The sequence below is a fragment of the Etheostoma spectabile genome, chromosome 16, assembly GCF_008692095.1.
Source record: "Etheostoma spectabile isolate EspeVRDwgs_2016 chromosome 16, UIUC_Espe_1.0, whole genome shotgun sequence".
Classification (NCBI taxonomy): domain Eukaryota; kingdom Metazoa; phylum Chordata; class Actinopteri; order Perciformes; family Percidae; genus Etheostoma; species Etheostoma spectabile.
The window spans coordinates 8,272,596-8,338,016 of record NC_045748.1 but is presented as its reverse complement, the minus strand read 5'-3'; the positions used below and the strand labels follow the sequence as shown (position 1 = coordinate 8,338,016).

At 41.0% G+C, this 65,421-nt stretch overlaps 1 protein-coding gene across 4 annotated transcripts; it reads left to right on the top strand.

Moving 5' to 3' along the window:
* The first annotated feature begins 15,031 nt into the window (after positions 1 to 15,031).
* Positions 15,032 to 65,115, top strand: sh2d3ca (SH2 domain containing 3Ca). Of its 4 annotated transcripts, XM_032539022.1 has the most exons (16): positions 15,253 to 15,271; positions 16,088 to 16,354; positions 16,446 to 16,929; positions 20,494 to 20,533; positions 51,941 to 52,069; positions 54,797 to 54,946; positions 55,705 to 55,982; positions 56,119 to 56,202; positions 56,757 to 56,884; positions 56,998 to 57,370; positions 58,571 to 58,700; positions 58,894 to 59,009; positions 59,266 to 59,437; positions 59,545 to 59,656; positions 59,748 to 59,954; positions 63,264 to 65,115. In XM_032539022.1, exons 1-16 carry the CDS (start codon positions 15,253 to 15,255, stop codon positions 63,437 to 63,439), a joined length of 2,865 nt encoding a protein of 954 aa, XP_032394913.1. In that variant the 3' UTR covers positions 63,440 to 65,115. The 4 variants fall into 4 exon arrangements, with proteins under 4 accessions (XP_032394914.1, XP_032394913.1, XP_032394916.1 ...); XM_032539023.1 differs by lacking the exon at positions 56,119 to 56,202 and having other exon boundaries at positions 15,032 to 15,271; positions 63,264 to 63,439; XM_032539025.1 differs by lacking the exons at positions 15,253 to 15,271; positions 16,088 to 16,354; positions 16,446 to 16,929 and adding an exon at positions 17,774 to 17,867 and having other exon boundaries at positions 63,264 to 63,439.
* The last annotated feature ends 306 nt before the right edge of the window (positions 65,116 to 65,421 follow it).

Below are 65,421 nucleotides of genomic sequence, written 5' to 3'. Positions count from 1 at the left end.
ATATGTCTGTGTCCTAATAGGACACTTCCACGCTTCGTGTTTGCCATAAGGCCCTGACACACTAACTAGATAATCAGCCGTCGGACAGTCTGGCGAGGTCGGTGACTCAAGTCTGTTTGGTGTGCCATCGTCCGTCGGAGGGGCCGGATGCCTTCATTTTGGCCGACCTGACGTGCTCGGTCAGAAGGCGGGCACTGCCGGCAGTCGGACTCAAAGGACCAATCTGATTGGTGGAGTGCTAACCCGGAAATGACGAGTGGGACGAGCGTGACTAAAGTCTCTCAAAATCTGACAAAAATCTTTTAAATTGACTTTTGGGGATCTGAAATCAAGACAGCTTCAGCAACTGCATGGCCTATTTCTTGCTTAAAATGTTTTCAGAAATACGTTTAGGTGAACTATTTTAGTCAAATATGAGATTGACCATGACAGTCTGGCTTTGAATTTCCGTGGAAACCAGACCCATGTGACGCGTTTGTCCAAGATGGCAGTCTGCAGGGCTTCAATGTGTTCCAAATCCCGAGGCACTTTTTTTGGTCAACTTGGGGAGGCAGAGCACTACACTGCTGGTACTGGACACAGCATCAAGCTAGCATTCATTGTGGAACATTATATTAATTATATGTATTCCTGTGTTGGCTTTTCATGGAAGTTTTTAAACAGAATTCAATAAATGTAAACCTAATCAAATTTAAATACTTGTACATGAGCACTCTTTTCCATATTTATTTGAGTAAAGGTGTTAGCTCAAAAATACTGAGCACTAAACAGGCAACACACCTCTGTGGTCCATGGTGTGTGCGACAGGGTGAGTGTGTTGGAGTGTGTCTTTGCATAATCTAACGTGTCATGTATGCATTTTGCTGATCCTCCATATTACAGGGGGATCAAACACTGTCACGTATAGCCACCATCAGCAAATCCTGTTCACACACACACACACACACCCACACACACTTACACAGTGCGTCTCACTATCTTTGTGGGGACCCGTCATTGACAAAATGCATTCCCTAGCCCCTTACCCTAACCTTAACCATCACAACTAAATGCCTAACCTTAACCCTTACCCTAACCCTAAACGCAACCTAATTCTAACCCTAATCCTAAAACCAAGTCTTAACCCTCAAACAGCCCTTTACATTTGTGGGGTCCAGTATTTTGGCCCCACAAAGCTGTCCAGACTCCACAAGTAAACTGTATTCCTGTTTTTTTGACTCCACAAACGTAGTTAAATGAGAACACACACACACACACACACACACACACACACACACACACACACACACACACACACACACACACAAGACAGGGGATGATCCCCACACACACATCTTTGATCTTGCATCTTATTTTACCACATATTTATGTATTTTCACCCATTACACTTATTGACACCACCTTTCAAAATAACTGTTTCTGATTTGTACCAGCTTCACAGATAGCTTTATTCATAGCATTCACCCTGGCAGTATAGTTCTTTTAAACATTTGTTGGAGCATTACATTGTGAAGAGATAAAAAGAAAGGGCATGCCACTGAGGAGACGCTGTTGTTGTTGCTGGTTGTGTTTTCACAGCGGAAATGAGCTTCCATGGAGAGATTCATCAGCTCGAGGACTAAAAATCCAAATCACTAAATGGACTAAATCCATTCAGATGAGAAAAACAAACCCTTTACATTATATACGTAAGTAGAAAAATGGCCATTTCAGTTGAGGGCTTTTGTAAGTACATCTTGCTTATGATGTGAGAACATTCATGTACACTAAAAGAGCCTGGAATTCCCAAACTCTCTCAGTTAAGATTGTCTGACTCAGACAGGCCCTGGGCCTCTGGGCCTCTGTGAGGAACAGAGCAGCCAAACAGCCCTGTCAGCTTCTTTCTCTCCCATGTCCTGCTGCCATTTCCATAACTCTAAAGGTCATTGAAGATTTCCTAACAACGGCAATACTTCTGTCCTTGCTAAGTGATTTAGAGTGAATTTATAATCCACCAAAATTCCATGCATAATAGAAAGCGTAAATGATTCTCATTACTGGAGCCACTGCAACTTACATTGGCAAAAGATTCAACCAGAATCTGAGTGGTGGAATCAGAGCCAAAGACGCAAAAAAAATATCCACTTGCACACTGTGGGGAAATTATGTTTTTGTATGTATTTCTTTCAAGAGGTGGTTAGTACTTGTCTTTTCTGTAAATAATGGATAACATGGATACAGTGTAAAAATATAGCTGGATAAACCTGCCTTGGTGGTAACTTTTCACGAGATGTGTGGTTTATTGAATGCCCACAAATTGATCGTGGTTTGACCAAAAAATCTCCACCTCTATTTGTTGGTGCTTCAGAGAAAATTAATTTAGTTAGCTTTGTACGAACACTACTTGAGCTGACACCACATTCACTTGCAATAGCTGGAAATGCTGTGTTGCTGTGCATTGGCGATTTGTTGCACAAATGTCCATGTTTAAGCATCTGTCCCTGTTTAAAAAACATGTGATGAGGAACTAAGGCTGCTCTATTCAACCCACATCCAAAATGGACAGTAGAATACTTAGAAATGATCTGTGTGTTTGTTCCTATGTGTTGTGGGATTCAGTGCACAGGTGTGTGTGTGTTTGTGAATTTGTGTGTACACATTAAATATATCAAATAACACAACATCAACAAGCTGTACATCTCTATAGCAGGACGATACAAAAGCGTCAACTGGAGTAAATATAATTTCACTCCAAATCAGTAGATTTTGTAATTGCAAATATGAGAGGACATACAGGAATAAGGAAGGAGACTGAATGAAAGATCAGTGCTTATTAAACACTAGTTCAACGCTCAATGCAATGCTTCTTCAAATGCATGCACCCTCAATCTCTTGATTGTTGTCTCACAACCTCAGTCAGCTGGGGAGAAGGACACCCAAGGTTAAACAATGTGATTTGGTATGTGCAGTTGAATGTGTGTGTGTGTGTGTGTGTGTGTGTGTGTGTATGTGTGTGTGTGTGTGTGTGTGTGTGTGTGTGTGTGTGCGTGTGTGTGTGTGTGTGTGTGTGTGTGTGTGTGTGTGTGTGTGTGTGTGTGTGTGTGTGTGTGTGTGTGTGTGTGAACCATGAAACAGAGAGCAGAGATCAAAGGACAGGGAGATGCCTGATTTGATTCCAGGAGACTGATGGATAGATGAAGAGAAAAGCAGAAATCTAAGTATGAATGCAATAAAGTGAATCGCATCAACAAAACAACAATACAATGGCTCCAGATTAGAATAGATGAAACATTTATGATATGCTCGCAGAAATTGGGTCACAGACAATATTGCCCAAATAGAATTTGTTAGAGACAAAAAAATAGATTTTCTAAAAAGCTTTAAAAAGGTGGGAAAGAATTGGCATAAATGCATTTGCTTTATGTCAGCTTTTACAGTGACAGGTTTGCAGGTTACTAGATGTTCAAGGATTTATTTCTTCGTAGTTAGTGAGAGTCTTCATTTGTTTGACAATTATCTGCTCACATCATCCAATATGCAGAAAGCAGAAGAGTATTACAGATTTATGCAAATGTGAGTGAGCTCTATTGATGTAGTTAATACATTAATTTAAAAACGGGCGAACACTTAAAGGGCTCATATTATGCTCACTTTCAGGTTCATAATTGTCTTTGGAGGTTTTATCAGAATAGGTTTACATGGTTTCATTTTCTAAAAACACCAGATTTTTCTTGTACTGCCCATTGCTGCAGCTCCTCTTTTCACCCTGTGTGTTGAGCTCTCTGTTTTAGCTACAGAGAGAGGCGTCACACTTCTGTTCCATCTTTGTTGGGAGTCGCACATGCTCAGTACCTATAGGTCAGCATTGCTAGCCAGTCAGAAGCAGAGTATGAGGGTGGGCCACGCTAACAGCTAGTTGAGCGTCACAATGTGTGTTACAAAGTGACGCGCGTTTGTCACTGAAGTAAAGGCTGGACTATTTGACTATTTGGAACAGTTGGTGAACAGTGTTTTCTGTTGGAGATAGTAAGTCCCTTTGGGGGAGACTTTCTGCTTGTTAACTTTGTAAACCTATTACATGTTCAAAAAAGATATACAACACAATGAAGGAAAGGGGAAAACGCAAAAAAAAACATAAAATGAACACTTTAATTTATCCTTTCCAGTGATGCCGCTGACAAGTTGAACTGTTGGCGGGATCACAGTGTAGGTTATGTGACAAAATGAAAACATATAGTTTTTAGTTACTGTAATTACAGTAATAGATACACATGTTGACGTTCTCATTTACAACTGTATGAGCTGCTTGTTACTGTAAACTATTGCAACAACTGATTTTAGAAGCAGCTAGCTGAGGGGCAGTGGCAAAAAGAGAAATTAATGGGCCTCAGTTGCATATGGTGGGGAACCAAAGAGCAGCAGATAGATAGATAGATAGATAGATAGATAGATAGGTAGATAGATAGGTAGATAGATAGGTAGATAGATAGATAGATAGATAGATAGATAGGTAGATAGATAGATAGATAGATAGATAGATAGATAGATAGATAGATAGATAGATAGATAGATAGATAGATAGATGCCACATTCCACAAATCCCATTCTCTGTATTGTGATGTATGTAGACAATAACCCAGTGGAGTGAGATAAATTGAGGAATATCATCAAGCTGTGTTTTAATTTGGCAGGCATTAAACTCACAGTTATCCCTGACCATCTGCTGTCTTCCCCCCTCCTCGTATTTCTATTTCCCTCTGTAGTCCTTTCTTTCTTTGTGTTCTTCAGTCTCTATTTCACACACACAAACACTCTGCCCTACCACACCTTTTTTTGTTTCCTCACAGTAATTCCTTCATTCAGTTCAGTCTGACAGTCACATGTTGACTGCGTCAAATTACGTGCCTGCTGAGTGGATGCTGAGAGAATAAGAAAAAATTATGATTAAGCTGACGGTGGTGTGTGTGTGTGTGTGTGTGTGTGTTGCTTTAATTTTACCTTGATGAAAAACACATGAAAACACTCAACAATCTGCTGCTGGTTCACTGCAATTAATTTTCTGTGTCATCCCCTTTGTGGTTTGGGAGGGAACAAGAGGCCAGTCTACTAGGTGTGTGTGTGTGTGTGTGTGTGTGTGTGTGTGTGTGTGCTTGGTTGGTTTTTTGGTTTTGGTCCACTCAGTCAGTCCCAGCAGGTTAACCAGCAACCAGCTTGTCGGTCAGATCTCCGGGGGGCCCACTAGTTTTGTATTAGCTTTACCCATCACCTCATTCTTTGTCTATTTGTCTGATCACTGCTAAGCTAGCTGTAGGAGATATGGCCTTGCTCGTCTGCTTGCGTGTGTGTGTGTGTGTGTGTGTGTGTGTGTGTGTGTGTGTGTGTGTGTTGGAAAAAGAGGGATCTGTGGTGTTGCTTCGAGTGCAATATGTTGTGAATGTTTCCTTATAGGGCAATAAGTGAGCTATCAGAAACTGTGGATGAGGAGTAATGAAATATTCAAACAGGGATTACTTCTCTGGAATGTTATGAAATATATATCTATCAGCTTCTTTTAGCCTCACCAAGTGCTCCTGGTGATCTTAAATAGCAAAGAGTGGCTGTACACTGCTGGGGTGAAAGTATCAAGTCTTTGTAGTCAAGTCTGGTTACAATTCACGTTTCGAATTTCTGTCCCTAAAACCTAAATTCAGTAAATCAAAAATAAAGTATTAATACTAGAGGTGATTTGATGTCTGTGTTTAAACCATATGTGATGTGATGACAAACATGGCAACAAAGAATCTTCTGACTTAGAAGTGGCACTGCACTCGGTCATATTTTATTTGTAGTTTATCCCTGCCCCTGTGGATAGATTTGACTGAAACTACGGTTATGGTTTAGTGAAGACAAGTGTAGACAAAACACAAATTACCATCAGGTCTATACTGTCTGAAAAACACGCCCGACAACATTTAAATGTACAGTAAGTGATGTTAATCTAACACACTTTTTGTCAAATTCAGTGAATATCTCCTCACGGTCATCTAGCTCTCTATGTTCTGAGTCCACTGAAAAATAGATGTTAAAGCAACACCAAAGATTCTGTTGTACCTTAAAATAATGTTTCCAAAATCGTTTCAGTGGTTTATCAACTTGTAACAGAATGAACGGCTCTTCTGCATTTACTTTGCAGCTCTCTATCTGCTATGACCGAACTGTGCAATTTTGCCAGATCGGGTAGCGGATCTGAAATTCAAATGAGACAGCGGTCATGGACAATTCCTCTTCCAACCTGTAGGGGGTCAGAACAGGAAAAGTGTTTTGGTGTTGCTTTAAAGGGGTGGTTCAGACTTTTGGACATAATACCTCATTTCCAAGTTAGCCAGTGTGTTTTTATGAGTGGAGACAGTTTTCAACACTTTAATCCAGTCCTTCCAGTTGCAGACTTCGCTGGTGCTAGGCTATCGCAAGTCAACAGTGTCTGCTAGCCTGCCATTAAACAGAGTCTCACACACTCCACAGTACACCAAAGTTAAATAAATTATAATGCCGGACTGTTGATGTAAATGTCTGTTGATTGATTGTTACAAATAAAACTACTCTTGCATTGCTTTGCAATAATTAAACTTTGTTCTGAAATACACAGACAAAGAACTAATAGAGATGGATGCTAAAAGGGCAGAAAGAGAAAGAGACAGCACCCATGCATGTGACCTCCAACTCATTCCACTCTGTCAGGCTTTAACACACATAACGTTACCAGTACATGAACGCAAATGGGCTAGCAATTTGCTTGATAAATGTCTGCGTTTACATGACTTTTCTGTCAACAATTACATAAAGTTAGTGGTTAGCCCAGCCAGGTATCTACCAAGGGTGTAGCTATACGGTTAGCTGTCCATGGTGCTGATTGCCCCTCTCCTTTGTCTATGCTGAGTAAGAAAACAGCACATATACATTTGTCTCCTTTGCCTCAGCTGATGAAATGGGGATTTAAGCTACACTGAAGCACACAACATGTCAGTATGACTTGATGCCCAGAATTTGATCCAGATTATTCTTTTCTCCTTGAATGTTTTTGTACTGATTCGATAATCTTTTCTCACTCAATATGTGAGAGCGTCATCGGACAAGGGCAAGGACAGGACCTGCCTCTGGTTCTGCTCAGCCAGCAAACCATCTGTTTCTAAAACTTTTCCTCTGGAAGACCAATCTCAGTAATCTCTTAGATCCTTTTGAAGCTCAATACGGTCTGTCTGAGAATTATCGTGTTACTCAACCAGCCCTCCTGAGGTTTACTCCTCACAGAACACCAATCTGCACTATACAATTGCTAAAACCTATGGTGACCCTTGCCATTCTTGTTGCTTCTTATATGCAATGATTTACAATACTCCAATATATTTCCAAAATGTTCAAGTACTGACAATTTAATGTACTACCATGGTGCCAACAGCATTGATATTATGAATACCCTGCAGTGCTCATAATTTATCTCATGAATCTTATTCCATTTGGTATAACTTCTTCATTTCATACCAAAACACTACTGCACAATGCAATGCAGTTCCTTCTTTGCATGCAGTCAGACATGCATACTGCCTCAAACACATGCAATTACAACATGATTTACTGTAAGTGGCTTACATTCAAATCAGGCACACCCATTTGCATCATATTGCAATCTCAGTTATTTGCAGTCCTCTATGTGGTTAAAAAACGACACTACATGTGTAGAATGTTCAGTAGCCAAAGCAATCGCTTAAGTCGTGGGGAAGAAAGCGGTAATGTTTCCATTGTGTAAACCTCACAGAAATATGTTTTATAATTATGAGCTCGCGTTAAGTAAGTTTGATAACCACTTGGCTTCTCATGGCACCCCAAATTTCAAAGCAGAGCAATGGCAGTTGCCTAAACATTTGGAAAATGCAAGGGAACTTTATCCTTGGAATGCCAAGAACCTCAGACAGGGAAGTTAAAATAAGAACTCATTCCATCCTTCAACAACTCCCACTGAAGTGCCATTAAGTATTTAATCCCCAACTGCTCCGGTGAACTTCCTCAGGGGACAAAAGTAAAGGCAAAATGACCTGGGTTGGTGCAAGGATGTAACCGTGTTTGGACTGCGGCTACGCCCACTGTTTTTATTATAATTTTACTGAGTTTGTCTTTTCCAAGATAATATGAGAATTAAGTGTTTAATATTAAAATGAGTCAATCATGACAACCAGGCAGATTAAAGAATGTTGATTGCTTTGTTAACATTAAGATATTGACCCATGCTTTAATTAAGCATTTCTTCATCACGATAGGACATGTGGACGCATTCTATATACTGTATAACAGAGTAAACAAATACATAGAATTCATGGTATCCTGTTATCCAAACCAATACCAAAACACCTTTATCACTGACAATGCACCAGTATACAGGCAATAATAGTAATATAAAAATAGATCAACATTTTTTTGGAGCTATTGACACACGGTAAAGGATTAGAGCTGCATGGTGTCACACACACACACACACACACACACACACACACACACACACACACACACACACACACACACACACACACACACATTACTAAGCTGGCCTCTTGCTCCCTCCCAAACCGCAAAGGGGATGACACAGAAATGAATAGCAGTGGACCAGCAGCAGATTGTTGGGTAATTGAGTGTTTTCATGTGTGTCACTGCAGTTGTGCTCTTTACCGACTTGTCATTTACTGATAACAAAGATTCTCTATAATGGTTCTTACCCGTCTCTGTTGTTAATGTACATTACAGTAAATGACACTGGCTATGTTTTCCATTAAATAATTTTACTTGCTTTCAGTTAATCTTATTTTGTGGCAAGAGACTGACAATGCAATGTACAATGCATATTTAAATGTAATCAGCTATGTTTTGTGACATTACATTGGCAGGACACAGAAGACTGATGCAGCACCTCAGACTCACTGATAGTGTTCACGGCCTTTTCTTGTCAAAGTTAATACAATATAGAACATAGTGGCCATCCACAATTATGAGAGAGTGGAGCTCCACTCGATAAGTTGAGAAGTTCATGCCAAAACAAATAAGAGTCCAAACAAGTTGGTCATTCAGCAGTATAGTGATCTACGGTAGAAAATTATGATTAAAACGGACATGTTTGCAGAATAATTCTCACGACTATGGGACATTCAAAAAAGGGTACACATCACTTTTGGTCTGACACACACAAAACAGAAATGTACAGTGTGTCTGTAAATGGCTTATCTTTGGCCTCATTAAGCCAGTCTGTTTTTAATTTCTTTCATCCTTCATCAAGATATTTTAAATCTGTCAGATTCAAGGTCATATGGGTCAACAAATGCCAATTGATTAATTATGTCTTAATCAAGAACCTCCCAAATTTGTCTTCATTGATGGTTGTGAAAAAAAAAAATTCCAGCGCCCATGATATGAGGAATACTAATTCAGAGTCCTGGCTGTCCTCTTCCTGCTCTACAAGGTACACAAGCTGCCAGAAATCAAAGCTGGCACAGCTCCCGTTGATTGGAGTCTTCTCAGGTCTTCTTGTAATTTTCCAAAATAATTCAGTGCAAACTCACTCAGCGAACATCTGAGCCTGACAGCGAGAGCTCCAGTGTCCCTGTCTCTAAAGCAGCATGCCAATCACTCAATGATCCTCACCCACCTTCTGTTAAGCTGACTCTGGATGACACCCAAACCACAAACCCACAGCCACACAGTTCATTTTACCCCATGTGTACTTCACAGCTGATTACTACAAGCACATCCGATCCACAGCAATTCTTTTAAATTGACTTAAGTTATAAGTTGTCATTACAACCCCTGACATAATTTCTCATGAACAGTCCCTATTAATGGCTTGATGACACGTTTAATCCCATCGATCATAAAGCACAGTCAGTTTGTATTATTTATATAAGTTGTGGTCTTTCTTCTGAGGATTGGGATAAAAGATGATGTTATCTATAATTCTAAATGATGTTAAATGTTTGGCTGTGTGTTAGGCATTACAATTCTTTGCTGTGATTGGTCTGTTGTTCCAATGGAAGCAGGCGGTTGCTCTGTAATGCCAATTCAATTGTCTTTGGCGCCCCCCACAGTCTAAAACACATGATGACACATTTTAAATGCTTCACTGTATTTACTGTGAATCCACTATCCAATTACAAGTATACTAGATTATACTATTTACATGGGTAGTATAGATTATTTGGAATTTGTTAGTTATAACAAGTTTTGGTATCTACAAACTGTAACAGTTGCGTGATAGCAAATCATATCAAACAATAACATCATATCATGCAGTTTAGAGCTCTTATTTTACAGCCATTCACAATATGTGCAAGTGATTGATTGATCAAAGTCAGAGTGCATATATGTAAATAGAGAGGACAACAAATATGAATAGAAACATCTTTCAATATAATGTTGTCCATTACAACACCACCTTTAACTATGACCTCAATCACCACAAACACATCATGAGCTTCATGAAGATGGATGTTATGGCAGAGCTGTTATATTTAATTGCAACAGATTGGACAGGTGTACCAAAGAAAGTGCTTGTGTTTGCAATAATGATTAAAAAAACATTATCACTTCTTTATTTGTTCCAATTTACAAATATTTCACTAGAGAAATGGTGAAAATGAAAAAACCTAGCACGGGAGCCACGTAGGCTATACATTTCTTTGTCTATTTGTCTTTAAATCCATGTTATTCTTAGACATATCTAAATCCAGGTAAAATGGCCCAATCATTTTGTACCAACATGTCATTGGTCGTTTTTTAGGGAACAGCAGAACAACGTATACTGAGAGTGCGGTCCTCACAAGTACAGCAAAGAATGTATCCGTGTGTGCTGGGTTGAATGTGTACTCCTTTAATTTCACCTTGATGACAAACCAGGCTTCAATAATTCAGCCTCCGGTGTATGAGACAAATAGAGGCCACATCAATACAAAGTGCCAAAACCTGATGACTACACAATCAGAAACACTGTTGTCTTGACCTTTTACTCTCACACGGTCATTGAATTTTTACGATTATCATTTTTTTTCTGCAGCATTTCTCCATTTTGCTGGACAGTATACAATAAGAAGTGACAGGTAGACTGCTTGAAAAGGACAGTAGAGCTGAGGTCGCACAAGTATAAACAGAGAGTGTAAAAAAACTAAGATAAAATCTTGTAGAGAGGAAAAACAACATGAAAGTTAGCTCTTTCTGCATCCTATCCATGGCCCATCAGTCTCTGGAGACAACACAAGGAGATAAAAAAAAACAAGTTCAGTTAGCTAGCAGCTGTGACTTTGCATTCTTTGACTTCTTCTTCTGTTTTTGTTTCAGTTCTTCATTTATCAGCTACAAATCATATGATTACTGTAGTTTATTAAACATAAGATATTTTTATAGATTAGACGCCCCAAGAGTTTTTAGTACAGTTAACTTACATTGAAGTGCTTCTTACACATTTATGCATCAGTAACAATTTTACTTGTAAATTTCTGCACTTTTAAGTAAGATTTTGACTGCGGGACTTTTGCTGTAGTGAAGTTTTTTTTTTTTTTTTACATTGTTGTATTCCACCACTGCAACTAACCACATTTTTATGAGTGTCCTCAGCAAATCAAAAAGAAAGCAGTTGGCACTGATCATCCACATGGAAGCTGGCAACAAGACTAAAGACAGAAGAAATTAATTTAGTTGTTCTGGTAACAACAGAGAGATGAGTTTGTCAATGTATTGCAGCAGGACACAAGACCTGAGTTGCCCAGTAAGGTACAGCAGATACAGAATATATTTTAGACCTCATCCAGAAATAAATTTGTAATTTACATGCAATGATAACAGCTCAGAGTACTTCATCCAAGTGCTGTTTAGGTGCTACACTTGAGTGGGTTTTTGCAAATGTATTTTGAATTGTAGCAGGTTTGATTGGAGAAAGCAGTAAAAAAAGAAAATCTCTACTGGAAAGTACATTATCCCGGCAAATACAACATTGGCGCCGCTTCACCAACAGTTAATGCTGACATTATTATAAACGTTACAGAAAACAAGAAGTATTTCTGACAATGTTATCATAAAAGAAACATAAACAAGGGACAATAGTTACCTTTCATCCATCAGATATGTATCGGTTCCCTTGTGTTATAACAAAAAGATTTCTGAAGACAAGTGTGCATACTCTTCCTTAATAGGAGAAACAATTACGGAATATGTGTGGAACGGTGTTGTTAATATGTGTGATTAAATGAAGGATCACAATAATTTTGATAATATTACTTGTGGTATATCATTTTGGAAATAAAATAAATAAAAGGGAAGCTAGGCTGACAGCATTTCTTTTTTTGTGTATGTAAGGTTTCAGTTTTGGGCGTGTGTGTGTGGCCTCAGGTCAAAGTGACCAGTGATGTTTGTCATCGTATGAGGGGGCAGAGAGCTGAATTATTGAAGGCTTGTTTTTCATCAAGGTGAAATTAAAGCAACACACACCCTCACACAAACACACACACACACACACACACACACACACACACACACACACACACACACAGTCATTCACTCCAGCAAATTACTTCTGTAGAAAACCTGGTTGGGACACAAAGTCCAAAATGAAAGTCCAATCTATTACCTAAGGGTGTGCGTGTGCTCACATGTGTGTGTTTGTATTAATCACACTATGTTATGTTTCTCACTTTATTCCATCTACCTCCCTGCCGGTGGATCACAGAGCAGTGACCAGCAGTTGTTCAGTTACAGCTATAGGCTGCATAAAAAGGACAAGGTGTTCTCAAGGACCTTATTTCCCAATGAGCATGTGGCATTTCTCTGAGGGTCAGAAAGATTTAGTATCATGAAAATACACTCAGGCTGGTAACTGGGCAACGATTCACCGTCTTAGTCGGGAGTCATGATGAGTCCTAATGACACCTAATTAGAAATGTGCACAATATATTAGCAATGATCTGGATCAAACATCCCTGTATTTACAGTAATCTATAGTATGACGTACATATGGGGTAGAGGGAAGGGAGTGTGGTTGCATAATTATATTTTTTTCAGTGATCTTTGGTGCCACCCACATGATGATTATTAACAGAAGAAACTAACCACTGACTCTTTCTGGGACGTTGAGATGTTCACTGAGCCAGAAGGGCTTTTTGGTTGCGGATGCACGTGTGCATTGGAAGAGCCTTCTGTTCTTGGGTTAATCAGTTAAAAGTGAGTTTTAGTTTTGTTGATGCAATTAAAAAACGTGATGATGAAACAACTGAGCAGTAAAGTCTTTAGATGAAAAATGTAAGAAAGTGAACAACAAACCCTGGTTGCTCTTTGAGGTTGCAGAAAAGCATAAACACGTTATAATCACAACAGCACCCCCAGTTTTGGCAGCTGATATTTCCTTTGCAGTAATGAAGTGGCTGTTGGAATGTTTCCGGTTGTCTTTTATATGGTCGTCATATGGCTTCACACTTCACAGTTTCATACCAACATGCACACTTGTGTGGTACAGTGTTGACAGGAAGACGCGAGGCGTCTTTGCAGAACACTCACACCCAAAAAGGAACAGGAAGTGAAAGCCTAAGCATATGGCTCACACTAAACACTACATAGACTAGTATACACTATACAACAGTAGTCAGCATCTTAACTGATCTCGCTGATTTGACATTTGAACAACAAACCACATTAACGTTTTCTGTATCACGCTTTTTTTTTTTTAAGAAATACATGTGCACATATATAAAATATCAAACTAAAATATTTTAAAATAATTGATATACTGTCTTTTGCATTTGTGGAGTTTGTTCCGTCATGCTTACAGTAAATGAAGGCAAATGATAACAACATAACAAGTTACTTTCCTTTTAGAAAGCTTTTTGTTAAATAAATGATAGGTTTTATATTTTCAGTGTCTTTGAAGGAAGGGGAAGACAGACGAACATTGTAAATCAACATATAAATAAACCAAAAAACTAACCTGACTTTAGAGGATTTCTCTATGCAAAGTCTTTTTGTGGAATTTAAGATGGGTGCAAAATAAGAGAAGAGTCAAGTTATGATTGTGGTCACGGTTAAAGGAAACCAACACTGACTGCTGGTAAGAAACAGGATGCTAACCCTGATTGTTTAAAAGTCATAACATTCTGCCTTTACTCGTGAACCAGACATTTGTTCAAACAACAAGGTTACTTATCACTAGAACATAAACAAACTACACATGGACCCTATACTGAACATAAGTAGGTCTATAAAAAAACACTTATGAAGCTCTTTCTTGTCAAATGTTACAGTTTTTAAGACACATAGAGCCAAAATGCAGTCTGACATATTTGGTATCTTTAAAACCTTTGGCATCCCCGGCTAAATTCCAACCAACGTTTTGTCTGATGTAAAAGGACAAGAAAAAAATAACATAACACTAATGCATTAGTATCCGGTGTGTCTTTCACCCAAACTCACAGAGAACTCTGAGATGTGCTGACAAACGACAATATGTCCTTATTACTACATAAATACTTTTTCACATTTGATTGAATCATTAATTTCTTGTTAAAGGTAAGGTGTCTTGATAATGCATGAGTGTGAAGCAACATTGACTGTGTAAATAAACTGTCGGGAAGATGAAATGACTGGTAGCTTGAAGTAGATAATCAGTGATATCAAAGGTGATAGTTGTTAAACTCTGGATGAGTTTATGGCCAGCTTTTGATTTTCAATGGGACAAAAGTCAACACCTCAGTGTAAAACGCTTTACACCCCTCTCTCGCTCTCTCTCTCTCTCTCTCTCTCTCTCTCTCTCTCTCTCTCTCTCTCTCTCTCTCTCTCTATACATATATATGTATATATATATACATATATATAAATGTATATATAAGTCATCAACACTTTTTTCATTCTGGCCTGAGAGAGCACCCTCACGTGTTTCATATATTTATATTCTTATCTTATTCTTTCGAGCCTTGTCATCTCATCTTTTCATATCCTCTTACCATTGGTCCTCTCAGCTTTATACAGGAAGTGTCACGCTCTGCACTGCCCCAGTTGTTGCCTCTCATCTCTCAGTTTTGTCTCTGTCACACATAAAAACTGTGCAGTATCTCAGCCACAGAGAGGAACTGTGGTTCACACCAAGGTTGGTCCGCCTCAACAAGTTATCCTCCCATATCTGTTTTTCCTTTTTCCTATTGTAGACTCCTGCCTCTCCTTTCAGATGATCCATCTGACACCTTCCTGCAGCTGATCTCACATCCACACTGCAGCCACAACATGAGCATAAGGAAACTGAGTGAGTATTGTTTGTGTGTGTGTGTGTGTGTGTGTGTGTGTGTGTGTGTGTGTGTGTGTGTGTGTGTGTGTGTGTGTGTGTGTGTGTGTGTAGAGCAGCTGCAATTTGTTCATGTGTTAACAAATATTGTAAACCGCAGTTTCAGTTAACTATTGTTGACTATTGATCGGACACTGCCATGTCAGTTTTACAACATTTTGGGGATTAGGACTACATGCAAAATACCATTTGCAGTTGAAATTAATTCGGTTGAGAATGTAAAACGTGTACTATAATATATAGAGGCTATTTTGGAGACCTGTTTTGACCTGCAGTGTTTATTATGTTTTATTCATAAATAAACTAGCAAAATACTTGGATGCCTACTGGCATTCCCACACAAACCAAGCGCCAACCAAGCGCAAAATACACACACACACACACACACACACACACACGCGCACACACGCACACACACACACGTGCATTATCTACTTTACATACTGTATACTTTACTTTTAGATTCCTGTTAGTCTTTGCAAATTGTCAAAAAACAATTTACAAGATATGTCAATGTGTTTTTAGATTTTTAAATTATAGAATTTGTGAGTCAGACAACAAAAACATTAAGCTAAAAGACACAAAAATGCTTGATGAGGGGAACTGCAGAAGTGATACTTCTTTAGCTTCTCTTTCCCCCCTGACTGAAAATAAATCTAATTGAGAGGTTGCATGGGAATGAATTGGGTTGCCAGGTGGGCAAACACATTGAGCAATGTCATATACTTGTTACAGTATAAGGAGCTTTTCTTCTTTTCTAACTCTTGCTCTGTCAAGGTTTCAAGTGGTTTGGTAGCCTCACCAACCTCTCCTTTCGCCGCTCAACTGAAAAATCTGACTCCAAGACCTCTCAGTCCAAGTCTGGAGCAGGAAGTGTACCTGGAGATGGCAAGGCAATCCTGGCTCCGGTTGTTGAGACAACGATGGACGACATGGATGCCATGCGTCCTCGCTCTGCTAGCTACATTCGCTCCAGTGAGAGCTACACACACATGGGTACGCTGCCAAGGCTACTGATGAGGAGGAGAGACAAGAGCAATAAAGGTAAAGCAGCATAACTTAAGATAACAAAAAAGGACAACAGTTTTCACCATGACAAACTTTATGTTCATTTCTGACATCCCTTCTACTCTAGAAGGCCCCGGCAGCAATAAGAAGAGTAAAGACAAGAGCAGCATCAGCAGAAGTCAAAGCCAGAGACCTTTACGGGACCAAGACTGTGGCCCCCCGAGGCTCACAGCCGCCAGATCTAAAGTTGCTGGGGATGAAGCTAGAGCTAAAGCTGACATTGGGCTCGGCAAAGACTCTCTCACTGATCCCAAGACCCACCCTGAACCTATGGGTGAAACTAATGTCGTAAACACCCAAGACACCATCTCTGCCATGTCACCATCTGGTGGCCCAAGTGCAGCACTCCATCCAGAGAGCATCACCCAGGCAGGTGCAGACTTGAAACCTGAGGAGACTTCATCACCTCCACCCAGCCGGGGGAATGATCAGATTAATGAGAATGAAGGGCTGGAGAACAGGCCGGTATCTGAACCTAAGGAGGAGGCAGAGTGCAGACAGCTGACCGGAGGAGAGGACAAACAAAACCAAAACTCAGACAGAATTTACTGGTGATTTGTTTCATTCCTTTTTTTCTTAAATGTGAACAGTTCAATTTTTCTGGCTTTTTTCTTTTCCAACAGTAAAGTAATTGAAGTAGGAAAGGTTACTGATTGGTCAACTGGTTTGTGGGGGTTCACTATAAAATGAGAGTATGCACTACTAAAGCACAGTGTTCACTGGCATGTTAAAGGCCTTAGAGTGGCTCCTGCTTGATCTTGGGCCCCTGTCCTGAGCCGGGTCCTTGTGTCAGAATCAGTGCTGGAAAGTAACTGAGTACATTTATTCAAGTTCTTTACTTAAATATAGTTTATTGTACTTGAATGTTTCATTTTATCTTGTGTGTCCAGTTTATAACATACAACAAATTGTTAAAGATTAAACTGGTGGTTCTAAGCCATTTGGTTTGTGACTACTTACAAAAAAGCGGTGTAGTCAGGGCCCGTTGCCTGACTACACAGCAATTTACATGGTTTCATAACTATAATTTTAATTCATTAATATTTATTTAACAATAATTTATGATTATTAATTTTTATTTTTATTTTAGGTATTTTTGTTCTGCAGAAAATGACTACTTTTTAATTCCACCGAGTAGCTTTTCCTAATAATAATGTACTTTTAGAATTATGAACTGGATATATGAATATTATGAATGAAGGTCTTTTTCTATTGGAGTATTTGTGCATTGTTATTTTGGTACTTTTACTTAAGTGACTTCCAGCACTGAAAAACTGCTCACATTGCTGAGAGATTGAAGGAACTGGGTGTATATAGGGTAGCTTTTTATTTGAACCCAGGTCCCTTAAAAAATGGCACATGCTTTATGTATACCACAGGGGGCGCAAATCAGTTTAAACTGCGCGTGGACCCACAGGGGAAGTTGGGTAGTTCACACTTTGTGCTGACTTTTCTGTGGACAGGACTTACCTAAGGCGATGGGTTTGAGGTGAGATGATAACAAGATTAATGACTTCCTTTTTTAAAGAAAGCGGGTTATATCGACTCCTTTTATTGGTCAGATGCTGCTGGAAAGCTGCAGGCTGTTGGTCTGATGTTTTCTTATTTTGCATTGACACACAGGAGGCGACATGGATAAGCTTTTGTGCGCTTATTGTGTGCGTTTCATAATGTTGTAGTGGATTTATCAACAAAGTCCGAACTTTATTGAACAGTTTGAGGGGAAATGTTCTGTAACTCCTCGCAGTTTATGACATGCCAATGTCTCTCTGCTGCCTCCAGTATCCCATGCATGAGAGTGCGTGTATCATGTTACAGTGGGATTTTGCACTGCGTGCGTGTCTGTGACTGTGAGTGTGCGTGCATGCATGCGTGGCTGCAGTTTTGCTGGCATGCATGTGCGAGCGTGCAGCATCAGCCCATTAGTTCAGCCCAGAGACCGTGGGAAATATGGCTGTATGGTGGCGTAGTGCTTGTTCAGTGTGGGCACATCAAAGAGCTGTCTGTCTGTTCCTGCCTAAATCACAAGTCTCTCAGCTTGGCTGTCAATTTCCCTCTATATTATTATTCTTTCAAAAGTGCAGCTCTTTACTTTGCCTGACTTTGGCTGCTTTGGAAAACCACTTTTACTGTCATAGCTGCTCAGCTGGCAAAATTATGAGTTTCGTTCTTCTGCCTTGCCTGTGCATGATAACTCCTTTGGCACTAATTCGAAAAGGGGACAAACAGTGGTAGCCTGACCCCAATGTGAACATATGTTTAACCAAAGTTGAATTAATTAGTTGTTTAATGATCAACATTAAATATTAAGCAGCAGCAGAATAATTGTTCAGTCAGTTTTTAAAGGTCCCACGGCGTGAAAATTTCACTTTATGAGGTTTTTTTTAACATTAATATGCGTTCCCCCAGGCTGCCTATGGTCCCCCAGCGACTAGCAATGGCGATAGGTGTAAACCGAGCCCTATCCTGCTCTGCCTTTGAGAAAATGAAAGCTCAGATGGTCCGATCTGGAATCTTGCCCCTTGTGAGGTCATAAGGAGCAAGGTTACCTCCCCTTTCTCTGCTTTGCCTGCCAAGAGAATTTGGCCCGCCCATGAGAAAGAGAGAGACATTATGGCTTTCAAACGAGCAAAGTGGCAGTTTGTCAAAGAAAGCTCATTGTGGGACTGGCTATAGTGGCTGTAATTCTGCACCAAGGCTTAATTTCGGGATAGAGACTTCAGAAACAGTCTTAGGGGACCACTAAGGTCTATATAAAAGCATCTAAAGAGTACCATGTCATGGAACCTTTAAGCAAAAAATGGCAAATAATATGCTGGTTTCTGCTTCTTGAGGATTTGACGCTTTCCTCTGTCATATGTGACATTACTCAACTATATAGTTTGGTGGTGGACAGATAAAAGAAGCAACCTTCGACTCGTGTTACATTGTGTTGGTCATTTTTCACTCTTCTGGGATATTTCATAAACAAAACAACTCATTGTTTGTCAAAATACTCTATAGCAGCCTTAGTTGAAGTCAATTGGAATTTGATAGCCCAAAATCAAAGGTTTCTCTCAGACGGTTTTACAATCTGTACAACATATCACCACTTCTGTTCTTACATCCTTGAGTCAGATGTTGTTGCTCCTTGAAAAGAGAAGAGTAGACAGAAGTATTAGTAGTAAATTAAGGTCAAGTATGATATCACAGAGTATTATACTAGGACATAAAATGTGTAATAAGTACTTCCACAGTGCTCCTCCTCAGGGTTGTGGAGGTAGGCCTGACAATGCGAGACTAGTTGACATTGACCTCAGCTCTACTGTAGAGCTCAATGATATTCTCGCTATGCTGTAGATAGGATGGGCTTTTTGTTTTCAAAGCCTTATGTATAAATGGTATGTTTTAGTATTTACAGCTCAGTCACATTTGTCACTTGATAACTGTCAATGTGTTCAAATGAAGGGGGGCAAATATTTTTCTTTGGTCTAAGCACAGGAGCAGCCTAGGAAGGGAATGTAGAGCTCCTCTGCCGTGGGACCTATTAAAATTCCCTAGCCGCTGCCACTATGGGACCCTTTGATCTGGCCTCTCTGTGGTCATGTGTAACACGGCTTTGCTCTGGGCCCTAGGAGACCCATCGTGCAACTGTGCTGATTGATCTAAAACTTGTCTGGGAGTGTAATTGCCCCTTTAGCTCAGTACCCACAGTATGGCTCCCAAGACTACAGCTTAGCAGGGGGGGGGTTTCGACACATGATCCGGATTCATCGTGAGTGTAAAAGTGAGAGTTATGGCGCCCTGAGGATTTGAGAGGCCAGCTTCATATTCAGCAACCTTAGAAGCTCAGTGGGGATTGTTATCTATCCATTTTCTATGAAGCTGGTCTGGAACAAAATTTTGCTCACTGGAGAGGCCACTGTGGAGGAGGGTCATGGGAATACAGGCATGTTTTTTGTCCGTGGTAACATGCACTGCACCTGTTAGAAGACCAGATCAAACACAGAGGTGTGTGTACATGTGTGTTGATACACATGCGTGCACAATTCCTCAGGCGTTTACAGCCATTTTCTGTTATAAAATTCCAGAATTTTCTCTCTTTCATCTCTTTTTTTCTCCTTCTGTTTCTTCAGCCACATGGAGCCAACAAAGAGCCAGTCGGAATATGTGCAGGTAAGTCTGTGTGTGTGTGTGTGTGTGTGTGTGTGTGCATGTACTTGAATATTATCCCACAGAAATATTTCAAGGTTTCTGTCAGTTACAGTACACCCATGCACACAAACGTAATGCCTGAGATGCCAGTAGATATGATTTCTAGGTTTAGCTTGAACGTGCAATGCAGTTTTCTCCTGTCTTCCATTATAATAAATTAGATTTTTTTTAATGTGAGCTTTCAGATGTAATTGTGGCTAATTATTATCCCTTATAGTCTTCAACAGTTTTGCTCATTTCAGCAGGCTCACTCTGCATTTAGCCTAATTCAGTCTGCCATTTAGCTAATTGAATTTGGAGGGAAGCTGTGCTAATGTCAGCACTGTGCCGCTAGCGAGCAGTGTGTGCTGCAGCCAGTAGGTGGGGCCGTACACTGCAGTTTTAATCTCCATATAGACCAGAGAGCATGTGAAGCTGGATGTAAGGAATTCATGCATCCTGAATAACACAAATACATATTAAAGCAGATATTGGACTTTAAACTGAGTGTGACAAGTGGCAAGTGATAGAAAGTGAAGCTTAAGAAGAAGAAGAAAGAAAAAGAGAGAAGAGATGGATAGTAAACTGTTGAGTTCTTGAGATCAGATTTCTTATTGATTATCCATCCCAGACGGGTGGTAAAAGCCTTCTCCTATGACCCTGACCCGTATTCCTTTTGTAAAACAAATATATCCAACTTCCTCTGACCACAACACATTGACTATATTTAAATCCCACCACACTGCCAGCCTTGTTAGAAGTTTAATGTTGGAGGCAGAACAGCATGTAAATAAATCACTCTGCCTGACTCAAACATACATTCAAGGTCCAGTTGGTTATTTCTTTACCTTTAAAGAGTCTGGACTAGAGATGGAAAATCAGCCTTTTTTTCTAAATTAGGAAAAAGAAGGCTTGCTTTGTTGCTGTGTTTACAACCATAACTGATTTAAACAAAAAAATTATAAAATACATTGAGGTGTTTAGTATTAGAGTAGCCAAAGCAGTAAGCCACTCAGAGCTGACAAATCTCGTGTCATCGTCAATTTCTTTAGAAGGTCTAAACGTCTCTGTCTAAAATAGTTCCTCCATTATTTTTTTCTGCTGGAGGTCAATGTTTATTTTATAAAAATGAATACATTTTTCATGATGTTAGTGACTTGGTCTGTATTACAGACAAGGTGACCCAGCTTGACAATGTAGGCCACCAGGACGCCCATGTACTTAATACCATTAGCGGTACTCTCATGCTGACAAGAAAAAAATGAGGATTCTTTTTGGTTCTGAAGTTTTTCAATTTAAAAAAAAAACTTTAAATAAGAATGACTTTTCATATTCCATCCATGCCGTATCAGATGAAAACGCAAGAAGTGAAGGAGAATCATTGGTTTCTGCTTTAAACCCACGTTTTGTCACCCAAATTAGTTTCCTGTCTTTCTCTCTAACACCACAAAAGCCCGCCCCGCCACCCCTGCCGCCCCACCCACTCTCTGAAAGCTGCCAGCAAACATCTTCTATTTCCCTGAAACATTTATGACAGCTGATGTTTAAATCAGGAGTTGGCCTCAGTGTTCCCTGTTATAATGGGTAAGACCAGGCCAGAGTCCTCTCCTGGTTTTCACATGTGCACGCTCACACACACACGTGTACACTTATTTATTCACATATGCACACGCAGTTATCACACTGAGAGACAGTGAGACAGAGAGAAAGACAGACAAACCAATCAGATCTGAGGATGCTCAAAGAAAATAAGCAATCAGTAAGAAAAAAGCCCCAAAGCATTCAGGATGAGTTTTTCATCTTTTAGGCTTTATCATAAAATATCCATCATCATTCATTTTTTATGTGGACTCATCGCTGGTCAAGCAATATCTGCGCGGTTTTGTTTTTTGTGACTTTCAGTGAAAGACGTAAAAGCAGTTTTAAAATGGCTGAGGTTGGTAGTTAAAGAGGCCGGATGATTTTGTGTTATTATGGAACTAATCACAATGTTCACTTTCTGTCTAAATTTGAGCTTGTTTTTAAATAGTGTGTGTGTGTGTGTGTGTGTGTGGCTCTATAACTGTCTGCGTTTGTTTTTGCCTGCAGCCCAGCCCTGCTTTGTATACTGATTTTGGGGTTTGGTGCTACTTTGACGGGAGGGGCAGGAGGTGAAACGTGTGGGATCATTTGAGGTTTATTAACATACGTCTGGCACTAGAGTCACGCTGCTGCTCTAAAAACATTTCAGTGTGTGTGTGTGAAGGGGCTCAGCTGTGTATCTGTGCATTGCTGCATGTTTGATTATGCGAATGGTTTGAATTTTTAAAATCTGTCTGTGTGCCGTCTGATTAAAATGAGGCTGTGCCCTGTGGGTGCATGTGTATGTGTGTATGTGTGTGTGTGCGTGTGAGCGTGTCACTATTTTAGTTTAATTAAATTAATATGGTCCCCCTGTAAATGAGAAGGGGTGTATACTGTCAGGGCTGGCCCTCAGTGATACACCCCTAATAAATGTCTTCAGTTACTGTTCCTTCACCGTGCAAACAGACTGACAGAGAATCAGCGTACAGCCAGGTCTGCACACACTCACAGTCCATGCACTGTGTTTACATGTTGGATTGTTTGCATAAATCAGTTTATTTAGGTCACCAAAGAGAAAAGGGCCCAAATATATAGACATACATTTAACATGGACTAAATAGCCCACACCTTAAAATGCAATACAGTACAGTTCCCTGCAGTAAATATTAGTTTGGTAAAACCCACAATGTTTTCCATTGATTTACATATTTTACAGTGTTTGCAGCAGACCAGCAATTCAAGCCAATAATGACAACTCTAGCAGGTAATGTTTACCCTGTTTGTCATCTGATCCGATAGTGTTAGCATGCTAACATTTGCTAAATAGCACGTCAAAATCATGGTGGCCTTGAGGAAAAGTCAGGGATCAAGGTAGGCTTTATCCTCTGGGGACCAGGAATGTCTGCAACAAAATGTATGGCAATTGATCTACTGTAGTAATATGTTAAGATATTTCCCTAAGTGAAAACTTACACATTTACATTCCTCAAGCCATGCCACTAGTTGGGCTAAAAATGCTGACTATCTGCAAACACACTTTGCTTATTGGTTTTCAACTTTAAATGGCTCGTCTAACTGCCTTTTGTAATTATTATGAACTGTACAGTGCAGTGGTTGCTGCTTGAACTCCTGGTACTTCAGTCATAATACGCTGAAAGAATATGTGACGCGGTAAAGAGAAAAGTCTCAAAAATCTTATGACCACATGCAAAATACATGGAAATTGCATTAGTAAAGACGCCCGGAGGTCACAAGCACAACTTATTGGATAGGATATTCACTTCACAAACTGCAGCCTCAGATAATAGTCATTGAGTTTAATCACCTCTGAGCGTTCTCAGAGCAAAAGCTCTGATATTTACTACAGGCTTGTGTTATTCTCAAGTACTTGTTATTTTGTCCATCCCCTTCGAGGTCAGCATGGTAATGCCGCTAAGCAGAAAACCGAGAATAATGGCACATCGATCTCTCTAAAACAGTATTACACACTGCGTTATTCACACTAAAGATGTGTCTAGTTGCTACAGCAACATATTTGTGTAAGTCATTTTAATGTGATTATAGCAGGACAGAGGGTTTTTAATTGCGCTATTTCACACCTAAATTCATATTTTTCTACACGTCTGTGAGAATACAGCGTTTTCCAGCAGGCCTCTTTCTCTTGCTGCATCATTATCACAGACTGATGTTTCAAACGGCCTTTGAAACACACATCTGGTGGTTCGATACGGATTAACCAGTCGGTGAATAGGGTCCACCCTGTGAAAAAAACACTGATGACAATCAGACATACACAGATCATTAGCTGAACCCCACTAACCCCCAACGGAGCCCGGCCTTTGTTTTAAGAAACGCTCGTGTGCACACACAAAGATATGTGTGCGCATACAGTATAATCTTGATCTGCCCTCGGTGTGTTTCTTTTCAACTCTCACGCACATACACACATTTTACTCTCATAAACACACACTCTCTCACTGTCTATGTTCTCTCTCTTTCTATCTCTGTTTGACTGACACACACACACACACACACACACACACACACACACACACACACACACACACACACACACACACTCCTTTCATTAGTGGGACGCTTGCAGGCACGGGCAGGGTATTCTTCATTGTGTTCCCTATCAGCCTGCGGGATGGAGCTTACTAATTAATATTTAACTGAAGTCCACCTCCAAGCAGGGGATGAGATGTAGAGAGATAGAGGTGTGGAAGGACAGGATGGCCGTGGAGGAGAAGGGAAGGACAGAAGAGAGAAGGGAGGGGAAAGACGGGAGAGGAGGAGGATGAAAGGAGGAGGTTAGGCTAGTGATGAGAGGCTGGGATAAGGAGGAGGGAGAGCTGAGGGGAGGAGCATGATGATAAAAAAGGTTGGATTAGGCAGAGCATTGGGAGAGGGAGTTGAGGGAATGCTGAAAAAAAGAAAGTATGGGTTCAATGAATGGATAAGAGTAAAAGAAAATGAAGGAGATGGTGGAACGAGTACCTGTGCAGACATTGTCTGACAAACTTGCATGTAGAGACTATAAAGGAAGAGATATATAAAAGGATTTAAAGGGAAGCAATACGGTTGAGAATGAAGCAAGGAAATAAAAAGAACAAGAGAGATGAGTCAGGGTAATGAAGTGTACAAGACACTAAAGTAAGAATGAGACTCTCTTTAGTCTTCCCAAAGGCACAAAATGGGGCAAAGTTATCATCATTTTTCTGTCTATTCAATTTAAAACATCTAAAATGATATTGAGCAGTGAAGGCTGCGGCTCGATGAATATGTTGATTAAATTGTAACATTTGTTTCAAAAATTAAATATGTAACAACAACAACAGACTTTAACACATTAGGGACCTTAACTTTCTTATGTTAAATCACGTCTGATGATGTAGTATGGTGCACAGTATAGACTGTGGACTGATTGGTCTCACTACTGTATGTCATTGTATTGTATTCTCAGTGAAGTGATGTGGGATTCAGACAATGGAATGATTGTGAATCGACCGTATTTAGGTCTGTAAGAGATTCAGAGATATGGATTTTTGTCAAACATTTGTCAGCTCCTCTCACAACATAGCTCTTCTTAGTTGCTAGAGAAAAGTAAGTAAGAAGAGCAAGTTACTGGTGCACCAGAACATCTACCCTTGAGTGTTATATTATAGTGCAGAGCACAATGTATTTTTTCTCTATCAAACATTTCCAGAGATGATTCAGACAATTCAAATGGTATGATTCAGTTCTGGTGAATCCGTTGCTTTGAGTTAATGTCTCAGCTCCCCACAGCAGCCGTTTGATATCGGTTTGACTTAACTTAATTCATCTGAGGATGCAAACGGACATGAGGAAACACAAGCTAGAGCATTTCGCAATGTATTTTGCCTAAAAACTATGACAGGAGGTGCTCCTTTTTAGCGGGATTCTTTTCACTTGTGCCAATCAAAACACTTGTTTCAAAGGATTAGGAGGTGTGATACGAAAAGTGCATGTTTTATAAAAGTGTAATTTTATGGAGTGGCTTTTAGCTGATAGAGCTTACGGCACAATACATTTTCATTATGACCTGTCTAAGTGGGAATAACACTCCTAACATTGCCAATTTTAATGCTGATCCCATAGCTACAGTTGACCATATATGCTTTAAACTCTGCATCCATCATATTTTTCCCCCAGCGTGCATTTTTGATATGCGTGGGTGTGTGGCGCAGCAGCCAGATGTAACATGCTGTATGTTGTGATTGTTTTGGCATAGTATTACAGTGGATTGAGGGAAGGAAAGCACAGGGTCCCTTTTATGAGATTATTTGTGTCCCTGCTGTGTAATCTGTCTAATCCAGAGCTGGATGGTTTGAGATTACATTAAGAGGAGTCACTGCAGTTAATGAATCCTTCCTGTGTCTTGTAGCTCCTTATCTATCGGCCTTTTCTTTCTGCCTGTGACCCACTAGCATGCATTCAAGAGGCAGATTAGCGGAGGGATTTCTGGTATCATCGGATGTAGTGTATGTGTGGTGCAGACATGATGGTGCATACAGAAATTTTGTCACCTTTTTATGTTGCATATGTCTCTCCTTCTCTGGCTACATCCCTCGCTTGGGTTATGCTTCACTGCAGTGGTGCAGACCCAACTAAATGCAGTGTCAGAATTTTGGATGCTGTCAGGGGCTCTCACAGTGTTGCTATGGTGAGGCGTCCTCAACTCAATGATGTCACTCACTCAAGTCTCTGGAGACAGAGCCCCACCCCTCCTGACATCTCTCTGCCTGGTGTGTGTGTGTGTGTGTGTGTGTGTGTGTGTGTGTGTGTGTGGGTGTGTGTGTGTGTGTGTGTGTGTGTGGTGTGTGTGTGTGTGTGTGTGTGTGTTGTGTGTGTGTGTGTGTGTGTGTGTGTGTGTGTGTGTGTGTGTGTGTGTGTGTGTGTGTGTGTGTGTGTGTGTGGTGTGGTGTGTGTGTGTGTGTGTGTGTGTGTGTGTGTGTGTGTGTGTGTGTGTGTGTGTGTGTGTGTGTGTGTGTGTGTGTGTGTGTGTGTGTGTGTGTGTGTGAGAGAAATGGGCCAGTGAAAATCACACTGTGTTATCCTTGAAACACCTGCCTGTGTGTTTCAGCCTATAATGAGCTGTCTAGCTGCAGTCTGCATGGCTTTTAAGAAACACATCATTATATTTTGCTGCACGCACGCACGCACGCACGCACACACACACACACACACAGATAAGGAACCAAAAGCTCTGTAGCTCCTGCCATCTCTAGTAATATATAGTTGTGTGTGTGTGGTGTGTGTGTGTGTGAATATGTGTAGGTGGAATAAAAGGTGTGTGTGTGTGTGTGTGTGTGTGTGTGTGTGTGTGTGTGTGTGTGGTGTGTGTGTGTGTGTGTGTGTGGTGTGTGTGTGTGTGTGTGTGTGTGTGTGTGTGTGTGTGTGTGTGTGTGTGTGTGTGTGTGTGTGTGACTATGTATAGGTGGAATAAAAGGTGTGTGTGTGTGTGTGTGTGTGTATGTGTGTGTGTGTGTGTGGATGGGGGGGGCACCCCTGCTGGGTGTTTTATGGCAGAAGAAGAGTTAGATTCCTTTAGAAGGCTGCACTCCTCCTTCTTTCTTTCCTTCTACACCCATGTTCATCTTTCCCTCCTCCCATCTTCTTTCACTTTCTCCTTGTTTTACTCAGTCCAACCCCCCCATACCACCCCATGTCAGCATTGTCTCAGCACTAAAGCGGCTGTCGTTGGGTGGGTGGGTGTGGTTCTTTCTGCCTGCAATTCGACAGCTTTCCTTTCTGCTTGTGCCTGCTAGCATTCACCCCCCCACCCCCCTGGTCTCCCTCATTCCCTCCATCATCTATCCATCCCTCCCACCCTCTCTCTCTGGTCCGCCCTCCCCCCACCCACTCTCCTTTCATCAGCAAGCAATGAGGTAATCCCTAGCAGCCGCGTGAAGTGCAGCAAGTGCAGTGAGAGGGAGAGAAGCGAGAGCAGGATCGACAGAAGCCGGCGCAGGGCAGAAGCAGTGGAGATGTCAGGAGCTCTAATATCTCTTGCTCTTATCAGTTCCAGCTGTTAGTGGCTCGCTCTTAGCTTATGGCTGATGTGGTTACCAGCACCTGCTTGCAAGCTGTAGCTGTGTTGTGTTAGCTGTTTAGCTGGTAGCCTGGTTTTGTAGTGGTGGCACTATGTTGAGGGGCTGTTAGCCAGGCAGAGAGGCAGGGGTAGGACAGGCTTAGCCCTGGGGCTGGGGTTTAGATCAGACACCCTGGGTGGGGTAGAGATAAAGAAGAGGACAGGAGACGGGGAACAGAAGAAGAGGGAGAGGTGAAGTAGAGAAAAAAAGGAGGAAGATTTGGGGAAAGGTAGCAGAGTAAGGTGTGCACTCACCATGACAGAGAGGTGTAGTCTGTGGAGTGCCCTGTCGGCTGCAGCATGCTGCTTCTACCGGGGATCTTTTATGCAAGTCCAGGTGAGTGAGCATCTACTGTGAGTGTGTGTGTGTGTGTTGTGTCTGTATGTGTGTGTGTGTGTGTGTGTGTGTGTGTGTGTGTGTGTGTTTGTCTGTTTGTTTGCAACAGAGAGCCCGTGCTTCCTGGTTTGTAACAAAATGCACACAGTACATGACATGTCTTTCAATACCAGGTATATATGTTTTCTGATTTTCATATGCCATCCAAGTTTCCTTACATTTGTGTGTGTGTGTGTGTGTGTGTGTGTGTGTGTGTTGGTGTGTGTGTGTGTGTGTGTGTGTGTGTGTGTGTGTGTGTGTGTGTGTGTGTGTGTGTGTGTGTGTGTGTGGTGTGTGTGTGTGTGTGTGGTGTGTGTGTGTGTGTGTGTGTGTGTGTGTGTGTGTGTGTGTTCACGGGAGGTGTGCTCACTGTTGGCTTCTCTCCTGTCCCGGCAGCCGGTAATGTCAGCTTGCCTGGTAGCTGGCAGATTGATGATATCATAGGTGCTGTACAGTTCTTAGATGTTAGATGAAACTGTGTGAAATCACAAATGGTGAGGGAGAGAGGGGTTTGGGACTAAAGGGGTAAAAGAGAGAGAAAGGGAGTTGTTATGTGTTTGTGATTTGTGGGTTTGTGTGCGAGGAAGAGAAAATATGTGAAGGGTACAGTAGAGTGAAGCGTATCGGTTTTACTAGGGTCTAATTCAGGCTTCATGCCTGAAACCAAATATCTGACCTTATTCCCAAGACAAAATGACACCTACAGAATATTTTGTATGTTTGTACAGTGTGTCCTTGTGTCTCTTTTGCTTGGTATTTGATGCTCTCTGGCAACAAAACTTCTTATTTTTCAAAATATCAACTTTTCAGGGACCAGCCAAAATAAACCTTTGTGTTCATTTTCTGGCAGGGTTTGGTTTGTAATGCTCAAAGGTGGTAGAATATTACCAAATGTGAGATTATTCAGAGTGAGAGTTACGAGGACAGTGACAAAAGAATAAACTACTTAAAGAGAATTGGTTAATAGATGAGTTAATAGGAAATAATAGACCAAACTATGTTGTTGCCTGGGGGCATAATACTTTACTGAAGTGGTTGTTGTAGAACATGCAGAATTTCCTCTTCTCTTCTCCCTGCCACGTTGTTTGTAGCCGACTGTGTTATAATTATGGCTTTACTTTAAACGGGAAAGCAGCAGAGTTGTGTTTGTGTGCGTGGTTTGACTGCGTTTCAGGACAGTAATCCTCAAGTTGGGTGTCGGCGTGTCCTACCTTGTCCCTTGCAGCAGGACACTTTGTCAATGTGACACAGTCAGTGTCCTTGTGATGGAATACTTGGTTTGTTTTGTTGTTCTAAAAACAAATGTCTGTCCTACAGATAGACATAGCTGTTTCCGATGTACGGGGGGGGATTCTTGGCCCTCTTTGTAATTTTTTTTAACATCTGCTTTTGTTTAGAGTGAAGTGTTTCAAAGCTCATAGTAATGAAGTCATTTTAATTGAACGTGTCATTAGGGTTCCTGCAAAGCAGTGGTTGTGGAAATGTGTGTGTGTGCGTGTGTGTATGAGCGGGGGGGGTAAACTAATTAGCACTCCCTGAATGGTTAGAGTTAAGTGGGAGCCTTTCTATTGTTAAAAATAATTATTATTTAATTCCCTGAAACTTGGGTTTGTTTACAAACTGTTTTTGTCAGACCAATATTGATTCCTCAATCCATTCTAATTAAACATAGCCTGTCAAGCACAATACTGTGTGTCATGTAACCCAAACACTGTCTGCTACCCAGAGAAGTGATGCTTTAATCATTACTTGTTCTGCACATTCAGTGTCATGTTGATGCTTTTTCTTTGCCTCCAAGGGTAACCATTAGTAATGACATTAACACTCAGTACTTTTCTCTTAGACACATGCAACTTGTGATTGAGTTTTCTTTTATCTGAAATTATTAATGTTACTCATATTATATATTCTCTGTTTAAACTCAAAATAAAAACAATTGTAGTTACATACATCCCAGAAAAGTTTCAAAGGCATGCTTGCAGCCAAAAAGGGTCAAATTCCTTAAAAAGATTTATGAATTGAATTCCAAATCTGCACCGTTACACAAGTGACATGCAGCGATGATGTTGACACAGCAACAGTGGACTCATCAGCTGTATCAGTGGAGAGAGATTACACTTGATCCCTAAGTCTAGACTGTAGTATGCCAACTACACACACACACACACACACACACACACACACACACACACACACACACACACACACACAGCTTAACCATTGTGTCTGCATTATACCCATTGCTTCCAGCGCATTGATGTAACTGGGACAATGTAACCGTCCGCTGGACTCCTGCAGCGTTAAACCCACCCATAAGCCTCCAGAAACACACACACATATACATACACACACATACACACACATACATTAACAGATGCATGGACACAGAAAACACAGAACTGCCCCCTCTACTTAAATTGTTTTTGAAATTAATCATTTCTTTTCTGCAAGCCCCTCCATCCCCCCTCTCTCTGTGCCACTCGACTCTGTAGTCTTGCTCCCTGCTGACCTGACCAGCACGTGGCAGCCATTATGCCAGCCAGCAGCCGGTCCCTCTGTCCTTTAGCGTTCCTGCAGCCCGACTGTATCTGGAACGCTGCTGTCAACCTCCAACCTCGCAACATGGCACCTCTTTGCCTTTTGTCCCATACACTGTTAACCAAGTTTCTGTTCTCAGCAGTTTAGCACCTCATGATAGTTATTTCCCATACTGTAGAATAATACAAGTGTACAGTAAGTAGATTATAAGTGTAATTGTTTACACAGATTGTTACTAAAAATTACCAAGATTTTTTTTAAAGAGTAGATTCAATTTTCACCTTGATTACCCTGTGCACCCTAACGTGGTCGTGTTTTCTACTGCAAGGACATCGTGAACACCTTAGTTTACAGTAAATGACGAGCAAAGCTCAGAGGATTATCTCGTTATAGAACGTGAAAAGACAAAGGGTTAGTTAATGCAAATGAGCTGCTGATTATGCACCAGAGTCCGTCTAAGTAAGTAAAAGCACAGGGTGTTTGCGTTGCAAATTACTATCTTTTTTTGCCCTTTTTTCAATCAAAATTTTAAATATGGGAAATAAACAGTGGTAAATTTACACATTTTTGGAAAATAATAACTGCCTTAGGGATATAAACAAGTTAGATCATCACAGAGTTCAGTTATTACATGCAGCAGGAGGGTTTTCTTTAGAAATCCTGCAACACATAGATCATACATATTAAAGTGGCAGCTTTATTGCATTGATGTCCCTTCTGTATGCCTCATCTATGTTTTATTCCTAAGAGAAGGTCACAGTTTAATAAAAGACATTGAACCAGTGGCTGTATGTCCTTTCAATAGTGCCTCCTCCACATAATCTATCTCAGCACAGTTCACAGTCTGTATATTATTAGTTTTACAGCTACAAAAACATTCCCACTCTCTCTCCCCTTCATGTCTAAGTTGTCCTATCGAATAAAGGCCTAAAATGCAAAAAAAAAGTAATCTTAAAAATAACTTTCTTTCAAAGGGTAGTCCTGAATTGAATTGGGGAGCTGGGTTGGTTTTGGTCCACTCAGTCAGTCCCAGCAGGTTAACCAGCAATCAGCTTGTCCCCGGGGATCCCCGGGGGGCCCCAGTGGTTTTGGATTAGCTTTACCCATCACCCCATTCTCTGTCTAGTCACCGCTAATCTAGCTGTAGGAGATATGGCTCTGCTCGTGCGTGTGTGTGTGTGTGAGTGTCCAAGCCAATTGGTATGTTTTAGTATTGAAATATTCACCATGTAATCCCCTCTTCTCTACTCCTCCTATCTCTCTCTCCCTCTCGCCCTCCTCCCCAAAGCTTTTCACCACAAATCCTCTTTTGGCATGCCTGCCTGTCACACCCTCGGCTCATAGTGTGAAGGGCAGCGCGTGTGTGTGTGTGTGTGTGTGTGTGTGCGCGCGCTTTAAATTGCCTTTTTCCAGAGTCCTCATTAGAGCACTGTGATGTTTTTGGCAGTAATGAGGAACAAGCCTGTGTGTGTGTGTGTGTGTGTGTGTGTGTGTGTGTGTGGGGGGGGGGGCTCCAGACCATTCTGTGAATTAGTTCTTCATTCACATTTCTCCGTTCTCAGCTCTTCTTTGGTTTGTTTGTTGCTTTAGACACTGTCTTTGATTTGGTGAGAGTTTTTTTGGAGTGAGTTTAAAGTTACTCTATAACATGTCCTTTATACCTAAACAACAAACTACGTTGTGACCCATTTGGGCATTTCCTGATCTCATACCCCTGTCAGCAAGAAAACATCATGTGTGCCTTCGGAAACTCCCAAAAACAGTTCATATGAGTGTTTTGTAATCTACCACCTCTGTGGTTAACATTTGGTTACTTGCGAGAGAAAGATTTGGGTCATGGTTTAAAGAAACCAGCATTTCTGCAACTGTGTGTAGGTGACAGGATGCAAACCACAGTCACCAATGTGAAAATCAGATCCACCTTATGCCTAACTATCCCCCTCAATCTACTCCCTTGCAGCTTTTGCAGCACCATAATAACATCCTGCCTTTGCTTCTGAGAGAAAACATCATTATTGGCATGATCACAACATGTTTCTTGTCAAGAAAACATGAAGATTTAGCCAAAGACACTTCAGGGATTGACCACTTACAGTTGAACTTGGTGGAAAGGGCTCTAGTCTTTGAGGGTGACGTGACATCTGCCATAAATTCAAACCTGCGGAAACCAACATTATGTGATTATGCTGTGACTCAAAACTTCCAGCGGCTGCTGTGCAATTAAAGCCAAAAAGAAGGCTTATGTTGTATTTGCTTGAGGAAGTGTTAGGTTAGCTTTAACAGCTACTAAAGACTCCACATCTGTCTCATTCAGTCCAGCAGTGCTTTGTCTTTCTGATACATTGTGCTCAAGCTCTCTTTTAATCTTCATCTTGGCCTGGGAGGTCACAGAAAACACTTAGAGGAAGAGAGGAAGCTTACTCTAAAAGGTAGAAATAGTACTATCATTCCTAAAAAGATGGTTTTATTTATTATTACTTATTACTTATCTAATAATGTTAACTTGTTTTCAAGGGTTTTGGAACACATTAAAAGCTCAGCACTAAATGATCAGTCGTCAGACCTCAAAGCAATCAGGTGATGGCATTAGTCTAAGAGTTATAAATACAGTCATTTAAAGAATTGTGGCCAGGCTATTTTGTAGAAATGTGGCTTCATGCCCTGTATGGTTCAGCAAACTCAAGCCCATAATGTGCTCACCGTTCAAACAAGTGAAAATGCAAAACTGGTCTCTTCATATCATGACGTTTAGCTGCAGGCGAGGATCAGAGTTTTTCCAGCTCAGTGCTTCATGTAATCATCTGCTCTCTCTCTTGACATGATAGAAGAAAGCTTTAAAATAGAATAGCATAAGAACATAAACGTATGGCGCATAAATGCACAGCATATACCAGCAATATTTTAAACAGAGGCTGTTGGAGGAGAGAGATTATTCCAAAGAATAACGGCTTGCAGGTTAGAGATGAAAATGTGCCCCTCAGCATGTAATTATCTTCTCTCTCTCAACATTTGAGGTGTAGGGCTGAAAGTAATTAACTTGGGTGAATGCTTACATTTTATTTGATCTTTTAGTGCCTTTGCCTCTATAGAAGCTAACAAATATTCAACACTGTTCTGTGATCCTGCTATTCATTTAATCATTATTTAACTCTGCAGATTTGTTTGACTCTGTAGATTTTGAGAGTAAGACGTGCTCTACAATAGCAACCATCGCCTCACACGATGAAAAGATGATTGTTCCTGGACTTGAATGGAGGTACACATGCTGCAAAGTGTAGACGTTTCTTTAGATGAAGAGAAATGATCTATAGATGATCACAAATTGTAAAAGAGCTCTCGGTAACTGCAAATATAGATGTGTAATTTCACATTTGGCGTAGGTTAATAGCATAGGCCAATAGCACAGTTTATGTATTACATCCACTTTGCTCACCATTGATTGAGACTAAGAATAATATTCTCCTTTCCTCTTTATTTGTTTATTTTTAGGCCTTTATTTCCACAGCAATGATGAAGACATGAGAAGGGAGAGAGAGGGGGAATGACATGCACTGCGTCAAGCAGTAAAACCTTGATATGTGCTCCTGCTCTACCCACTAAGCTAACCTGGCCACTCCTCTTTTATTCTTATCTGGCTCTATCACTTCTAACTCTTTTACTAATACATTCATTCACAGTCCTTAATGTGGAGTTTTACGATGAATGAAGTCAAGTGTATCTTAGTTTTAGAAGCAAACCTTCAGAAGTGTGCGTGCGTGCGTGCGTGCGTGCGCGTGCGTGCGTGTTCCTCTGAAGTCTAGTCTCTCGCTGAAGAAATTACACATGCCTGTGGATCCACACACAGACACACCACACTCACATATGCTGGGAACGTCACAGCTGAGGGGGAGTGTGGCATAGTGAAGGGATTTGGAGCAGGAGGTTGGCAATTGTTTGCTCTCCTCATCTTTGACCTAACCTGACCTCGGAGAAAGCGGAGGCTGTTGGATCAAAGGTGGCCGCAGCTGTAAAGGCTCAGTTCTCCCAAAATGAAATAAGTAGCCATTCCAGCACGGGACTTGTGCTGTCACGCTTTTATTGGCCATTGTTTGATACAAAAAGTAAGGCCTTCTGGTTTGAAACGATTCATAATGGATGCAATCTGGAAGTATAACACCTGCTGAATTATTTAGTCTCTAAGCCCATACTATGACCTTTTAAGGCCTTTTTTGACATACAATGACTGTTTTCAACATGCATTATTTGGTGGCACACTGGCTCAGTGGTTTGCACCCTTCCAGATAGCACCGGTAAGTAGGCAGTGAAGGCCCTGACTTAGGTTCAATACTCAGTCCCCAGTTTTTTTGTGGAGTTGACTGTTTTTGACTATACTGTGACTTTTTTGACATATGTTTTCAGCGCATAGTATTCAGCTGAACAGCCTGCAGACAAATAAAATGTAATATCTTAATATTTTTCATGTAAATTTGTTAGTTGAAATTGTTGTTGGAAATTTGCAAGCTGTCACAAATGAAACCTTTACAAACACTACTGCGTTGCATACCTGAGGCGTCTCCTGGCTGTCGGACGGTGTCGTTCCCCACTGGACCATCACGGGGGGGGGGGGGGGTAACCACATGATCAAAGAGAAAGAAGAAACTTCACCTCCACCAACCTTGTCTTTTCCTTTTGTTGCCCCTTACAAACTCTTAAACTTGCAGATAAACCATTAAAACGTGTTAAATGTTGACTTTTTTAACACTTTTTTTATGACTGTTTTTAATAGGAGTTATTTGATGGGATGGTGGCTAGCACCAGAAAGTAAGCACTGCAGACTCTCACCCACGTTCAATCCCCATTCAGACTTGACCTTTTTATGTGGAGTTTGCATGTTCTTCTATACTTTCTCTGGTATACTGTACTTGGACTTTTTATGATTTTTTTCAACTTACTATACTATGATTTTTTTAATGACATTTTCAACATACTATACTATGATTGTTTTTGACATACTTTACTTGTGGCACAGTGGCTCAGTAGTTTGAACCCCTCCAAATAGTACCAGCAAGTAGAAACTGCAGACTGACTCCTGGTTGGATCCTCTGTCCTGGCTTAGCCTATTTTTGCGGAGTTAGCATGTTCTTTCAGACTTCTCTGGCATAATATTCTTTGACCTTTTTATGACTTTTTTTCACATGCTAAGGTGTCAAACAATTGCATTTGTCTTTATTAAACACCTTAAACGAATAATAAAAAGTGTCAGATAATTGAGAAATTGTCAAATTGTTTCAGCCTTACTGTAGAGGCACAGGTTAAACAAAAGTGCTCATTGATATTTGTCAGGATAAAATTTTGCTGAAGATACTGATAACATATTAGTTATTAATGAAGCACGTCAGGGTGTTAATGTGATCTAGATACAGATACTGATTAGAGATTAAACTGATTTAATTGACTGAAATTTGATAGCTTTGTTGGATCTAATTCAATTCAAATTAGATTACACTTCTGCCAATAAGATAGAAATCATTCAGTGTGGACACAGATTGTGTGTCGGAACACATATAGCTCATGCATACACATAATCACGGTTTCAGTAAAAGTGATTAGTTTAAGCTGGGGGACAGATGAGAAGATTGTGTCCATAGAACAGTGGATATCAGTTATTATGTTTCCTGTATGTAACAAGTGAGCAATAAAAGTGTTCACATACTATATAACAGAGTAAAGGACAAGGTACAGGCAAAGATAATCCTCCAGTAAGGCGATTATTTTTTTGTAATCGGGACATTTCAAATTGCATTATCCTGGTTGGGGGAATGGTTTTCAGTATGTTGTATCTGGACTATCTTTCTGTTTTGTGCGTGTTGAACTTTTCATATAAATGCACAACTACAGAATATTCAAATGAAATTCAGGGCTGGTTTGCATTTTGTGTTCACACGTGAAGTCTTGGAAGAAATCCCAACAGCATGCTGGCAATTACAAGCCCACAAGTGACATCATATTCTAAAAAGGGTGTTTGGGTGAGGAATGGGCTGTGTGGGTGGCAAGAGGGGGAGGGGAGTATAAAACAGGAGGAAGGAGAGAAAGAGAAGAAGGAGAGTGAGCTCGCAGCACTTTGTAACAGGCTATCACAGGCTAATTTCCATGAGCTTCTCTTAAGGAACGACTCTAGTGTCTCCCATGGGAGTGTTTACACTCACACATTCACACACACTCACACACACTTTCACATACTGAAAGCTAGTCCTTTTTCTAATGTTGCTTGAAAGCAGTTGTAGTATGGTGGGGCAATGCTGCTCTTACAGGGTGTGCATGTGCATCAATGAAAATAGGTGTTTGTGTGTTGTTTATTGAAAAGTCTGAGATAACAGTAAAAGCTTCATTGTCATCACCATGACAACCAACCAGCCCAATAACAACAGGGAGACAACACCCATCTCAACCATCCCAACCCCCAGCACTTGTGCAAGAGTGTGTGCATGCTTGATTACTTGCATATTTGATAGTGTGCATTTGAGCGAAGTGTGTGTGTGTGTGTTGTGTGTGTGTGTGTGTGGTGTGTGGTGTGTGTGTGTGGTGTGGTGTGTGTGTGTGTGTGTGTGTGTGGTGTGTGTGTGTGGTGTGTGTGTGTGTGTGTGTGTGTGTGTGTGTGTGTGTGTGTTGTGTGTGTGGTGTGTGTGTGTGTGTTGTGTGTGTGTGTGTGTGTGTGTGGTGTGTGGTGTGTGTGTGTGGTGTGTGTGTGTGTGTGCGTGCGTGCGTGCGTGCGTGCGTGCTGCGCGCGCGCGCGCGCGCGCGCGCGCGTGCGTGCGTGGCGTGACACATAGAGAGCTTCCATTATGGAGCATCCCAGCAGGTACTGTGTGTGTCTCTGAATGATGGCATGGCCCTCTCCCTGTAGGCCTCGGTGGGGAGTTGTCACACACACACACACACACACACACACAAAAACACACACACACCATTTCTGCCTCTGTATGAATGGAATTGATACTTCAGCTGCGCTCTCCCACTGTCTGCCTCAGCCAGCCAATTGTTCAGCTTGCTGCCCAACCTCTAGAAAGAGATGACATCATTGCTGGCCAATGGCATCACAGCTCTGGGGCGTGCTCCTTTCTAATGGTCTGCATGATCAGGGGTGACGAGGAAGGTTGTGTGTGTACGTATGTGGAGATAAAGCTGATTGAAATACAGCCGTGGTCTACCTATGTTATCCTCATTTCTATCTCATCGTATAACCATATTTCTTCATCACCCTTATTTTTTACTTTTTTCCTCAATAACTTTTTGGCCTCTTTTCCTCTTAATCCCTTTTTATTTCTTTTTTTCCTTCTTATCTCACCTATTTTGAGATTTGTGTCTTTTTACCTTCTGTGGCTCTTTATTTCTGCCCGCTGCAGTCACATCTTCAACTGCATCATCATCATCTCTTCCTGTGCATGCGTTGTGTTTATGTGTCAAGTTCCAAGTCCAGTCGATAGGTCATTGTTTGTACTGTGACTAGGCAAAATGTATGTGCCTGTGTGCACTGACACAGCAGGGGAGTAGGATGACACTGTGACCGAGCTACAGACAAACTTATTCATGATACACTTCCGTCCTGTGACCTTGCGTCTAAAGTGAGTGTTTGCCTCGCTTACAATAGATGCAAAGAGTCCTTAAAAAAAAGTCCAGTTTTTAAGGCATTGAATCCTGTTTTAAACCTATTTGAGCTTAAAGTTGAGCCTAATCCCCTAAAACATACAATTAAATCAAATTTGTGTATGATAATGAAAGAACTTATCATCAAAAGATGTGGCTGTGTTTTCTGAGAGTGACCATGTTTGTATCTACAATCTGTTTCTTGACTGCGTTTCAGCCAGCAAAGCTGAATAATCCTCTGCTGTCAGTAATTGATTAATTAATAAGATGCTGTGTCACCATATGTGTATTTTCATGGTAACGAGGCTGCAGCTTAGGTCACAGCCTTTATTGAAGTTTAAATGTTACAGAAGCAGTAAAAAAGTATATTATTTATAAGTGTAAGAAGTATAAAACAATCAATGTCCATCATGTTAGTTTTGTCAATTTAAAGTATTATGCTCTGTTATTTTGATATTATCAAAACAATGGCCCTCTTCCCTGTTGTCACTTAGACACATACAAAGAGTGGTCATATACATTTCTTATTGTTGTAGCATTTCCTTCAAAATCCAATTTCTGTTTTTTTTTTTTTTAAACCAATCAACGCCTTCTTCTCGCTCTTCACCAACACCCCACCTTTTATTTAGCGTCTCTGTTGCCTGTCCTTAACTGCTGCTTCCTTCTTTTTTGTCCCTTTCTTGTTAAACTGTATTGGTGAAATGCATTGTGGGTTTGTCACTGTCAAGATAGATGGCCCTGGTGTGGATGTTAATGGTACTGCCTTGCGGTTGGGATAGTAAGGAATAAATTGTGTGTGTGTGTGTGTGTGTGTGTGTGTGTGTGTGTGTGTGTGTGTGTGTGTGTGTGTGTACCATGTGTTACATCTGATTGGCAGCAATATATGTTTAAATTCATCCACGTTTGTCTGCAGCTATACATTTTTGTGTGTGTGTGTGTGTGTGTGTGTGTGATAATAGAGGATGGTTAGTATTGATAAGACCTTAGACCTTCCATCCATCAGTGTGCTGACCTTTTACCCCCAAAAGCTTGCAAATTAGCCGTTAATGGTTCAGCCCAGAGAAAAGAAGATGACAGCGAGTGGCACAGCCCATAGGGGTGTGTGTGTGTGTGTGTGTTGCAAACTTTCCCCCACCATTCACAAGCTCTCTTTTGGAGCTGCCAAAATGAATGGTTAGTTTTGTATTTCCAGCCGAGTGAATAAACTGCCCAGGGCATCTTTCCGCTGTCCCTACTGGTCCTTGTTGTCGTAGACACTGTCAACTCCTGTTTCAATTGAATACTGAAAGAAGATATTCTTTACTCTGACTGAAATCAGTCAGACAGCATCTGCTCTCATCAAAGGCAAATACAAGTTCCTCAAAGTTACAAATCAAATTGTACAAGTGAGAGCCAAAGTAACACATTCAACATTTTTGCCTGACACAAGCCAACAGTATATAGTTTAGCTTTCCTTCTATTTAACTCTTTTGAGTTGAATGTGCCCATGTAATGTATACATATGCCTTTCAGTAGATTGGGTTGTCAAAGTAAAAAAAAAAGAGAAATTACAATCAAACTGGTGTAGAAGTGCATATAACAGTAGAACGGTTGATTAAATGCCTTAATTTCCTATTTTTTCAGACATTTCCTTCTTTCCTCAGCCTCCTAATGCATTGCTTCTCTCTTTGTCTCTGTTTTGCTGATGGAGCAAGGTGATGCTCCTGCTGTTTTACATCAACACATTCACACACACACAAACAACTACACACCGACAGACAGGCTGAGTGGATCGGTGAGGGAAAGTGCACAGAGTGGGGAATGATATGATGTGTGGTTGAGAAATGGCAGGTTAGTGCGGTAGGGAGGGAGGGAGAGATGAACTGACAGTGGACTGAGATGATTAATTTTAGAATAAAAGAAGGAATAAAGAATTTTGAGCTGAGAAATAAACGAATAGAGGAGGAGAAGGATAATAAATATTAAGAAAGAGAGAGTAAAAGATGAGACAGATCACCTGTAATGCTGGAAAGTAAGAGGAAGAAAATGGGAAATGAGACAACTGACCTCCACTTCATGTATATCTAGAACAAAAAAATGGTAGATATATTTAAAGAAAGAACATGAGAAGCTAAGAAGTGTTGTTTGCCCAAAGTAGGTGCAGGAATCGGATGAAAAGTGGTGGAAAATAAAGCAGCAATGTAAAGGGAAACCATGTGATGAGTCACACGTGCGTGTACATTCGAGCCGTCTATAAATTGCAGCGCAGTGAGGGAGAAGTGAAGTAAGAGAGCCAAGTGGAAGCAAACTGAAATTCAGTGATTGAACAGCAAATCCTCAATTCTCTTCGATTACTCTGAGCTTTAGTCTGCCAGGAAGGATGGACAGGGTCGATTCAGCTGTGCCAGACACGGTTAATAAACATCTTGAAAGAGAACCGTTCTGAAAAAGTTTCTCCGTGGGCTTTATAAAATCATGGATTTATTCAATCATGCATTTATTCTATGTTATTGCTAAATGTGCACTATACGATGCACACGGAATATCCTGACAACAACAAAATATGGTACCATGGGGAGTTTTGACCAGTAGTAGTGCTACTGTACACAGCAATGTTTTTGTTTTGTTTCATTTGGCGTGCACTGGCACAAGGAAGGACACGGGCAATGTAATACACAATCATGCCAAAGTTAAGCTACTGTTTGCTCAGTCAGATAGGCCTATCTTATTTTTATGTATGTTTTGGAATTGTGTAAAGGTCTACTTACAAGTAATGTTGTTGATCAGATCATGACATTTTCATTGTAAGTTCCTCAGGTCAGTCATCAACACAGAAAGCAAAGTACACAGCACAACATGATTCTGCAATGGTGAATTAGCCATTACTTATTTATATCATACATTACACATGTATTGATTGATTAATCCTTTATTATTCTTTGTGTATGTTTCTGTTGTGAGTGATGCTACAGCAAACAGAAATGAGAGCTGGAAACATGACTACTAAATGTGGTACCTCAATCCTCTCAGCCGTGTTGGCAGAGACCTAGGTCACCACACACTGTAATGTGTGTACATTTAAAGCATGAGTCATTGTAAGAAAATAGCAAAAAGCTGTTTTTATTGAGTGGGCTTACTGAGGTATTTGTTTACTCTGGTGTGGCTCCATGACTTTGATTTCAGCTATTGTTGTGCTTGTACTGTTGTGCTTGTATCTGATTCTAATTCATTTGGATTGAAATCAGAGTTTGGCAGTATATACTTGGCAGTAAAATTGATCTAAAGGGTTTAATGGCATTTTATCTTCATTCACTGTTTTGTCTAAAGTAAGCTGATTGCTGATTTGTCCAGTCCTATAGTCTTGACCAATCAATAGCAAAACTGATGACTGAAATATAGAACGCCATAGAACACACACACACACACACACACACACACACACACACACACACACACACACACACACACACACACACCACACACACACACAATAATATACACAATAGGGTCCCTTGATAACTACTCCCAACTAGCCATGTTTTCCTCTTCAGTACACACCGCTGCACATGACAGAGCAAAGCACACATGGGGCACTTTAACCTCACACTCACACCCATGCATTTTTCCTCAGGGAAACACCAGCTGGGGCATGCAGAGTATTTAGTTACCATGGCAACAGCATCTATAGGTGTGGCATTGCTGAGTCGACACTAAGGGAGTGGGGTGTGAGTATATGAGCATGTGTGTGTGTGTGTGTCTTATGCGGAGTACTGTTATGCGTGGCATCTGGTTTTGAGTCTGGTAATGATCTTTTTAATGGACATTTATCCATCCCCTCATTACTGCAACCGTCTTTCCATATTACTGATAGAAGGGTAACAGACATCTACAGTCAAGCACTGTATTATACTACCATACTTTTCTTGTCTCGCTCTCTGACGCAGGCACATTTCTACGCTACTGTACAAAGTGTAAGCGGATAAAAAATGTTTTTCCAGTGTTTCTTTAGTTAAACCCTTCCGTAAACCTAGCACCGTGGCATTGCATTGCTGCTTCATCCTACCTAATCTGTGTCCATGTTCAGTGAAAAACAGTTCATTTTGAGATAAACTAAGTCAGTATGCATTCTTTTTCTGGACTTAAAGCTAAAGTTTCAAAAACCTAAAGCTCTGTTTTCCTAAACTGGACTTTTTTGGAGATACATGCTTTTCACAAGAGAGTGACAGAATGCTGCATCCACACTCCTGGAACTGAAGCAGAAACATGTTTTTGAAAATGCGTCTCTGTCACCAGATTCACATTAATTGTTGATGAATCCTGATTGGTGCTCAGAAGTACGAGACACTGCCTTTTTACAACTGGAGCCCATTCCAAACCAGTGAGAAGAGAAACCTCTGCGAAATAACCAAAGCTGTTTTTATGATAATCCTGATTACACTCAGTGTCAGAAGCTACTATGTGTTTTTAAGGCCAGCTCATTTATGACCCCTGACTCATCTACGCTCTGTCCTCGAGTCATCGGGTGAGCCTGTGCAATCGAACGGTGTATGTGTTAAATCGTCTATGCAATTACACCAACCCAATGTGTGTGGCTACATGGCTGTGTCATTAGCAGAAGTATTAAACTAATTTGAATTGAATTAGGTTCAAGCAAGCTATCTAAACTCATCCAGAGAAACATCTAATTGAATCTGGGTAATCAGTATCTGTATGGCACTCTGGGTGACATCAATGCTCCAATCTGTTTCTTTAATAACTGAACACGTTATCAGTACCATCTCTATTTTTACCTGTGTGTAAACTTGTGTCTTGTAGTGTGTGCGCATGTGCACACGTGTGGGGAAAGGGAGTTTGTGTGAGTGCTTTGGGGAAATGTTTAGATGTTTACTCCCCTCACTCTTCTGGTTTGAGAGAGAGAGAGTCATTTGTATTTACATCTGTGTGTGTGTGTGTGTGTGTGTGTGTGTTTCTTTGTTTGTTCGCGTTTGGGGGGGGATTAACAGTTTTTTGATAAATGAACCAGAAAAGATACAATTCAATTAGCAGGAGTGACAGTATTGTGGATAATAATACACAAAACACACACATACAGTACAGACACATCCAGAGAGTACACTCAGCCTCTTTAGGCAGCTGATTGTCGGCATATATCTGTTTGCACGATGACATGCACGTTGATACACTCTCAGTAATGCTCCTCTCATCAAAGTGCTGATAGATGTTCTTCACCAGGTTGATTAGAGAGAGGGATAGAGAAATAGAGAGAGGAAATGCTTCAGCAGGTCTTTGAGCCAGAAACAAAAAGCAGGAAAAGAAGTGAATCACAGAAGAAGAGACATTAAAATATGAATGGTGGAGTCAGAGGGGGACACAGAGAGAAAGATGAGAGGAAGGCAGATACTTGCATTAATGTATTAAAAGAATCTTTTTCACAATGTTGTTTTATCTTCACAGATGTAGCCTTCATTCATATCAGTTTTGACAATATTTAACCCCCCAACATTATTGATGATGTCTCGGGACACAGTGGGAGGTCGTAACTTTATAACTGTTTAAAAGATGAAGATCACAAATGCTCGGACACGTTTTATGTATGTTTTAGTCCAAAGTGCAACTATTTGACTTTACTAAGGGAGCTTGAAGGGTTGTTACACATACTGACCTAATATGCCGAGATGTACCAGAAGCTGTGTCTCACACAGTGCTCCGGTGCAAAGGATGATTCTAAGAGACATTTTGAGTGCATCCACTTTTGTTTTTACTTCCACACAAGGACGTTAATTCACACTGAGGGTGGTAGGGTCATGTCACCCTTCTCCCCAATGGTGTTCATGCTGTCCAGCCACCATGATTAACATGAGATGAGGGAGGAGTTGATGAAACTGTTGATATGCTCACCAAGGTCACTTTCATTTGTCAAAGCAATTAAGCTTTATGAGCAGAAGAGAATGAATGGATGAATGTTTTCCCCGGGGTTGTCTGCATCAGGCTACATTGCTGCAAATGCCCTATCCTTTGATTAGTGGAGGTTGTTCCTGCAGATGACTATATATATAAATACCCCAAACTCTTCTGCAACATTTTTTGAGTCTGTATTTTTAATTGCAGTCAATATTTTCCTAAAAGAGATGCTATATTTGAATATGTGTCAAATGTAAGGCAGTATCATAAGGTACAGGGTCTCAACAATAATATAGGAACAAAATAAAGGAAAAAGCATATTGTATTCGTATTTTGTTAAATGTTGCTTCTGTCACTGTCTCTTCATGTCTATAAAGACTCTTGAAATTTAGTCATACAGGGTTGAGAGAAGGGAGGCAGTAACCTGGGACAATTGAGAAAAGAGACGAAGACTGAGCTGATGGAAAAAGCCAAAATCTAAAGCAGAAAGAGAGTAGTTTTGACCAAGAGAAGGGCCATGCAGCGCAGAGTGGCACTGTGCTTCCTGCAGTCTCAGTGGGAGTGTAGCTGTATGTCATATCCTGTCCACCAGCTGTCACTCAATCCAGGGGTCTCTTCTCTGACACCATACTGGTTGACAGCTCACACCAGTCCTCTATATATAGTGTGTGTGTGTGTGTGTGTGTGTGTGTGTGTGTGTGTGTGTGGTGTGTGTGTTGTGTGTGTGTGTGTGTGTGTGGGGTGTGTGTGTGTGTGTGTGTGTGTGTGTGTGTGGTGTGTGTGCGGAGACATTCATTTCTTACGACAGTAGAAGGTCACTGTCATCAGTCTCATATTCTCTCTCTCTCTCCACCAGTCTCTCTCTGTCTGAAGCTGGTTCTCTGATACTGCCCTGATCATGTGAGACATCCGCACTGTTAGTGTGTTTTGTTTTTCTCAGTTTTTTTTCTGTTATTGCCTGTTTATGAAGTGTCTGTGCACAGTGCCACATGATACAGAGTGAAATCTGATTCAAATTTCTCTATTTCCTTCCATAAGAACAACATTGATGAAATGAAACTTTACTGGCTTATGAGTTTCTTTCATATGCCATCATGTAAAACATTGTGTTGTGCAAACAGTCCTAATCAATGAAAGAAGCCTAATTACTATCAACATTTTACCTTCATAGGAGAAGGGTTATTCTAGAAAGTGTTTGAAGCTTTTTCAAACCATCATCCGGAGTACTGTCAAGGTTTCAGGAAACATCCGATACAATTTCAGTCAAACAACTCACGTTTGAAATGTTTATTATAACAGCAGAATATTGTGCTTGGCTTGCAGGCGTCGCCCCGTGTGTGTCAGCTGATTACTCCTCTGCAGCAATTAGGCTGATATGAGGGAGAATCTCTGTGGCCGAGCTGTTAATACACCTGTTATCTCATATACCACACTGGCTGAGCGTTTGTTGTTTTTGTTTAATGTCTTGTTATTAAAAAAAAAATGCTGCAATCGACACATTTTAGTAGGAATTAATTATTGAAAAGGTTGATTGTTATTGATATTTGTCCAGCTAGACTGAACAGAGTTGGTGCAAGTCTTATTCAGGGAAACTTGCACATTGGAGAATCTGAGGGACAATTCTGTGAAATGTGGAACTAGAAGACAGACACTATTTTCAGAATCTGGTTAAGTAGAAGTTACATTTTTGTATGATTGTTCATGAAGGGTATAATCACCCACTGTCCTCATTATCATGTAAATAAAACTTCAGGTCTTATCAATTTTAGGCCACTGTTCAAGAAAAGTTATGGTCTTTAAAAAGATATTTATGTTTTCAATTGTTTCTTTGTTTTTGTATAGTGTGCAAATATGTCTTTTCCATCACAATTTAAAAGTAAAACCAACAGTTTGTAAACTTTTTGTAAAGACTTTTTCCTCGAGAGTAGAAAAGTGCTTTAAGTGCAATCCATTAACTATAAAAGTGGCTGTTACGTTGACAAAAATCCCAGGGTATTAAGTCCAGAACTTTGCTAATTAGATTTGATTCAGGCTTGTTAAACTGCAGTGGCTCAGGCTCAGGTAGAGTTCAGGCTCAACCCGCCGTTGAGCTTTCTTTATTGCATCATTGCAAAAGCAGTTCCATTAGCTTTGACTCAGTGCAACCTAGCTTAGAACAACAGGGTAGATATAAAACGTGTAGTGTTACAAGCACTCCCTCTAATGCTCATATCACTTTACATGTGTGTTAAAGACCATAATACGCGTGTGAACCAGTGTGAATATAGCAGTGGAAATCAGGCTGGAGGGCACAGAGGGATTATAGCAGTCTGCAGAGGTGATACTGACCACGTACGTATACGTATAATGTGCCTGTATGCTTGTATATATGTGTGTGCGGGGGGTGGTGTGTAAAAGGAGATAGGAGGATTCAATGGTCTTTATGCAATAATCCTGGTCTCTATTGCCCCAAAAGAGGGGATATATAGTCGAAGGGGGTGAGTGGAGGAGAAGAGAGAAGCAGATCAAGGGATGGAAAGGTCCTTTAAGAACTGGAACCCTCAACCTTGGGGTGTGTGTGTGTGTGTGTGTGTGTGTGTGTGTGTGTGTGTGTGTGTTGTGTGTGTGTGTGTGTGTGTGTGTGGTGTGTGTGTGTGTGTGTGTGTGTGTGGTGTGTGTGTGTGTGTGTGTGTGTCCGCCCAAACCCAGCCCCCTTCCTCCCCCCACTGTCCCCACCACCACCACTCAGGCGTTACCATGACAACGGGGTTAGAGGCTAGCCCATGAGCTGAAAAAGAAAGAAGATGCATTCTGACATGAGCTGAGATCTAAGTGCTGCAGTGTGGTTAGAATGCATTCCTCTCTTTTGTTGGTGCTTTTTTTTTGGGTTGGAATGTGTTCCTCTCTTTCTTCACTTTGCATCCATGCTGGTAGATGCCAGAGACTCGTTTTTTTTTTTTCCCCTGCAGGTTTTTATACTTGTAAGCAATTACCGTGCATTTCATTTCTCATTCATGCCTTCCCTCTCTGAGTTGTTTGTTTTTAGTCAAATCCCTTTTTGAAATTGCTCAAGGTACTTCGCTTTGTGCTCCTATAGAAAGAATTAGCAAACAAACTAGTTCAACCACAAACTACAACATGCTGATTTGTGCCAAAGTTAACACCCTACCCCACTGCGTGGTGCGTGGTAAATACCTGTGGCTGGATATTTTTGACTTAGCATCTAACATCAGTGGGTTTTATTTGAATCTTGCAGTAATGACTAGTCAGATTGTTAATTAACTGCATTTTAGAACTGCAAACTTGCACAGAAAAGAGAGAATATAGCAAGCATGCAAACTGAACAAAGTAATAAACATAAAATAAGCAATTCATCGTGGTACAGACAACATAACAAAATCAAGAACTGCACCGACACACACATTCACACACACACACACACACACACGCTAAAAAAAAAGGCGTGTGCGTACATAATATATGTATAAATATGTGCATAAATTTAGAATTTCTCCCCATTATCATTCCTTTCGTTTATTTTCCTTTTAGGTTGTCCATTTTTTCCCTTACTGATCTTGAGCGATAGCAGTGTCAGGGAGGGTGTGGTGATGTCATCCGACGAAACATCTAATTGGCCCGCTGTAAGGAAAAGAGGCTCTCAAGTGCATGTGGGTGTAAATTAGGTGATGGATCATACTGTGTCATATTCACCCATGCACACACGGCCCTAACTCCTATTGCCTATTCCCTGATTCACCCCCATCTATTCAAACTATACAGTAAACCCACCACTATAATACATGTATCTAAGCCGGTCTTTATATTAGCAGCACTCTTATCTCTGGTAACCTGGTGTTACTTTCTTTCTAGCCAGCTTAGACCAAAAATAGAGCCCCATCAATTAAAAGTGCCACCCATGTAGAACACACACACACACACACACACACACACAGACACACACACACACACACACACACACACCCTAACCCCCCGGGGAAACAAAGTCCCGCATCAGCTGCTAAATTGCCTAAACTCTCATCTGCTAATGGGCTACCTGTCTATCTGCCTCTCTGTCTACATTGAGTTTCTCTTGTCTGTCTGTCTGTCTGCCTCTGCGCCTTCCTGAATGTCTGATGTCTTGTCTTTTATGTATGCTGCTTGTTTAGCCTGTCTGCCTGTGTGCCTCTAATGTCTGTCCGCCTCTCAGTTCATAAATGCGTCTCCGTTTTGATCTGACGTTCTCCACTCTCATGCTTATACTCTCAATATGCACACCTTCAGGATAAATTCTAATCATGTGCTTGTGTGCTGCTGCTACTAAACCCCCAGAAAATACTCAACAGAGTAAATACATGTGCCTGCTTACATTTGTATATGATGTATGGAAAATGTATAATAAGTATTGTTAGAAATAAGTCAATTGTATCAGAATAGCCATTACTATTGGTAGCAGTAGTATTACTGTACTCTATGATGAAAGATGGAAGACTCTTCTTTGCACGCCGACAGGCAAACAAACACAATGTTATCGCTATGGCAACCAAGAATATAGCATAGTGGTGGTATAACAATTGCATACACCTAGTCATTGTAAGTATAATAGTTTTATGTGTGCATAAAACTATTATAGTATGTGTGCATTTCCTTTGTGTTTTCCCCGACCAGTCAACATATTTCTTGTGAATAGAACTTTATTCTTTAGTCATTATGTTCTTACCTTTCGTTTGCTTCACATCAACTCCATCTCTGTCGTTCCCCCCTCTTTATCTAAGGGGGGGGGGGGGGTGTCAGCTATTAAAGGGGAAGACATACAAGGAAAGCAGGAAGGAAAGCACACTTGCACAAGTACACACAAATAAAGGTGTGTGTGTGTGTGTGTGTGTGTGTGTGTGTGTGTGTGTGTGTGTGTGTGTGTGTGTTGTGGTGTGTGGTGTGTGTGTGTGTGTGTGTGTTTGTGTTTGTGTGTGTGTGTTTGTTGGAAGTATACTTTCAATTTCCCTCTTATGCTAGTAGAACACAATAAAGTTGATGTTTTCTGTGTCCTTTTCAAATCATTTTTTCTTTCCTGCTCCTTTATTGTCAATCCATTTTTCTCACTCTTTCAATATGTCCCCCCTGATGTCAGCCCATTCCATGAACCGTATCATAAGTAGAGCTCCACTGACATTTCAATTTGCCCCATAACCCTTCATATATATACACATACACACACACACACACACACCTATACACACCAAGCTTATTGTTGAGCATCAGTTCAGTGGCAGGCCTCTTCTGGGTTTCCAGGGAGACAAGGAAAAGCAGTAACTGCACACTTGACCCCTTTGCTCTATTATTGGCCTCTTCACACATACACACACACAGACGCACACACCTCAAATCTAATCTGGGAGAGTAAGCCTCCATGGCGATATGCCTCCATGTTCCCCTGAGGATGGGAGAAAAGGGAGAAGAGAAGGGGAAAGGAGCTGGGAGAGGAGGAAGTTAATAATTTCATCTTGCAGTGACCTGGGGACGATAAGATCGATTGTTTGGCCCTTGTAGTCTCCTCACATCACACACACTAATGCAGGAAGGCGGAAACACACTGTACACACACAGAGCATCATAGTTTCCCGTCTTAGCTCCCACTGCCTCTCACAATGTCTTTGCCTTTCTGTCTGTCTGTCTGTCTGCCTGCCTGCCTGTCTGCCTGCCTGCCTGCCTGCCTGCCTGCCTGCTTGTCTGCCTGCCTGTCTGCCTGTTTTGCACACATTCAGCAAAAGTCTAACAACTAACAAACTTTGATTGTGAGGGATGATCACCAGAGAGAGGAAGATGAATGTTGGGCAAGAGGGAAAAGATTGTGACAGAGAGAAAGTAGGAGAGAAATATTGAGCCTGATAGGAAGGGAGAGAAAGATTGAAGGAAAATATTAGGAGGAACAACAGGCCAGCCATAGCGACAAGGCTGTTTACTGTTTATTTTGGTCTCCGGTCTCATTACTCCTCATATTGGCAGAGTCTAGATGATTTCCTTTCGCTGTTTATTCCTGTGTGGATTTCTTGTGTTTTGAGGTTATTTGTGTAAGAGTTTGTTTTTGTGTGTCCCCTGTTTGCCTCGTCTAAGATCATCTATCTGAACTCAATCTTTCCACAATCATCAGTTGTTATGGTGCTGTCACGTAGCATCAAGGTCCCAGTGTGGGATTTCCTTTTCTTTCCTACTCAAATAGTTCCTGAGTTGATAAGATATCTGAGCACATACTTTCTTCAAACATTTTGAATTATTGGGCCGAGTTTCCTCTCTGAGTTTTGATTGTGGATTCAACCAATCACCATATCAACTATGAAGCTTGTATGCTCGTTATCATTATCTCAGACGCAGCTTGAAGATTATTTGTATTTAAATAACCATGAAAATATTCACTGGAACTTATTTCCATCTTTTACAGCTCAGAAGTGCCGTTCTTTGTGCAAACACAAATATGAAGCTTTGAAATCTGAAATCTGATCTCGTTTGTTGTGTCTATGCATTTGTGTCTGTGCGAGTGTGTATGTGTGTGTGGCGTTATTATAAGCTATCCTGAGTGACCACACTTGAAAGCTGAAGCAAGGTCTCCTCTGTACATGAGAACAGAGAGGGTGCTCTTGATGATTTCTGCCTCTTTGTAATCAGGTCAAGGTCGATTGGATTGTTTCGTGTGGTGTGTGTGTGGGGTGTGTGTGTGTGTGTGTGTGTGTGTGTGTGTGTGTGGTGTGTGTGTGTGTGTGTGTGTGTGTGGTGTGTGTGTGTGTGTGTGTGTGTGTGTGTGTGTGTGTGTGTGTGTGTGTGTGTGTGTGTGTGTGTGTGTGTGTGTGTGTGCGCGCGCCTCAGTGTGTGCATGCTTGTGTGGAAGGCAGCTCCCAGTGTTGCTTCCCTGCAGTGTTGCCTTCTGTAACACAGGTGTGTGTGTGTGTGTGTATGTGTGTGTGTGTGTGTTAGTGTAAACGACGCTGTGCTGTAGCCAGAAACCATATACATTTGTTACAGTATATACTATTGCATTGTTTTCATGCTCTAAACTGAAGTATTAATTTAGCTATTTTTGTATTGTAAATCCTAAATTATGTAAGTATACAGTATATAAATAGATGTATGCACTCTTCCCTCTTGAAAATTAGCTCCAAATACCTAACATAAAATAAATAAATAAATAAATATAAATATTAAATAAATAGAAGTTACATATAGACTGACCTATGGTTTATTTACATGTAAATACACTGTGAGCAGTCTCTTGTGTAAACTCCCTCCCACTCATGTCTTGTTGTGTTCTTGTGTTTGTTCCACGCAGTTCTCCAAGGAGAAGTACCTGCTGGAGTCTCCTCCTGAGAAACTTCGGAAGGAGCTGGAGGAGGAACTGAAACTGAGTGCTGCTGACATCAGGAGCCATGGCTGGTACCATGGACACATACCCAGAGAGGTAAACACACACATTATGATGTACACTGTGGAATCTGTACAGCTGAGAGCATTGAGTTACCCATGACACTGGGCTTCATGTGAGGACAGATAGGTACACAGATGTGTATGTGAAGATTTTCAGTTTTTCTTTGTTTGGTATCATTGTAAACTGATTTCTTTAGGTTTTGGTCAGACAAAACAAGATATTTGAAGACTTCACCATTGATTGAGAAATAATTGGTCATTTGTCTCGTTTTATGACATTTGATAGGCTATACAATTAAGTAATTGAGAAAATAATTGGCAGATGTTTTGATACATTGATAATGATGCACTAAAATAATCTGCACAGTCCTGTTTAATGTTATAATTGTAAATTGAATATCTTTGGGGGTATAGACAGAACAAGCTTTATCAATTTTACGCTTGGGGCGCTTTTTAAGACAAATTATTGATTAAGTGAACAAAAAAACAGATCAATAAAAAAAAAAAAAAAAGTCATTTGTTGCAGCATTGCAGCCCTAGTTTTAAAGGTCCCATGACATGGTGCTGTTGGGATGGTTTTATATAGACCTTAGCGGTCCCCTAATACCATAGCTGAAGTCTCTTTTCCAAAATACTGCCTTGTTGCAGAATTACAGCCAGTCCCACAATGAGTTTTCCTTAGTATGTGCCATTTCTGAGTCTGTAGCTTTTTAGTACGAGAGTGGGGGGGGGGGGGGGGGGGAAGGTGGAGACTGACCTCATAAGGAGCAAGATTTCAGATCGGCCAATCTGAGCTTTCATTTTCTCAAAGGCAGAGCAGGATACTCTGTTTACACCTATTGCCATTTCTAGCCACTGAGGTGCCATAGGCGGGCTAGGGGAACTCATATTAATGTTAAAAAAAAACTCATAAAGTGCGATGTTCATGCCATGGGACCTTTTTAAAATGTGTTTTGATTAAATTAAATGTGTGGTGTAATGTTTCCAATACACACTAAACTTTTATACTTAAAAATAACCAAAACTTAATTTATTACTATTCAAATATTAAATAGCTTAAAGTTAAACTTCATGTCAGAGTCTCTAAGTCCCTGTGCCAGTTAATAAATTATGATTAAATAAGAAAACTCTGAAAAAGGAGGTTTTTAGCTGCTGTGGTTATTTCTACACATTTAATTATTTCTTTCAAAAAGCCAAATCACATAAAAGTACTAAAAATTGTATTTTTTGTGTGGGTTGGTGTGGTTGTCAACCAATAGTATTAATTGAGCGATTACTTGGCCAAATTCTCTGGCTTTGAAAGCACGGTTTAAATGCTTTACACACAGAATGACACTGATTTCTGAATCCCATCATCTGTCACAGCTCAGTAGAAATTGCTTTAGCGTTCAGAAGGAGGAGAAACTCTGCCAAACAGACAGCTGTGTGTGTTGCTTATGTATGCAATTGAGTTCCCCAGCTGGGGACTGAGACAAACATACGCAGGACCTGCACCCACCCACCCACCCACCCAACCCACACTGCATGCACATGTGCAGGGTACTCGTTCAGAGATGCAGCCTCTGTCTCTTGATCAACCTCTGGTCTCCCTCACACACACACACACACACACCACAACACACACACACACACACACACACACACACACACACCATCTGTAAGTCTTTCCTCTTTAAATTTACATAAAATATTCATTTATTCATGGTTTGTCCCAGTGGAAACTTGGGGAAACCCTAAACCCTCTGGTTCACCAAACAATACATAATGACTACACTTCACACACTGTACATACTATCCTTTCTTCCTGCTCATTTTTTTCCTTTGGTTTTTCCCTTTTAAAGTGAAGACTCCAAGTATGTGTACGTCATGAGTGTAAGGACCAATGTTTCCTTTTAGTCATATTATTTTATACGTTTTGTTCCAAAGTGTTGGCATAAAAAAGGATATATTCTTAAATACAGGGTGAGTTATCAGTTTAAAAAAAGCTAAATAAAACTCAGACAACAGATTTATTTTTAGTAATTGAAGAGATGAGAGAAACCTGCACTTGGTTTAAGCTTTTGATTTGTGTGTATACTGCCTCCTGCTGGTCTCTGAAGCACTGTTTACCCTGTGCTGTGCTGTGCTGTGCTGTGCTGTGCTGTGCTGTGCTGCATTGCATATTTCATGGCTTGTTTCCTGTGCTGAGTGAATTTGAAGCATCACCCCTTCAGCCTTCATCAGCAGTCTCTTTACAGGTATTTTTAAAGGGAATTACTGCTCAGTATGAAATATGTTTCTCTTTCCCTACATGATCAATATTTGCGAAATCTTCTCATGGACACCAGAGATCCTTCTGTAGTGTTTGGTATCAGCAAGATGTACAGCCTGAGGCTCCATTGACAAGAATGGGGAAAATTGCTTTTTCTGGGTTGTTTGTTTTGTCAATAAATTCAAAATAACTCTCATTTTTACAATAGAGCTGGTTTTGATAAAATGCATCCTCAAAAAGAGATTCCAAACTCTGTCTCTGGCAATTTATCCATCATTGCCAATTCAAACTGTGCATAGCAGCAGGGAGAGAGATAGTTGTGTTTGTTAAGAGAAACACACTGTCCTAAGGCATTGTTATAAATAATCATGATTCTCTAAATTCAATTATTCAATTATGCAACAGTCAACGTGTCAGACACAAAATATTCACACACACGCTGTAGTAAGATCAGAGCCTTTTGTCTTGTTTTGCAAACAAGAAAAACCCATATACATATTTTCTGTCTAGGTGTCAGAGACTCTGGTTGTACGCAATGGGGATTTCCTCGTGCGTGACTCTCTGACCAGTGTGGGGGACTACGTACTGACCTGTCGATGGGATAATGAGGTGCTGCACTTCAAAATCAGCAAAGTCTTGGTCAAATCCAATGAGACCAAGGTATGTATTAAAGCTCTTACTGGTTGGCTCAAACTTTCATCACTTAGAAAGTTACTCCTTGTCTGGGTGGGAGCAAGGAGAGAACGGGTGTAACTAATATCATTAGCGGCGGCTCTGTTCCATTTAGGTGTCTCAGCCAGTGCTTTGTTGTTGAGTCAGCATGCACAACACCAGAGTCCAGGCATTAGAAAAGCCAATTGATCATTTTATTAGTCACACCTGTGTTTGATCTGTCATATTGACTGTGTGAAATGTGTATTGAGTCTTAACTACAGTCTTTACTAGCCTTTGTAAACATGACAGTGTTGCCCATAGCTTCCTCCTCTCTCTTCACTTCCATCATACTAGAGTAAAGTGCATTTTAGTGTTATTATTTACGTATTCCTGGGTTTGGCAAGTCAAGATCCATCCTCTATTTGAAGAGGCCTATTTTCTCTTGTTGCTCCTAATGATGGAAATAGTTACATTGGGCAGGCTAATTTGGCGCAGGTGTGCCTCGTTGACCAGCTGCGCCTCCTCCAAATTTCCTATCCCACCCTGCTTGCTGATTTGTTTCATTTTATCACGCACAAAGCAGTTATTAAATGATTTTGCACTAAACAGTAATAGTAAACAGGTTTTAAGCCCTGTAGAAATAATACAGTTTAAAAGGAACAGCAGCATTTTTGTGCTCCCCAATAAAAGAATGCTGTTATGTCATAAACTATTTACAGCAGGTATACCAAAAACACAAAGCTGTTATATGAACTTATCCTCAGGTGCAGTATGTGTTGGAGTCCGACAGCTTCGACTCGGTCCAGGAGCTTGTGAGGTTTTACGTGGGCCAGCGTAAACCGGTTTCCCAGTCCAGTGGAGTCCACATCTACTGTCCGGTCAGCAGGACTCTCCCCCTGCGCTACTTGGAGGCCACCTTTGCTTTGGCCTGCAGTAAGCAAGGCTCCGCCTACTCACCGTCCAGTCAGAGGGGAGCGTACATCAAGAGACGGAGCGTCACCATGACCGATGGCCTGACGACGGAGAAGATGATACCTCACAGGTGAGCCGAGAGAATGAGGAGTAATGGGGGTTTTTTAAGCGGCAAAGATGCAACAGCTGAGCAGCCAATAATAATAAGACCCTGACTGATTTCTTTTTCATACTTCATTCTTGCTTTATGTTATATACATGACCAGTGACTCAGACAGTCCCAGTCCAGTTAAGACACCAATGGCACCACCAGAACCAGAACCAGAGCCGGAACCTGTGCCCAACTGCAGGTTGTGTGTGCGTGTGTGTGTGTGTTTATGTGTGTGTGAAACTGGTGTTGTGTTTGAGCACTAAATTAGAACACTTTTCCCCCCACAGTCCTGCAATTCCCTCACTTCACAAACACCATTACTCACCATCACTCCTCTAGTAATGAACATCAAGTCCTGTTAGTTTCTTCAGAGTCAAGTTGCAAAATGAATTGTTCATTTGGCCACTTCTGCACTGGATCTCTCAAGTTTCAAACACACTGTTTAAAACTTGAATCTATGAAGAAGGAGCAGACTAATATGTTGTGTACAGTGGTTTAATTGCATAAATAACACATGTGTGTGTCATGAAGTGGAAGAATTGTCTTCACGGTTGCACCAATTAAAATATTTCCCACTCCTCTCATCCTAAAATAATTAGCATTTGCATCTGTAAGGACACCTTTCCTGTCATGTGAAACTGATGAATGTGACACCCTGAACCTTACTGCTTTGTGAAGTTCCCTTCAGTGCCTCGGCTCCTTTTAAATCCATATTCAAAGATAGTTAACATCGTAAAAATGCTGTGTTTGCAGCCCGTCGACAATCCACCACCATAAGGACGCAATGCGGAACTGTGCGATGAGCATGGACCAGATTCAGGAGTATCGCTGCCCCTTGTCACCTGTTGGTGAAACCCCACTAAGTCCTGCATATAGTGCTAGTAAGTACCAGAGACACACACCATCAGACACGTGAATAAAAAGTAAAACCTTAGCCACTCACATTTGCAATGACAGTCTTCATAAGTGATAAGAATCTTCACTCTTTCTACAGTCACCAGGCAGAGAGCCCAGTCAGGTGGGAGGGTCCTGGCTGTCGTCCCACCCTCCCCTGTGATGCGTCGTTCCAGCGACCCTCAGCTCAGCCCCTCAGCCAGTAACAACCCACCAGAGCATCCTGCGCATACCTCTCACTCGGCACACTCCACGCCCGCCCACCATCCCAGCTACCAATCGCATTCCTCAGATACAGCAGGGAGCTACTGTGACCTCAGACCTTGCCCTGCTGGGCCCCCTAAACCCCCAACTAAGAGCTACGTGGAGCGATTGCGAGTGGAAGAAGGGAGGAAGGACGTGGCAAGGGAGGAAGGACAGGGGATGTTCAGCGTCCCACAGGTGGAGACAACGTCCTCGTTTAGGCCATCCAGGTATGAGATGCACACACACACACACACACACACACACACACACACACACACATACACACACACACAGACACAGGATTATGCTTCCAAACTTGCACTTCATAATGTTTCCATGGAATACCTGACCTCTCTTTAAACTTGAAGTTAGGAAGGGATTGAGTCTTAGCACTACTACTCTATTAAAGAAAATGACTTTAGATGAAAAAAAGAATGTAAAGAAATTCAGGAGCTAATTCAGACGTAGCCTATGTTACATGCATTGATTGAGTGCTGACAGGGCATTTAGACAAAGTCAAAAAGTTTAAATAGATGCATTGTTGGAGATGCTAGAGTGGCAAACTTTCATCTTGTGCAGCAAAGACTTATCATGCAAAACCATGCTGTGATGTTAAGTTACTGTATTATGTCAAGTTACTTTATGGCTGGCCTTTTGGCTGACTCAGTTTTGCGGGCTCAGTAAAACGAGAAAATTCCACTGAACTGTTGATCAAGATGATTGCTGAAGGGAGCTAAAAAGAAACAGACACAATAAGAGCTCATCACTACCGCACAATTCATTTAAGTTGGTGTGTTCAAAGGTCAATACACTTGCTGACATTTTGCCATACAGGGCAAAAATATGGGAGTGAGGCAATTTCGACCAGGCACTGCAGTACAGCTGTGAGTGAGCAGAGACTGGAAAATAGAATTGAGTAAACAGCTGATAATCCTGTGGGAAATAGCCTGAGGGCAGACTTTGTGCTGTGGTCAGAGACACAGCAGATACTGTATTCTATTAGGCTTACAGTGCCATGGGGATGGGGGTTGCACAGCAGATGAGGCTTGTCACAAGAAAATGGTCAGGTACACTGACACAGCAGCAACTTTGGACATCTGAAGCGTCCTGTGTGAAATTTTGGTGCAGGGGGATTATTGTTGGTGTTAACAGTACTGGGGAAATTTGAAGTTAAGGCATTAAAGGCAATTTAGGTTTGAGGCACCAGTGTGAGCAGGTGACTGACTGGCTGGCGTGACTAAGATACAATGTCACTAACGTTAGCTATTGTTGAGTGATACATAGTGTGGAAAATATACTGTGTACTTGGTTTGGTTTGCTTATGTCAGTTTGTTATTTCCAGAGGCCTCTTCTCACGAGCTCTATGCCATTGCTCATGTCTCTGTCGTTCAGTATTTTTTTAATACGTTGTAATCGTTCCTGTGCAGGTACGAGTCTTGCCTTATGCCAGCTGAGAATAAGCCTCTAGAGATGTCTGTGCTGAAGAGAGTCAAAGAGCTGCTGGCTGAGGTGGATGCAAGGACCACGGCTAAACACATCACCAGGGTGGACTGCACGGTATGCACAAACACATAAATATATGCAGGTGACATGCAAGCAGAGATGCATACAAAAGCACACATGCTGACTTGCATATTCACACACAGTAAATGCATAAAGACACCCAATGTAAACGCCAGTATGCATGCATGTATGCACACAAATATCACACCACACACACAACTGATCTGTTTTTTTAACTCTTGGACAGGTGGCTAGAATATTAGGTGTAACCTCAGACATGCAAAGGATGATGGGAGTGTCTTCAGGGTTGGAGTTACTGACACTACCACATGGACACCAGCTACGAATTGACCTACTGGAGAGGTACACTGTCTTACGTCATACATCACTCACTAACTCCTACATTAATTCAGCTATTGATTCTCTGAACACTTCTGTTTTTTTTCTCCATCTCTTCTCTTCTTTTCCCTCTTTTCTTATCTTGTAACAAACTGCCACGATGTTAAATTCCGGAGTTGCTTTCAAAATAGGCTTTGACTCAACCTCTGTTTCCCTATCAGCAGCGGTAATTCACTTTTATTGATACATCTTATTGAATAGCACCTTCTTCTTTTCTCAGGTTTTATACCATGTCTATCATGATGGCAGTGGACCTGCTGGGCTGTACAGGAAGCACAGAGGAGAGGGCGGCCCTGCTCCACAAGACCATCCAATTAGCAGCAGAGTTGAAAAGCAACCTGGGCAACATGTTTGGCTTTGCTGCAGTGATGAGAGCGCTGGAACTGCCCCAAGTAAGAAAGATAGAGAGATTGCGAGATAGAGAGAGAGATCTTTTTCAGGGTTTCCAAAAAAAAATAATGCATTCTTAAAAATGTTGTTGCGTCACTCATTGCTACAGATTTCCCGCCTGGAGCAGACGTGGGTAACATTGCGCCAGAGACACACAGAGGGCGCTATTCTTTATGAGAAGAAGCTCAAACCTTTCATGAAGAATATGAATGATGGCAAAGGTGAGATCATAGATGACATAGTTGGTATATGTTTCATACATATGTGTATTTATTTCCAACTCTGAACTGAAAACTCTTCTCCTGCATACAGAGTCGAATGCCCTTTCCAACACCTCCTTACCCCACATAATTCCCGTCCTTTCCTTATTGGAGCGAGGTATGGCTGTGGGGGAGGCGCTGGAGCCCTGGGAGAGTGCGGAGGTTGGAGTAGACGTGGTTATGTACCACCTGGAGGCAGCTCGTACCATTGCACACCACGGGGGGATCTATAGAACCAACACTGAGACCAAACTGCAGGGTAAGGCCCAGTATGACCTGAGACAGCATGTGTTTGTTTTTAGCCATAGTAGCAGCGGGGCTCTGTGTACAGCAATGGTTTATCTGTCGGTCGGCCATGCATTTAGGCCATCTACCACTTTGGTACAGACTGAAAAATGTCAGCTATTGGATGGATTGCCTTGGTATTTGGTACACACATTCATGTTCCCCTCAGGATATATTGTAATAAGTTAGGCCATTAATAAATGTTATATGCCCAATTATTGAGTTTATGACCAAATGCATCCAAAACGAATGGCATTCCCATCAGCCTCAGCTGTACTTTGGGTTTAAAGTAGTACTGTCAATTAAACATGTTAACGGCATTATTGCAAACCCATTTGACATGCTGCTGCAACAACTAGTATTGTTAGAAAAACTACAACACCACACCGGATCTAGCTAGATCGGAAACAAAACAGACACGCTGCACACACTCGTTTGGGCTTGCAAGCCGGCCAAAGAATAGTAACGTTACGTTTTGAGTGGATGGCGAGTGTGAGATTCTGAAATGGATGCCAGTAAGATTGAGAATGGAAAGTTTACTTTTTAAAAGTTGCCAAATGGTTCTATTGACAAGACCAAAGTGATCAGTGTGTTTTGTTGTTGAGTTGTCATCGCAGCACGTCAGTCTGAAACACCACTTGATGGCCAAGCACACAGCTGATGCCAATTCTCCGCCGCCTCGTCAAAGTATTTTTTTGCCCTTTTATTGAGGGACAGTGTTACACTGTGTGAGAGATTATTTGCTCCAAGTGAGAATGTCACATGTGAAACTGAACACTACAGTAGGCTTTATGCCAATGTTGTCTTCAATAAAAAAAACATTTGCACAAAGCAAGTTGATAAACTTTTCCATGTTAATAAGCGCATCAAAATGAGAAGAAATAATGTGACAAAAAAGAAATCAAGGGACATTTAGACTAAATAAAAATGTGCGATTAATTGCAAGTTAACCATGCGATTAATGCGATTAATCGCGATTAAATATTTAAATCCTTTTGACAGCACAAATTTAAAAGTTCAGTGGGTAACTTAACAAAAACAAAGTTTTGTCATATTTGCTGAAACTGTCACTTAATCCTGACAGTAGCGCATGGTTAACAAATCATGTTCCTCTGCCTCCCCCTAGTGCTCCCAATGGCATTTGCAAGTTTCCACCGACAACGATCGGAGTCAGGCAGTCTCTAACACAGTCAATGACTGCAACTGTAAAACTAGGCTGCGCTAATCCAAATTAATCACTATTCTTACTGCATTGCCTATTTCTCACCTCAGATGTTTTTAGAAACATATTTCACTGTTATGTTTAGCTGTAAAAATAAAATAAAAATGTGTGACCACTTTTGGGCAGCAATGGCTCAGGAGGTAGAGCAGGGTGTCTCAATCACAAGGAGGATGGTTCTGTTTGCATGTCGAAGTGTCCTTGAGCAAGACAATGAACCCCAAAATGCTCCTAATGTGTAGGTCAGCACCTTGCAAGGCAGCTCCATCACATTCTGCGTGTGTGCGTGTGTGCGTGTGTGTGTGTGTGTGCGTGTGTGTGTGTGTGTGTGTGTGTGTGAAGTAGAGGCAAATAGTAAAGCATTTTGTCTGGTAAGGTAGAAAGGCACTATATAATTCAATTCAATTTTATTTATAGTATCAATTCATAACAAGAGTTATCTCGAGACACTTTACAGATAGAGTAGGTCTAGACCACACTCCAGAATTTACAAGAACCCAACAGTTCTAGTTTCCTCCAGAGCAAGCAACAGTGCGACAGTGGCGAGGAAAAACTTCCTTTTAGGCAGAAACCTCGGTCAGACCCAGGCTCTTGGTTGGCGGTGTCTGACGGGCCGGTTGGGGTTAGAATAAAGAGTGGCAAAAACAGTCACAAAGAATAGTAGTTTGTAGTAGTTCTTTGTAGTAGTTCATGGCATAGCAGGGCACTGTGCGGCACTACAAGGCACAGCAGGACATAGCAGGGCATTGCAGAACGTGTAGTGGGACCATGGCGACAGCTGCTACCATGATTTTGGAGCCTCCCTGATTCAAGGACACATGCTGGGCAAAAAAAGAACATAAGGACTCGGGGGAATGACTCCCCAGAGCTAGGTTAGTAACAAGCATTTCTGGGACATGGATGCACACAAAATGGAAAGATAGATGAATGCAGTCCATTTACCAAGTTGAGCCAAAACTAAGAACTGCTCACCGGCCGGACAAAAAAAGTAAATTGTCTCACCACCCCTTTACCCCTAATACTGTTTGCTTTAAATACAATAATACAGTCAACAGTGTTAATTATTTCATCTACACCAAACCTAAGATATTATGAACTGATTTTTTTAGCACAGCGTCTTGCACAGCTAGCATTGTGTTACATCTCATGCAGGTGTGTGTGTGTGTGTGTGTGTGTGTGTGTGTGTGTGTGTGTGTGTGTGTGTGTGTGTGTGTGTGGTGTTGTGTGTGTGTGTGTGTGTGTGTGTGTGTGTGTGTGTGTGTGTGTGTGTGTTTAACCGTATTGATCCCTAATGCCTCCCCAATGGTTTTCGGTTTGAGGCCATTACTGCCTTATTGAACAGTGTGTCAATAGCTTTCAGCTCAGATCTCTGTTTCCTGTTATATCTCGCCATCTATCAGCCTCAGTCTGCTCCGCTCATCAACACTTCTATATGTTGCGATGCTTACTTCATACAGTTGTAGAAATTGGTTCTTCAGCTCATGATATTTGCTATCTTTAGTTCATCTAAAGGGAAAGGTTAGGGAGTAGTGAGCATTCAATCATGAAAGTTCATTCTTTACCTTGGTAGCAGTATGTGAGGTCCAAAAGTTGTTCACATGATAATAAGTGGTCATATATAAGGGAGAAGAGCGCGGATGAAGGTCATGAGATATGGTTGAAGGGATAGTAAGTAGAACTTTAGAGTAATTTTGCCAGACAAAATGATGATAGATTTGGGGTTTTCAGAATTTTTAACTATTCAAATTGACTTTTTAATATAATTGTCTTTGTATTGTGACTTTATTTTTTTTATTTTAGCAGTAGTTTTCTTTTATTTAGTCTCTTTTTTGTTACAGTATTTTTTATATTGTAATATTTCAAGTGCATTTGATATATGTAGAACAGTTAGTAACGTTAATTTTATTAGTTGACAAAATCAGTTCAGTTTGGGTTTTTCCAAAACCTTGTTTTTATTTTATCCTGCAATTATGGGATTTATATCCACTCATTTTTAGTTTTTTCGTGATTGTCATGAATACAATGTTGTCTACCAAGAGTAACCCCTACTCCTCTCCTCTCCAGGATTCCAGGAGCAAGCAGAAATACTCGAGATCTTCCAGACAGAGTTTCAGATGCGTCTCCTGTGGGGCAGCCGCGGCTCTGAGGGCAGCCAATCAGAGCGTTACGAGAAATTCGACAAGGTCCTTACCGCTCTGTCACACAAGCTTGAGCCTCCTGTGCGACACAGCGAGCTATAGCACCTGCCCTGAAATCCAACATCGCCAAAACACCCCCATCTGCACTCACCACTCATTGTGGTATGGTCTTGTTTTGCATCGCAAAAGGATGATGTGGAAGAGTCCAGCGCAAACACTGGGAGGGCGGAGGGTGAATGAAGAGGCAGCTAACAGAGCATGTGCAGTGGGCAAAATAGATAAGAGGGTCTCACTTATAACATGTGTTGCACTCACTGTGGACTTCTCCTTCTGTTCCTCCCTGTGGACTTCCCCACTTAGTGCTAAAATATTTAAATGGCGTCTGAGAGGAGACAAGCTAAGTGGAAAAGAAGATGGTTGAGATGGGCGACCAGCTCCTCTGCGTGGTACAAACCGTAATGTGTACGGTGTGTCCTGAGGGCCAAACAGAGCTGCAGAGTTTTGCTTTGCTCCAATACAATGCAGACTCTCTTGTTTCAAACTGCTGTCACACACTGTAGCAGAAATGCAAACAATAACTTGCATAGCTCCTAATAGATGTTATGTCTGTGTGTGTGAGTGTGAGTCTGTACAGTCTACGGTCTGTACACGTATGTATGTTTACCTTTCATCAGCCCCCTTTTTTTTTTTGCTTATTTATTTTGCTATGATCAACGGATATCTAAACACCATGGACATTGCTTCACCAAACACATGAGAAACTGCCAGTGCTTGTTCTAAGGGAACCATGTTCATAAAACCTCATTAAATATGTATCAAGCAGTCCCATTGACTCCCTTAAAAATGTATCAGGCATGCATTAATAAATGTATCCAAAATAATACATTTGCAGACATCATGCAGCAACTTCAATGTGAGGTTTTTGCGAATTGTTAAAAAAGTTAAGAGGACAAATCAACGTCTCTCTGGTGTATCTGTTTGACTAATACATTTGAAATTGTGTCTTGTACACATCATTTAGCTTGAAATGGCACTAACAGACAGAGGAAAAATGGGATTTTTAAATTTAGTTGAAGCAATGTTCACTTAGTATTTAAACATTTATAACATACATTGGTATGACTGAAGCTTTAGTTTAAAAAGTTTCAGAAATAATTACAATGGTTGATGCATGCAGCTATAAATGTTATACCAAGTAAAATGTTGCTTTAACCAGCCAATTAAAATATAACAGTGTGTCAAACTTGACAATATGCAGATGATACAGTAAAGGTTTTTCAGGTCTGTGGATAATCTTGAATGATTCCAAACAGACAAGAGAAATCTGTTATCTATCATATTTTTTCCAGTTTGAAAACCAATGAATTATGAAGGAAGTTCCCAAAATAAGTCCAATAATAACGTGTTGACAGCAGCCCTGCTACAGAGACTGTCATTGGGTTGTATGTTTTGAGTTTGTGTTTCAGCAATAGAGCTAATCATTTTATTGCTATGGGATTACATTTCGGTTGACTGTTTGGTGTAAATCTTCGCTGTATTTACAGCATGTGGGCTTGAGAGGGCTGGAGCTGACTCTCAGAGCTATGCAATCATTTCAACCAAGGGCTGAGGCCCCTGAGAAACAGACACCCAATCACAATATTCACTTTTTGCCCCCAGCATCACCTTCTTTGTAGATGTATATTCTTTGTTCTCTCAAACCCATCCCACCTGATAATCTATACAGTATATGAACTAAAGTCATATCAGATACCAATCAAACTGAAACAATTAAAAAATAAAACTCATCCTTCTGCCCGAGAGTTGCACATCAGATTCTTAAATGGATGTTTGATTATCTGGACCTGTACAGATCAGTTCATGAGGTGAGGAGACATGTGCCAGGTCCCACTGTGGTCCAACAGGGGGCGATCTTTAGTCAGAAAAAAACACTCAACCATTAATTGTAAGACAATATAACAGGATGACAACACAAAAAATAACGCATTTATTGTGTGTGTTTTGAGACCAATGTTTGATATCAATAGTATCAGATATCACACCTACTGGTTTACGTTTGATATCTGATAGCACTGAATACGTGA

Excerpts from the sequence above, each read along its gene's own strand:
- sh2d3ca (XM_032539022.1), top strand. Across the intron at positions 58,701-58,893 it reads TCACCAGGGTGGACTGCACG|GTGGCTAGAATATTAGGTGT; the intron begins GTATGCACAAAC and ends ACTCTTGGACAG. Across the intron at positions 59,438-59,544 it reads GAGCGCTGGAACTGCCCCAA|ATTTCCCGCCTGGAGCAGAC; the intron begins GTAAGAAAGATA and ends TCATTGCTACAG.